Here is a 72,089-nt window from a genome sequence, read left to right as displayed (position 1 = left end):
TCACTTGGTTCTTCCTTTTTGCTTACTCCTGCTAATGCTGAAGGCCTCTTTAAAAAATAACGATCCAAGGAAGATTGCTTCTGCCTACTTTTCACAATGTTCCTGAAACGACTCAAGCAAACGTCATCGAACTGTGCAAGCATACGACCTGTGTGAGCCTTTTCGGGGTGTCTTTTTTCGATAAACAATTGCACTTTATGAAAAGCGCCTAGAAATATCCTTAATTTCTGCCGTTGTCATAGGCTCCTCCTCCTCTTCCTCGACGCTGCTAGAGAACTCCTCTTGAACGACGTTAAGTTGCATGGCCTCCAACTCCTTCAGGTCATCCCATTGTAAGCTCCTCTTGGTGCTCCTCGAGAAGGTCGTTGATGTCGTCCTCGTCGACGACCAGCCCCATGGACTTGCCGAGTGCAACTATCTCATCAAGATCTGGTTCCAAAACAGTTTCGGGATCGTCAACTGTTTCTGACTCTACAGTACCAGCTTCGCCCACGTCGAATCCCTCGAAGTCTCTGGCGGATACGGCATTAGGCCAGAGTTTCCTCCACGAGGAATTCAAGGTTCACCTCAAAACCTCCTGCCAAGCTAGGTCAGTGAGTCGGATGCAAATGACGATGTCGAAATGTTCCTCCAAAATTGACGCAAGGTGAGGTTTTTGTGGTATCGGTGATTGTCAAAACATCTCTTGAAAAGATGTTTCGTGTACAGCTTCTTAAAGTTCGCTATCACTTGCTGGTCCATGGGCTGGAGGAGAGGGGTGGTGTTGGGCGGAAGAAAAAGAATCTTAACAAAGGAATACTCCGCTAGGATATCTTCCTCGAGGCCAGGAGGGTGGGAGGGGCATTGTCCAACACCAGCAGACATTTCAGGGGGAGGCGCTTCTTTCCAAAAAAATTCCAAAAAACTCTTCACAGTCGGGCCGGGCCGAAACAGATTTACCCCACTCCGTGAACAAAAGCCTCGTTACCCAGGCTTTTGCATTAGCCCTCCACATCACTGGAAGCTTCTCCTTCAACACTTTGTGGGCCTTGAAGGCTCTAGGAGTCCTCGGAGTGATACACCAGTAGGGGCTTCACCTTGCAATTCCCCACTGGCGTTCGAACAAAGTGCGAGCGTAAGCCTGTCTTTCATAGGCTTATGCCGGGTAGCTTCTTCTCTTCCTCCGTGATGTATGTCCGACGAGCATTTTTTTTTCCAAAAAGGCCAGTCTCATCACAGTTGAAGACTTGCTGAGAACTGTAGCCTTCCTTGGTCATCATCTCGTCGAACGTCTTTTTAAAGGCTTTGGCCGCTTTCGTGTCCGAGCTGGCAGCCTCCCCATGACGCACCACGAATGGATGCCAGTCCGTTTACGAAATTTCTCGAACCAGCCATGCGAAGCCTTGAACTCTGGGGTTGGCGTTGAAGTCCCTTCCCCTCCCTCGTCTTCCGCCGCGCAATCAAATCACCGAAAATAGCACTGGCCTTGTGAGCGAGTTGCTGTCTCCGTTACTGTATCGCCAGCGATTTCTTTGTCTTTATCCAGATGAGGAGCAGCCGTTCCATCTCGTCGTGCACATGGCTCCTCTTGCTGGACAAAATAGTGATGCCCTTCGATGGTGTAGTTGCTTTGATGGCATCCTTCTGTTTAAGGATGGTGCCTATTGTCGACGGATTACGGCCGTATTCCTTTGCGATCACTCAATCGCATACCAGCTTCGTACTTCTTTATGATCTCCATCTTTGTCTCCAGAGACAGCATGCGCTTTTTTCGTGAATTTCAACTTTCTTGGGACCCATGACTACGTTAATTTACGTAAAGTTACACAAATACGTAATAATACAGTCTTCGCACAACACGATAATATGTACTGCAACGAAATCACTACGAATTTACGTTACTAAACGAAATCGTTGGAGCGAACGAATGCCGATTGCGTATGGTAAAGTTTCGGGTGTGGAGTGCCGAGCTAAGGGACGCCAGTGCGTACGTATAGAAGATGCATGATGGGAGGGATGCTGTCCAATCAGAGAGAAGGATCTCATGGCTTGGCTAGCATCAGGAACCAATGGGAGAGCAGGAGGATGGTGGCGAGTCTACTAGCACTAAGATGGCGGCGTGCGGCGCGAGTTTCAAAATTGTTATCGGGCGAATCTCGGACTTTCAGAAACCTTTCGTATCTTGAAAACTTTTCGTATGTAGAGCAGTAAAATTTTTCGCATTGGCTTTCGTAACTTGGATTTTTCGTAAGTTGAGCCTTTCGTATCTCGAGGTACTACTGTAACCTACAGCAAGACTGATTGAACGTGCCCTGACAAAGGGAGCTGAAGAGATGATTTGGGGTCCTGAGTACCTCCCACTAAGGCTTCCAAGCAAGAAGGAGTGTAAGATGACCGAGCCTGAGTCATACTTTCTAAATTGTTAAACCCACGAATGAAATCAACAACTTCCAAAAAGGAAGACAAAAGCTCTTGCCCGTCTCCCTCCTCCTGCTCCAGAAACGGAGACCAACGACGAGAAGGATGTGCAGGCTCCTCTAAGGCACCTTCCCAACTAAAATAAATGAAGGGTTAGCAGCCAAACAGCCTGAAACCCCAACTAACCTGTCTGGGCTGGGTCTATGCGTCGGCTTCCGAGATGAACCCACTATAACACTAGGAAGATCACTTACCCCAACAGAAGACTCATTAACATGTCCATAAATGGTCACGGGCGTGGCGGATGTACGAACGTGAGATGGGGGGGAATCCTGAACACTCGAGATCGAAGGAGAATCCCCTAGAGTTGATCTCTTGGAAGCACCAGTGAGAGAGGCAGGCAAACACTCCTGCACCAACTCCACACTCACTACCTTCGACCTCTTGACAGGCACCTTGAGATCCTTATGGCGATGAACAGGCCTTGGAGAAGAAGGAGCACTTACATCATGTGCATGGGCAAGGGAGGTTGCAACATGCTCGCGATGTGCATGGATGGGGGAGGTTGCAACATGTTGGTGATGCGCACGGACGGGGGTTGGGTGGTGTAACACACCCATGATTCAAATGTGCCAGAGAAGGCTCTGATGACAAGGAAGGGAGATGTAGCAAACTAGGTGGCAGGGATGACGTCATGGCTGAGAAAGGCAGATCAGAGGAGACGACTAGGAGAGACGTCATCGATGGGAGTGACGTCGGTGTGAGGGGGAATCAGACGCCACTGGCAGAGGAATACACAAAGACGGATCCCATGATGTCATCAATGGGGCTGACGCCACGGCGTCTCTCCAACTCGAAGAAGCGACAGCAGACACTGGCGGAGCAATACAAGATGGCCAACCTCGGCTACCCACAAAGGCGAGGCTGGGAGGAGGGGGGATGGTCTGGCCAGTCCGGGGAGGGGGGGGTGCAAGCCTCAACAAAATGCGCTAGCAATCCCTCCAAGGACAGGGGACCTCCTAGCCCGAGCATCTTCTAAATCACCGCCATTTTGGACACCTCTGACTCTGGAAGAAAAGAGATTGATGAAAAAACCTAACCCTTCTCGGGAATCAAATTAACTCCTGAGGAAGAAGGGGCTACATTACAAACATCAGCCTGGTGGCCTCCCGATACTTCCAGCGACAAATGAAGGGAAGAAAAGGAAGGAGACACAGGAACAACGCTACTAACGGGGTTGACTACTGCAGGAGATGAAGCATCGGGAAGAGGCAAAAAACCCGCCCAAGTAGGAGGACTCGAAACCCTCCGATGTTCTCTCTTGCCATAAAACGACCTCCACTGCTCCTTAGGCCACGCCTGGCATTCCGTGCAAGGATTCTTTATAGTACAAAAATTAGAATGACACCTACTGTACGTTATGGGAGGGTCAGTCGCTGCCGAAGCCAAAAAACGAGAACACGGAAAAGCTGGAACTCCAGGGGTACATATGTTGACGCCGAGAAGGAGCAGAAGAAGCCATAATATCAGCCAAACACACACACTCTAAACACAACCGCGAAACGGGCAATGAACGGGGGGAAAAGGCCAAGAGATGTTAACACGACTCTCGCCAAGGCGGTCAAAAGAAAGACTGGCGCAGCGGCGTGGATGGTCTTTGACCGCTCCCCTCACCCTCCGAGTTTACTGCATGCGTTGGACCCAGATATCACAAGATTCCTTGCTTTCATCTGCTTTTTCACCGGATCCAGCTAGGCGCTAGAAATTATCCTAATGGATATATAAAGTCTATAGAGAAATCCGCTAATATGCGAGTCCTCAAATCTGGAGTTTGTGAATAGCAGGGGTCAACTGTAAATCATACTGCAATAGACTACGCTTGTAGAGCAAATTTCCTTTTTGGTAGATTGTACAGTAAGTTCCAGAAGTGAAGCGACAAATTTCAGAATTGATCGTACGTCTTTAGAAACTCTGGTGGGTTGCCAGTTAGTATATTTTATTCCAATTACTGTCATCCTCTTTATCTGATAATATGTATCAGTGATTAACCCTTAAAACGCCGAAGCGGTAAAAAAAAAAATGTCTCCCGTGTGCAGGAGGTGTTTCAGAGTGAGCGCGGAAGCGGAAAAAATATTTTTTTTTCAAAAAATCACAGCGCGCTTAGTTTTCAAGATTAAGAGTTCATTTTTGGCTCCTTTTTTTTGTCATTCGCTGAAGTTTAGTATGCAACCATCAGAAATGAAAAAAATGATCATTATCATATATAAATAATGTGATATATGATAGCGCAAAAACGAAATTTCATATATAATTGCATTCAAATCGCACTGTGCGCAAAACGGTTAAAGGTAACAAGTTACTTTTTTTTCGTTATAATGTATACTAAATTGCGATCATTTTGGTATACAAAACATTGTAAACGATAAAAGCAACACAGAGAAAATATTATCACAAAATAATGCATGAATTCGTAACGCGCGGACGTAACAAATATTTTTTCAAAAATTCACCATAAATCTAAATATTGTCCTAGAGACTTCCAATTTCTTTCAAAATGAAGACAAATGATTGAATATTACTATAATGTAAGAGTATTAGCTTCCAAATGCAGTTTTTGACCATATCTGACAAGTTAAAGTTGACCGAATGTGGAATTTTTTTATATATATATTTTTTATGTGCAATTATTTCGGAAATAAGAAAAGCTACAACCTTCAACTATTTTTTGTTTTATTTTACATGAAATTGCGCACATTTTCATATATAAAACTCTATGAAATGCCTAATATGAAACGGAGCAAATATTCCGAGAATGGGACGTACGCATTTCGGAGATTTGTGGCGGAGAATCCGCACGCGGAGGGAAGGAAAGTTTTTTTTTTAAATTCACCATAAATCTAAATATTGTGCTAGAGACTTCGAATTTGTTTCAAGATGAAGATAAATGACTGACTATTACTAGACTGTAAGAGTTTAAGCTTACAATTGCGTTTTTCGACCATTCGGTAGAGGTCAAAGTTGACCGAACGTGGTTTTTTTCTATTTATCGTGATTTATATGCAAATATTTCAAAAATGAGAAAAGCTACAACCTATTCAAACTTTATTTTGGTTGTATTCTACATAAAATTGCGCACATTTTCATACATAAAACTTTATGTAACGGCTAATTTAAAATGGTGCAAACATTACCACAATCGCACGTATGATTTTTTCGGAAGAGTTACCGCGCGGACGTAAAGAAAATGTTATTTTTTTCATAAATTCACCATAAATCGAAATATTGCGCAAGAGACTTCCAATTTGTTGCAAAATGAAGTTAAATGCTTGAATATTACTAGAATATAAGCTTTTTTAGCTTACAATTGCATTTTTCGACCATTTCGGTAGAGTCAAAGTTGAACGAACGTTGAAAATTTGTCACTTATCATTGTTTATATGAAAATATTTCAAAATTGATAAAAGCTACAACCATGGGTTGTTTTTAGTTGTATTGTGCATGAAATTGCGCACATTTTCATATATAAAACTTTATGTAACGGCTAATTTAACATGGTGCAAACATTACCACAATCGCATGTATGATTTTTTTTGGAAGAGCTACCGCACGGATGTAAGGAAAAAGTTTTTTCATAAATTCACCATAAATTGAAATATTGTGCTAGAGACTTCCAGTTAGTTGCAAAATTAAGGTAAATGATTGAATATTACTAAAACATAAGAGTTTTAGCTTACAATTGCGTTTTTCGACCATTTCGGTAGAGTCAAAGTTGACTGAAGGTTGAAATTTTGGCACTGATCGTTATTTATATGAAAATATCTCAAAACTGATAAAAGCTACAATCATGAGTATTTTATTGTTGTATTCTCAATAAAAATGCGCACATTTTCATATATAATACTCCATGTAACGGCTAATTTAAATTAAAATGGTACAAAAATTATGTCAAAGTGACAAAATAATTTCAGAGATATGTCACAGATACTTTTTAGTGCGGCAAGAAAGAAATTCGCGCTTGTGTAACGATTGTAAACAAAACAACACCTTGATCCGTGAACTCCCAGCATCCCCCAAGGCGCGTGATTCAAGAGTTTTTGGCTGGTAGGCCTAAAAGTATTTTTCCGCGAATTTTTAAAATAACTTTTGTATGTCGACGTAAAATACGTCCAGTCGGCACCCGAGAGACAAAAAATGTCGATGTAAAATACGTCCAGTTGGCAGTAAAGGGTTAACTGTAGAAGCACAGAAAGTATTTCCCTAGTGAATGATCAATGTTAGTTCAATAATTGTTTATTAAAAAAGAAAATAGAAAAAAAATTTCCCCGTAGAAACATCTGCGGCTCTCAATGTGTGATATCAAGTGTTCACCATAGAGTGAGTGGGAGCAGGAACAGAGTGCATAAGCATTGGCCTAATAAGATTTGTAAATTAACTTTCTACTTTTATAGCGTTACATCAAAAGTTATGATTTCTTTTGATAAAGCACAAAGAAGTTTAGCATCTGATTAAATGAAATATAAATAAGACACAAGTTGGTGTGGAAGAAAAAAGCAAAATCCAAGTTATATGCGCATTTAGCATTGGCTACATGGTTAGGTCTACTCAAGAATCAAGGAAATATATTTTCCAGCTTGTTAGTTAATAATTTCATCGAATTCCACAATTGTGCAAATTTTTGCATGTGGAATTGCGTTCAGGGTCGCATCAAACAAGTATTTTCGTGGGTTTCCACCTTTTTTTTCAGTGCATAAGTGAGACTATTCTTGACCATACAATCTGAAGTATGAATATGATTGGCGAGCATTATTCTAATTCGAGTAACTCCTGTTATGCTCTCTCTCTCTCTCTCTCTCTCTCTCTCTCTCTCTCTCTCTCTCTCTCTCTCTCAGGACCTTTTTATCTAGTCAGGAATAGCCAGAGGCCTGTTTTAAGAATCAAGCACTAGGCCTATTGGTCGTGCTCAGGTGCTTCTTTATATATATATATATATACACAAAAAAACTCATAAATTTCTGTTATACAGTAATGCTTGACTGGATCGAACTGATTACTGGTTGCCCGTGGAAATATGAATTTGGGTGATATCACTCCCTTATGATAACGCCCACTTATGCAAAATTCAGTCTTAAATATCACGGCTGGAATATGATTAGAAGATTTGAGGTAAAATGTTGAAGTGAAAAAGGTGGAGTTAGGATTGTGGGTAGAGGTAGAAGTAGAGGTAGAGGGTGAGGCGGGGTTGGGGTCTGTCGTCTCCCTACTTAACCAGGTGGTGATCTTATGGGTGTTCTGGTTGCTTGTGACCGTCTTTCTTATTTTTTATATAGCGAGTCTGTTTCTCAGGTGCAAGGACAGGTCCTGGTGTCGGTCCTAATGGTTCTATCTTTGCCTAAATAACAGAGTGGGCCTGTATTGTAAGCCTTGCTATGCCCTAGTCACCTGAAGGTAGCAGCAGCAGTTAGAGCCTTTCTCGAAGTTGGTGTTTTATGCTCAGTCCTAGAAGCTAAAATCAGAACTACCAACCACACCCAACTTCTCTGTTGAATCTAGGTGCATTCATAGTAGATTATGTTTAATGTTGCGGATATTTTCCCTTTACATTCTACTGATACTTGCATGGTTTTATGCATCTTCGCTAACATAATTGATAATACACTATGCTATTAAATATTTGTTTCCACATAGCTCGAAATATACATACGTAATGTTGGTAATCCTGTGTTGAACTAAAATTTCAAATTGTTTCGTTTCTATAATTTGAAGTAATTACTATACTTTGAAATAATTACTATTATCATAATTTTTTCTTATGATTGTTATAAATGTCATAAATTTGATATTTGTGCATCATATGCTAGCTTTATTTTGCTTGATAGAGTTTTCACTGTAAAAAAAAAAAAAAAAAAAAAACAAAAAAAAAAAAAAAAAGTGATTTTGACGAAGGAAAAATCTATTTCTAGGCAAGGGCCCGTGTCGCCCAGTGAAATGTCCCTTTAGCACACATTTCTAAGGTAAATTATTGCTAACATACCAGAGAAAAAAGCTAATATAGAAATGCCAGAATATTCTGGCTCGCTCACCTTATTTAAAGGTGTTGGTATGGTTTCTGGGGCGAGTGATTCATCCTCCTTCAAAATCCCTCTACTAGAGAGGAGCCGACCTAAGGCCCACTCCTCGCTACCGTTACGGCTAGCGCCTCTGACGTCATACCTGCAGTTAGCACCCAAGCTTGGGCCAAAAAGGGGGAGTACAAGAGAAGGGTGGGATTTCACTGGGCGACACACCCTTGCCCAGAAATAGATTTTTCCTTCGTTAAAATCCTTTTTCTGGGCTCAGCCCGTGTCGCTATGTGAAATAGTACCAGAGAAATGGCCACATAAGCTTGGAACAATTGAGTACACAAAGAATATTGTAGGAAAAAATAAAAAACAATTAAGGTTAATTGGTATAATCTAACTGTAAAGTTACGAACTGGGTAACAAGGGTAATTGAAACCTTAAGAGTAAATACAGTACAAAATGGTTAACCTTAAAATTACATACAATACTGAATTAAGGTGTGATTAATCCTAAGAACAAAATACAAGGAAACATCACAAATATGTACATGTGGCATCCAAGGTACAACAAAGGCTACATGGTGGCAGAGCCACGGTAAGAATGTCAGTGAGGCAGGTAGAAAGGAGAGATCTAAATCATACTTACTACTATTCAAGCAGTGTCAGGAGAAACACTGTGTTTCCCGCTGCCACTGCTGGAAATTCAAGTGCTTCTAAGGACTTAAGATAATGGTGTTTGAACACTGTCGGAGATTTCCAGCCTGTATACTTCTTCAGATCATCAAAATTCATATGTTGAAAGTAGTTAATAAAGGTAGCCACTGCCCTAATGTCATATACCCGAGGGAAGGACTCTGGGTTGGCTTGTTTAATGAAATATAATATTTGTTGTCTAATTCCTTTTAAGGAAATAGTGCCACCTTTTTCCCTCATAAATAAAGGGCATGAAGATCTTAGGGCCGTCCTAATTAGGTATGCTCTTAGGGCAGTAACTGGACATAAGGATGGGTCCTGTGGAAGTGGGAGAATTTTCCACGGGGCCCACCTATCTAGTGGGTCCTCATTTTTAGCTAGAAATTGACGATCTGGAGAAAGTAATACTTCTCCTGAAGGGAGAAACTCTACATGACCAGAGTCTCTAGATAGAGCTGACAATTCAGATACCCTGGCTCCTGAAGCTAGACTTTAAAGGAATAATGCTTTCCTCAGGAGGGGTAAAAAGTCACATGATTCATTATCAGTGTCTGAGGCTAGTTTGAGAACATCATTTAAGAACCATGACACAGACTTGGGCCTTTCTGATGGCCTGAGTCTAGCGCAGGCCTTGGGGATAGATGAAAAATAAGAGTCTGTTAGGTCTATTTTGAATCCAAACTGGAAGATTTTCTTCAGTGCAGATTTAGTAGTAATAGTACTCGCTGCTAAACCTTTTTCAAACAGTGTCCTAAAAAAGGATATGGCCAGATTGGTTGTCATGGTTTGTGTTTCAGAATTCCTCAGGAACATAGCTAGCTTTTTAACTACTGAGTCACACCGACGTAGGATTGATTCCCGTTTATCCGATTCTAAGAATAGGATATTCTTAGGGTCGATATTGGCATCCCTTTTTGCCGCAAACTTCATGAAATCCATAAAGTTAGGGTTTTCTGAATCCCTGAGGAAGCGTACACAGTCTTCGTTTGTACTAGTTGTGATAGCCTGGGATTGGGAATCCGTTGAGGTCGGAGTCCCAATTCCAGTAGTAGTGGGAACCAATTGCTCTTGGGCCAATTGGGGGCTATTAGAACAATGTGTCCCTTGATCGTCCTGAGTTTGTTCAGAACCTTCAAGAGAAGATTCACTGGAGGAAAGATGTAAATCTTCTTCCACTGATTCCAATCTATAGCCATGGCATCCATGGCATAAGCCAGAGGGTCCAGGTTGGGAGCCACATAACAAGGGAGTTTGTGATTCGATTCTGTGGCGAAGAGATCCACCTGAAGCCCTGGGACTTGTTGGCAGACCCAGTTGAATGACTGTTTGTCCAGGGACCACTCTGACTCCAGTGGGACTGAACGAGATAGCGGAACCGCTACTACGTTCCTTACTCCCGCTAGATGGGTGGCGGACAGGTGCCATTTGTTCTTGGCTGCCAATGAAAATATGGCTATCATGACATGGTTCACATGGCTCGACTTGGAGCCTCCCCTGTTGATGCAGTGTACTACCACTGCACTGTCCAGCACCAGTTTGATATGAGATTTCTTGGCTGGATGACGCTTTTTCAGGGTGAGGAACACTGCCATAGCTTCCAGTACAGGCGGTCCCTGGGTTACGACGGGGGTTCCGTTCTTGAGACGTGTCGTAAGCCGAAAATCGTCGTAACCCGGAACATCGTCAAAAATCCTAAGAAAACCTTACTTTTAATGCTTTGGGTGCATTGAAAACTATGTAAACTGCATTCTTATGGCATTTATCATAAAAAAACCCTCAAATATTGATTATTTTGCATTTTTGGTGTCATATTTCATCTCCCAGATGAGCGTTGTAGGCGTCGTAACCCTGGAACATGCGTCGTAACCCTGGAAATAACGTCTATTGACAAGCGTCGTAACCTCGGAACATCGTAAGCCGACACCGTCGTAACCCGGGGACTGCCTGTACATTGATATGAAGCTGGCGGAATGGAAGGGACCAGGTTCCCTGTACCTTCTTGTACTGAGAGTATCCTCTGTGTGGATAACTAGTGCCGGCGGGGGGAACTGAAGGGGAATTGTCTTCGACACAAAGACAAATTCTTGACCTCCGTCTAGGGGCGGAGTCGTTTCCGTAAGATCGCAGGGACAGTGGCTAGTTTGTCTCGGGATCTGTTGTTTGCTCTTGAGCGCCAGACGTGGTTTATGTCTTTCAGTTTTGCTTTTAATAGAACGTCTGTTATCGAAGCAAATTGGAGAGAGCCTAGGATCCTTTCCTGGTTCCTCCGGGACGTCTGTTTGCACTTGAGAAATTTGTCTGGTTGCCTTGGCTATTTCTTTCTTCTTCAACGACAGAATTGATAGAGTGTGGGAGTTCAAGTCCCATTGAATGCCTAACCACTGAAAGCGAGACTCCGGTGTTAGCCGGGACTTGGTCTTGTTTATCTGGAACCCTAGGTGTTCCAGAAACTGGATTACTTTGACCATTGCTTTGTGGCATTCCTCGATGCTTGTGGCCCAAACGAGCCAATCGTCCAGATAAGCTACTAGCATTATTCCTTGAGACCTGAGTTCTTGAACGACTGTCTCCGCCAGTTTTGTAAATACTCTGGGGGCTACATTGAGCCCGAAAGGCATTACCTAGAAGGAGAATGCTTGGTTCCCTAGCAACATGATAGTATGCGTCTGTAAGATCGATAGAGGTGGTGACGGCACCACGGGGTAGTAAGGTCCACACCTGTGAGATGGTCAGCATTCTGAACTTGTCGCAACGAATGAATAAGTTTAGACGGGACAAGTCAAGAATTATTCTTCGTTTGTTTGAGCCTTTCTTTGGCACCCTGAACAAGCGACCTTGAAATTTTAAATGCTTGACTCTTGACACTACTCTTTTCTGAAGGAGTTCTTGAGCGTACTCTATCAATTCCGCTGTTGGTTGTTGATGGAAGGTTTTGGATGGAGGAGGATCTTTGATCCAGCTCCAGCCTAGACCTTTGGACACAATACTTTGGGCCCATTTGCTGAACCTCCATCTGTGACGAAAGAGGAACAGTCTCCCTCCTACCTGAGGATTCTCACTGGCTCGGGGAAGGGCATGTCCCTCGTCCTCCTCGTAAGCTCTTACCTCGGTTAGATGCTCTTCCGCTGCCTCTTTGGCGGAAGGCGCCTCTAGCTCTGCTACCCCTGCCAAACCTGTTGAATGGCTGAAAGGATTGGCTTTCAAATACCGGGTTGAAAGCCAGGGAGACAGCGTAGGACGTCGAAGCCTGTACATGCTGAGGTTGCGCCAGCAACACAAACTGTTGTTGTGGCTGCGCCTTGGAGGTGGACGGTTGCGGTACTTGTGATACCGGAACCGCCTGCATCACTGTCTGTTGCTGAGAAGCTTGGAAAGGCTGGAATTTCCTAGGCTTCTTCTTTTTCTGACTTGATGCGGCCGATTCCGACTTTCATTTGCTGATCAATCCCCAGCGAACCCTTAGGCTCTGGTTAAACCTAGTTGCCTCGCAGTGAACTTCGTTCACTACTGAGGCTGGGAAGAGATCAGCGCCCCAAATGGATGAGGCTAAGAGTTTATTAGGCTCATGTCGGATGGTGGCCTCTGCCAGGACATGTTTCCTACAATTCCGTCTAGCTATGACAAAATCATATAAGTCACATTGCATTGTATACAATTGTGACTTCGCTATGATTTTGAATAGCAGCTCTTCTCCGTAGATCAGAGCCGATACCTCCGTCATAACTAGAGTATTGAGGGATCTGCACAATCTCATCCTGGCGTCGAATTCGGCCTGGATGAGGCTGTCCGAAAGCCTGGGTAATCTCTTGCTAAACTGAGAGATGGCACAGTCTGGTTTAAGTTTTCTGACCGAAAAGGTGGCCGGGAGATCTAACCATATATCGTCTGTTCCGGGGAGCAGGAGGGATGTTGGTTCCGTCTCCCGGAGCTGTGGCATTGGCTCATCTTTCATCGCGGCCTGTAAAGTGAGCTCTGCTACCTTCGATGTGAACGGGATGGGGGTCTCCGCGTCCACAGTGAAGATCGTGAAGGCACTTTTAAAGGCTTGGACCCTGGTGTTGTTGCATTGCCTCTCCTCCAGGTTCCTTAGCCATTCACGTTGAGCTTAATCCCGAGAAAGGATGACCGTTTCCTTCGGGATCTTGTCTTCTCTCCTCATCGCCGCTTCCGTAAAGTGGGCATAGCCGATGAAGGGGGGCTGTAAACCTTCCGGATGGAACTCGAAGTCCTCAAGCCTTCGAGTTCCACAGCCCTCCAACGTCAGCATCCCGTCTACAAAGGGAGCGTGGGAAGCAATCCTCCAGTGGTTGCTTGCCGTAAAGGCAGGGAGGGTACGTGAGTCCGGCATGGTTTGAGCTACCGTGCCGGGCTGTGCAAGAACTGTCGCAGGATTTTCTCGGAGACCTGCAATGAAGTTCTCCTGAGTGACTAGTCTCTCTGAGATGGCACGGATTGACTGGCCTGACTCCTCCTAAGAAGACGAGATCTGGGTAAACATCTCTTGGAACTTATTCTGTACAAAGTTCCCGACCAGACAACCCATCTGCTGCATAATATTGGCCGAGATTTTTGCAGAGGTGTCCGGGTCGAAAGGTGAAGGTTCCACCTTTTCTTTTGGGCCTTTTTGGAGTCCTAGGCCGGGTTCCTTTAGAAGTTGAAGGCTCAGGGTCGGTGAAGAGCTGTGCCTTGTTCCTAGAAGACTTGGACTTGGAACCCTTCAAGTACGAAGTCATTTTAGCCTTGTCCACTCTGGGATGGTGAGCCGAAGGTTTATGGGCGATGCTAGAACCTGACTTCTTGGACAGTGTCTTTTGAAGCGATTTAAAGTCACGCTTACCTTTGACTTTAGGGATCGCCAGGGCGGACTTCGGTCTGACCGACTGCACATCCCCGGTGAATCCCTGGAAAGAAGTAGATGAAGTAGGGGAAGAAGCTCTAGATGGGCTCAAGGGGAGACCTTGAGCCCCTACTAAACCTGCCTTACTTACATCCCTACCTGTGCCGTCTACCACCATGGGCTCGAGGTTGATGTCGAGTGCTGCTACTTCCTGCAGGACCTCTTGATTCGCCGGTTCCTTCGAGGCTAGTGCAACTTGCTCTTGAATGGTGGCAATCAGAGGAGCCGCCGCCTCCGGGTCCACATAGGAGGCGCTCTTTCCACCGGGGAAGATGAGGGTGGCCATCTCCTTGGACAGAATGTAGGGTTGGTCCTTGGTGACATTCCGTCCAAACCCACCAACCCAGCCCTTCAAGGTGGACAAAGCGGAGTCCCGAATTGCTTGGGCACCCTGAAAGAGAGGGTTAGTATTAATACTTAAGGCTACTTAAGATTAACTCACAATATAGGGGGTCCTCGAGTTACGACGTTGATCCGTTCTTAAGATGCGTCGTAACACGATTTTCAGCGTAAGTCGGAACATTAAAAAATACCACATGATTTAATGTAAATACCTATCAATAACAACGAGAGAACAATTCCTTACCTTTATTAATTTTATTGGCTTGCACACTGGAGGAAGCTGCGGTGCTGGAGAGACTGGGGGAGGTTAGTGAAGAGAAAAAGAACCTCCAGAAGATGCTGGAGATGCTGAGGCAGGTGATTCTTGAGGTGAGGCAGAACATACTACTGGAGATGCTGAGGCAGGTGATTCTTGAGGTGAGGCAGAACATACTACTGGAGATGCTAGGGCAGGTGAGTCTTTAGGTGAGGCAGAACCTACAGAAGGTGCTGGAGATGCTGGGGCAGGTGAGTCTGGGTTAGCAGAACATTCAAAAGGTGCTGGAGATTGTGGGGCAGGCGAGTCTGGATTAGCAGAGGCAGCTGAGATAGAGGGTACAGGATCTCTTGCAGGCCTCTCTACCTTCTTAAAATACTGCTCCAGGTTAGTCTGAACAGAGAGCGACCTCTTTTCATCCAAGATCTCCTTGTAACACTGCATCAAATCCATGACGCCTCTGGAAACCCTAGTGAACCTGTCCAAGTTGGGATCCTGAGCCTCAAAAGTTGACAACGCTTGCTGCAACTCTGCAAAACCTCTTGTCAAGTCCTGCCTTGTGAAAGCCTTAGGCTCTGGGGTGGGTGCTTCTTCTTCTTCCTCTATCATCTGCTTCTCCAGTTGTATCAGGTCCTCAGCAGATAACTCCTCGCCATGAGACTCCAGCAGCTCTGTAACATCATCAACCTCCATCTCCAAATTGATTTCCTTACCTCAGGGCAACAACGTTCTTGACAACTTGCTGAACTGTGTCCTCAAACCCATGGAAATCATTCACAAATTGAGGACAAATTTTCTTCCAGATACCATTCATGTTTGTTTTGCTTAACCTCCTCCCAGGAATTAGCAATGTTCTTTACAGCATCAAGGATGTTTGTAGGATTTCCAAAAGTCCTTCAGAGTCAAGTCCTTCTTGGTTTCAGTTGCCTGTAAAGCCATAGCAATTGTCCTTCGTAGGTAGTAGGCCTTGAACAAAGCAATCACTCCTTGGTCCATAGGCTGTAAAAGGGCCGTGGTATTAGGTGGAAGGTAAACCACCTTGACATTAGGGTTGAAGTCTCCCAGCTCGGCAGGGTGTCCAGGGGCACTGTCCAGCACTAGCAACACCTTAAAGGGGATACCCTTGGAGGCGCAATACCGCTCCACACTTGGAACAAAATGGTTTACGAACCAGTCCTCAAACACTGCAAGTGTCATCCATGCCTTCTTGTTGGACTTCCAAATTACTGGTAGTTGACCCTTCCAAATGCCCTTGAGTGCCCTTGGATTTTCAGCCTGATACACCAACAAGGGCTTCAGTTTGAAGTCGCCAGCAGCATTACCCCCAAGAAGTAAAGTTAGCCTCTCCTTGCTGGCTTTATGACCGGGTGCTGACTTCTCCTCTTGGCGATGTAAGTGCGGTTAGGCATACGCTTCCAAAACAAACCTGTCTCGTCTACGTTAAACACTTGCTGAGCAGAATAACCCCCCTCCTTAATTATCTCAGACAACGCTTTAGGAAATTCACTCGCTGCTTTCTCATCCCCACTAGCAGCTTCACCTTGCACTTTAAGGTTATGGTAATTGGCCCGAGCCTTAAATCGCATAAACCAACCCTACTAGCCACAAACTCTCACTTTCACTTCCCTCCCCCTTTTCTTTTTCAACGCTTCAAACAATCTTTTCGCCTTCTCCTGAATCACCATAAGGCTGACTGGGATACGCCGTTGATTTTGGTGGTTCCAACCAACCAAAGCACCAATAACCTTTCCATTTCAATTATTAGACCACTACGCTGCTTAGTTATCACTGTCGCTTTCATAGGAGCAGATCCTTTCACATGTTCAACGATGCGCTCTTTATCTTTGATAATGGTAGCAACGGTCGAACGGCTAAGGCCAAGCGAGCGGCCAATGTTTGTTGGCGTTTCTCCCTTCTCAGATCGCTTTATAATGTCCACTTTAATTTCCATGGTGATGGCCTTTCTTTTCTTCGATGCACTACCATCAGAAGAGTCCGCCTTGCGCTTGGGAGCCATAACAAAGAGCAAAAAGTTACAAAAACGATACAACACGAGGGAGAGAGAGGCAGTGTAAACAACCAAAATGGCGTATGGGCGAGGAATGAGCGTAGCGAAGCGACGCCGTCCTCTCCCCCACAAAGCGTATTCTTCCGCCGTGTGCCCGACTAGTTCGCGGTTTTTTTTGTTTACGTCGCTTACGACGCTAAACCGCGTAAGACGGAACGACGCAAAATATTATTTTTTATATTTTTATGGGGGCTTGTTCGTAACCACGAAACATCGTAAGTCGAGACCGGCGTAACCCGAGGACTTACTGTATATGCTGATTGATATATCACGAATCATATTGGTCATTGAAGTGAATATGTCAAGGTTTAGTATCCGGAACCTTACTTACCCCGGAGGAGACCTGATCCACGAACTCATAGCAGATTGTGCAGCTCTCATGGTGCCAAACCAACGACTCGTTGTACCAGATCGCACAGGTAGCGTGGGTCCGGCAAACCTCGTGCCCACAGGGGTCTTGCAGCACGGCATTACAGCCCGACTCCATTTACAGTGGGGTGACCTTAAAGTGAAACTGATACATGAATATCAACACTAACATCCTGGACTAAGTCCGTGATGTGATATATCATAACACCGGGATGCACCGGAGTTGACAGATAATAATAAGGATTAGTCTCTACCTGCTCTTCTGCTGTGTAACGTGGTGAGTGTCCGACAGGGTCAGTAAAACAACTTGAATCAGTGTGTCTCCGGCAAAGATCACTGAAACAGGAGTAGCACCTAGCCTTTATGCCGGAGCGAGGGGTACTGAGACGGCGGGTGAGGAGCAGGAGGGGACCAATAATGTGTGGCGGGGTAGACAACCCCACCGTAAAAACTTAAAAGTAGAATAGGTAGGTGGTGAAACCCGGATGGGTAGCGGGGTCTCTGCCAACTTAAACTAAAATAATGGATGTTAAGAGTAAACGTAAACATGCATTATATTGAAATGCTGCCGGAGCTCGCCCAGAGTCACTGGTCCTGGGACCTGGCTATGCCGGAGCCCTGATCCGCCGGAGCAGGAGGGTGGTGACTCGGGGTAGGGGAGCGCAGCCTGAGAGCCGAGGAGAGCCGAGTGTAACCAAGCCTGGTGGCCAACCGAGATTCGGCCAGGCAGGGGTCCCCCTGGTACTCTATGGGGAGAGCGGTATGGAGCCGAGCTGGCGTCGAGTGTCCTCCAGCTAACTCCCGTATCACCCCGCGTGGGGGGGAGGAAGGGAGGGAGCTCAGATCGGTTGCCTGGGACCACGTGAACGAGCGTAACTTCCCCCTGGAGGGGGGAAGTAAGCATGGGGGATCGACGCTGGGTGGCTCATAGCGGTCGCCTGGAACCTTCTCGGCCGTGGGATGAGCCACGCGGTGAGAAAGGCCATGCGATCGGAGGTGGCCTAGGCCAGCCAGAACCGTCTCAAAAAGCATGAATACCAATAACATCCTAACAAAACACGGGGGAGAAGGAAGAAATATGATGGAGAAGAGAAAGAAGAGTCCTGGAGAAGCTGGATCGGACCAACCGAGAAGGAAGGGCGATCTTAGCGACTCATAGCAGCTGGCCTATGCTAATACGTAGAAAAGTAGGGCGGTGACCAGGGTAGCTCAGGACATGAGAGAAAGGACCAGAGTCCTTTAGGGAGCCTATCATAGAGATCTAACAACTAAAAGAACATGCATGCATGAACTCTGAGCTGAAGGAAACGGCATAGGCTACGAGCTTAGAGTGAACTCGTAAACCAACCCTGTGTGATATATTACATAAATTGCATAAATGGCATGTCAATAATGCATCATCAATAGAATAATAATGTACTGCTAAATAATTCGAGCACAAACGGTATAGAAGACCGAGTGTAGCACGAAACAATATCTTAAATGTTATAAAACATTAATAGCAGTACTCAACTTGGATGCAGATGAATCTTGATGTTGCATGATGAAGATTAAGAAATTCCAGAACGAACACAACACAGAGCAGAAAAATACGTGCGGTGTGGATTGTGCTAACGAAAGGAATGACGTCAGAGGTGCTAGCCATAACGGTAGCGAGGAGTGGGCCTTAGGTCGGCTCCTCTCTAGTAGAGGGATTTTGAAGGAGGATGAATCTAAATGGCAAAGGACCTCTGGTAGTGGTTTCACTCGCCCCAGAAACCATACCGACACCTTTAAATAAAGTGAGCGAGCCAGAATATTCTGGCATTTCCATATTAGCTTTTTCCTCTGGTATGTTAGCAATAATTTACCTTAGAAATGTGTGCTAAAGGGACATTTCACTGGGCGACACGGGCTGAGCCCAGAAAATAAGTTTTTCAGCTACGTGTTGTAGTTGCCAGTTATTGAATTTCGAACGAAATCCTCTGAAATTTGTCGCTTCACTTCTGGATTTTACTGTACCAGATTACCAACTTATGGCTTATGTAACAATTCATAGCTCTATCATAACGTTAACAACCACTTACCAAATAACTGACATAAACAAAATTGAGTACGAAGTAAACAAATACATCTGGAAACAGTTGTTTTGTGATTTAGATTGATGTTATTTTAACAAAGTACTATGTTAGTTTACCTTTGCATACCCATCTTACACTTATAAACAAAAAATAAAAATACTAATTCCAGTAATAATTTGGTTCTTTTAGCAACTAAATACTTATTCTCCTCACTCTTTTGTCAGTACAATCAGCTGGTTCTGAGAATGTAAACATTAGCCTAGCCTACGTAAATGCACATGGCACATGATCAGTTTTTGTTATGCATATGATGATATAGCATGATATTAATACTAATGCATAAATGGATTCAGGAAGTAAATAAAATAGTATCAGTTTCATTACCTTTACCTTAAATACAGCTTTAACAGCCTGACTTTTGTAAACGGATACTGTGAGTGTAACACCTACCTACGTCAATAGTTCACACATACACATATCTGATGTATGGTAATATAATATGGTAACAACTGATAAAGTTGCTGTATAAAAATACATAAATGCTTACAAAACCATGGTAGGCTGTGGATAAAAGGTAGGTTACCTACCTACCTACCTACTAAACTGTGTCATTTACAAGAGAGAAAAAGAAGGGGTTGAATTAATTTTTCTAAAAGTGTATTTATGCAGTACGTATAGTATTTCTTTATGAATATGGGTGGAAAACGGTACTGTAGACAATTGCCTTTTGCATAAAGTTTTCAGTTTAAACTGAGATAGTTATTGTTTATTTGTATATTGAGTGTTTACAGTTATGTGGTATTTACATGGCTAACCCTCAATTAACGGGCATGATCATATGAAGATCTATAACATATGAGTATGTTTCAATATTATGTCCCATACGATTTGAATGAATTTAACGGGAAAGATGTTCATATCACTTCAACTGTCGTTAAATTACTTATGGCAGCTGTGGTAGCTCAGCACAGGATAGAGGGGGAAAAGTGTGCCTTGAGACTTGATGGGGGAATGTATTGCCCCTCTATATCTCATGATGTAGTTTTATTTATTTGCTCATAAATTTACCCTGGGATTGCGGTTGGTTTTGGCTCTTATCTTCTATGATAGTATGTCACCTATAATTGTAATTTTGCAAAGAAAACTGCAAAAATTATTAGAAAAAACATGTATACCTCACAAAAAGTCACTGCATCTCCCCATCTTGGTAAATATTGTAAATATTTTGCAACCAATATACTCAGAATTTGTTACTGATTTTAGTTCATATCTGTTATGATAATATTAAGTGAGTCTTAATTATAATTTTAAAAAATAAAATAAAACAAATTATTACAAAAAACATGTATAACTTGGTAAAATTAGCATATTTCTACGAGTGTCTTGGAAAAGAGGCCCAGCACAGGGTTGTAAATATTCACTTTAAACTTCCTGTGGAAGGTACAGAAAATTTTTCAGAATTTTTTTTCTTACACCACACCATGTGCATTTGCATAGCTTCCTCTTTCCATTGCATTTTTTTCTTAAACTAGCCAACCTTAGTACTTGCCTAGTCTGGGGGTGTGCTTAATATATAATGAACCTATCTTTTAAGGGTTAAGTGAAGAAGGGTATGGAGTTGCCCTTGAAAACATAAAGATTTTTTTATTCACCCTTATCTGGATTTCACCATTATCCGACAAGGCTGTGGCTCTACTATCATCTGGATAACTGAGGGGTTATTATACACCAAGTAATAAAAAAAACTAAATATTAGTTAATCTTGCTAAAAATAAGTACACAGGATTTAGGTACTTTTAACTATGGTAATTATAAAACATCTACACAGCAATATCTAAGAAAAGAGAGACTTCAGGTACAGTGCATATAGTATACAAATGCTTTAATGTAGTTTTTTTTTTTGCAGCAATCTACCACTTGAACTTCAAAACAAAACTTAGGGGCATTGCAAAATTGAAAAATCTATTGTAATGCACACTTTCCACTCTACGTACCTGTCATTATTATTTCCACGAGCAGAACTGTAGTTAACTAATCTGTGGTCTGGAGAAATACCCGAACCTCGTGCAACTTGGGGCATACTACCTCCTGGAATAACATTTGCAGGTGATCCTTGAGAATACCAGTCACCTAAAAATAATTAAAAAGTTACAATTTTGTAAAACCAAGAAAAGAAAAATACTAAGCTTATTCTTTGGTCTATCACAGAAACAGTAAATTTTCTTTGTTTTTATTATGGCTTTGAAATTTGGTTAGTTGGTTGGGAAGGGAAAAAATCAACTGAATTAAGGGCAAGTATGTACAAATATTTAGCTGAAAGAATGTTGATACCTTCCAGTTAAGGGGAGTTCTTTGTCTCAGCTACCAAAAGCTTTGGGATGTCAACTTATACCTTGTTATGAATTTAAATCTAGTCTCTACCTGGATTACTTCTAGATCTAGTTTCCATTAACTCCAGAATAATTCCCACATGTGCATGGGGTAACAGGGCAATCTTTCCAGTTACAGTAGTACTCTATTATCAATATATGTACAGAATATTGCAAATAAATAATATTCCCCGAGTGCTTTCTATCTTTTGTTTGGATAATTTTCCCAATATCTTCTTTACATTACAATTACTGTAGTTTAAACAATTGATTTAATATTGCCAACTATGTGACATAACTTAGCACACCAATACTGAAATTATCTTAAGACACTACTAAAATAATATGCAACAAGGTAAATGGGCATAAAAACCCTCCAACTTAAAACCACAAATACTATTCATAAATGCACATAAACATTTATACTATGGATCTCCACAGATATACATATGTACCAATTATTCAATTACATCCTGCTGCACCACACAGAATAAAGAAAGCCTTGATGAATGGTTCCCACAAATGCACTCTATCAAAGGGTCATTCTTCAGGCAACTTTATGAAGTCTCTTGAGAATACATTTATTTGACTAAAAAGCACTGCTGCCACACTGTTAGAACGCACTTTTATATTCTAGAGAAGCACAGTAGAGCTGTATATCATATTATGTATAAGACCAAGAAAAATGGATCTACTCATAAAATAAACTGTAAGAGGAGCAGGAAAAGAATATTACCAGTCATGTGCATTGGCTTATGAGAATTTTGAACCAGATCATTAGTGCCAAGTGACCAACTCGAGACTATGGAATTATCTAAGACACTGGGGTGGTATATAATTGAAAGAGGGAATATTGTGTATAATAAGGAGGGAGAGTGCAAATAATATTTAAAAGCTTTTAAAAACTATTCATTGTTTTCCAGATTCCAGAGAGAAGAATTACTCTTTGCTTCACATTCATCACGACAATGGGAATACCTAAGCTTATAAAAAACTTCAGAAATTTTGGGAAAACTACTAATGGCAAATAGTTAGATGGGTAAAGAGAAAGGGATTTTGACGGAGGAAAAATCTATTTCTGGGCAATGACCTGTGTCGCGCAGTGAAATGTTCCTTTGATACTCATTTCTAAGGTATAAATATTGCTATATATACCAGAGAAAAAAAGAGAAACGATAGTGCCAGAATATTCTGGCTCGCTCACCTTTTAATTAAAGGTGTCGGTATAGTAAAAAGAGCGAGTGGAAACCACTACCGGAGGTCCCTTGCCATTTAGTCTCTTCCTCCTTCAAAATCCCTCGTCTACAGAGGAGCCGAACTAAGGCCTCGCTACCCGCTACTACTACGGTCAGCGTCTTTGTTTTCATTCCTGAAGATAGCACCCAAGCTTGGGCCAAACAGGGTGTGGAATGAAAGAAAGAAGGGGTGGGATTTCACTGGGCAACACAGGTCACTGCCCAGAAATAGATTTTTCCTTCGTCAAAATCCCTTTTCTGGGCTCAGCCTGTGTCACTCCATGAAATAGTGCCTGAGAATTGGCCCCTTCAAGCTTGGAAGGGTCAGTGCAGATAGAAAATAATACTAGGTAAATTAAAACACAAGTAGGGTTAATTGCTATAATATAAAGCTTAATCCTACAACAAAATGATAAATATACAAATCAACATTGAGTTTTAATGAACCTTAAAGTAACTTATCTACACTAGGACACAAAACTTAATTTTAATAGATATGATAATTAACCACTAAATTGACAAGGGAACTAAGCCCAAACATAAAAGTGATAAAAACCAGTACATACAAAATTACATCCAAGATAAAGTAAATACAGTGACGACCGAGCTAAGCAAGGGTGCTAGTGAGGCAGGTAGAAGTGAAAGAGCTACAAGAGAAATATAGGCTAAGTAATTACTTGCTATGCCAGCTGCCACTGCAGAGAATTTAAGGGCCTCTAAAGACTTCAAATAGTGGCGTTTAAATACTGTCGGGGATTTCCAGCCTGTGTATTTCTTGAGATCGTCAAAGTTCATATCTTGAAAGTAATTGATGGAGGTGGCAACTGCCCTAACATCATGTGCCCGTGGGAAAGATTCTGGGTTAGCTTGTTTTATGAAGTACAAAATTTGTTGCCTAATTCCTTTTAAGGAAATAGTACCACCTTTTTCCCTAATGAACAAGGGACCTGAGGATATCAGGGTAGTTCTGCTTAAGTTTGCTTTTAGGGAATTAACTGGACATAATGACTGGTCCTGTGGAAGTGGTATAATTTTCCATGGGGCCCACCTTTCTTGTGGGTCTTCATTTTTGGCTAAAAATTGACAATTTGGAGAAAGTAACAGTTCTCGTGAGGGAAGGAATTCAATGTGACCTGGTTCCCTAGAAAGAGCCGACAGTTCTGAAATCCTAGCTCCTGAGGCCAGGCTTATTAAGAATAATGTTTTCCTCAAAAGAGCTATATACTCACATGAGTCATTATCAATTTCAGAGGCCAATTTAAGGACATCACTTAAAAACCATGAGACTGACCTGGGTCTCTCAGACGGCCTAAGCCTAGCGCAACCCTTTGGAATAGATGAAAAGTATGAATCTGTTAGATCTAACCTGAAACCAAACTGGAAGATCTTTTTAAGTGCAGATTTGGTAGTAGTAATTGTGCTTGCTGCTAGACCTTTCTCGAACAATGTCCTGAAGAAAGTTATGGCTAAATTCGTGGTCATGGTTTGTGCATTTGAGCTCTTTAGAAACAAGGCCAGTTTCTTAACAGCTGAGTCATACTGACGTAGTGTCGATTCCCTTTTGTCGGATTCTAAGAATCTGATGTTTTGGGGATCGATGTTGGCATCCCTCTGTGCCGCAAACTTCATGAAGTCCATAAAGTTAGGGCTTTCTGAATTCTTGAGGAAGCGGACACAGTCTGCGTTTGTACTAACTGAGACAGTTTGGGATTGGGAATCTGTTGAGGCCGAAGTCCCAACTCCAGGAGTAGGGAAAACCAATTGCTTTTGGGCCAGTTGGGAGCTACTAACGCGATGTGGCCCTTGAACATCCTGAGTTTTTTCATTACTTTCAAGAGAAGATTTACTGGAGGAAACAGATAAATCCTCTTCCACACATTCCAATCTATAGCCATAGCGTCCGTGGCGTAAGCCAGAGGGTCCAGGTTGGGGGCCACATAACAAGGGAGTTTGTGATTCGACTCCGTCGCAAAGAGGTCCACCTGGAGCCCCGGAACCTTTTGACAGATCCATTTGAATGACTCCTTGTCTAAGGTCCATTCCGATTCCAGCGGGGCGGAGCGTGATAGGGCATCCGCTACCACATTCCTTATGCCCGCTAGGTGAGTGGCTGACAGGTGCCATTTGTTCCTGTCTGCCAAGGCAAATATGGCTATCATGACATGATTCAGGTGACTTGACTTGGATCCGCCCCTGTTTATGCAGTGGACTACCACTGCACTGTCTAGTACTACTAGTTTGACGCGTGTGGCGCTGACAATGCTATCGAAAGGAATGTAAACAAAGACGCTGACCGTAGTAGTAGCGGGTAGCGGGCCTTAGTTTGGCTCCTCTGTAGACGAGGGATTTTAAAGGAGGAAGAGACTAAATGGCAAGGGACCTCTGGTAGTGGTTTCCACTCGCTCTTTTTACTATACCGACACCTTTAATTAAAAGGTGAGCGAGCTAGAATATTCTGGCACTATTGTTTCTCTTTTTTTCTCTGGTATATATAGCAATATTTATACCTTAGAAATGAGTACCAAAGGAACATTTCACGGAGCGACACAGGCTGAGCCCAGAAATATGCTGCAGTATGTCTTTATCCCAAAATTCCAAATCAACTTTAGTTATGGAATCTACTAATCAATTTTTAAAATAGAGCCTTCTTTACTAGATTACAGTGGGTCCCCCGTATTCGCGTTCTCCGGATTCGCGGATTTCTCTCTGGACCATTCTACCCATTTATTTGCGGGGGGTTCACCCATTCGCGGGATTTTCCGACAAAAATAATCACTTATTAGTGTATTTTGATGTTTATTTTCATGACTAAATACATTTTTATGATACAAAAATGATTTACAACTACTATCCGACTTACAACCTGCTCGACATACGACCACTCGTACTTACAACCTCTTACTTCAGACAGTTGACCATTGAGTTACTTGGCACTGCACCATTTCATGAGAACTCTCATCACTCAGGCATGAGAACTCTCATCACTCAGGCATGAGAACTCTCATCACTCAGGCAGCATCAGTTTGAGTTACCCTGCCCTATCTGCAGCATCATTTGGTATTAACTGTACTGTAGACTGAATTGCAAACCAATTTACGTAAGAATCGACTTCTGACATGCATGCAAGAACCTAACCCCATTGTAACTCAATGCCTGATTGTACGTAATATATACTATTACATAAATGATTAAAATGTATTAGTAGAAGTACATTATGGACTAAGTAGGCACTTTTATATAGCAAAGGTTTGATAGTATACCCTACCCAGTATGTTGGCCACTTTCTAAGGTTCGACTTACATCCATTCTGACTTACAACCAGTGGGTCGGAGCCAAACTTGGTTGTAAGTAGGATGGTACCTATATACTAATTTTCAAATATTAATTTTGATTAATACTGTATTAGTAAGTTTAATAAGTTTAAATGATATCACATAATAAAAATAATAATTCTTTCTCTCTCTCTCTCTCTCTCTCTCTCTCTCTCTCTCTTCTCTCTCTCTCTCTCTCTATACTACAAAGATGTATGTTTTTTTATTATAAATAAATGATTTACTATTTTCAAATATTAATATTAATGTATACAGCAATAATATCAATTCATTAAAGAAAATTCCATAGTGAATTAGTATGATTTTAGGTTATAAATTTTAAAAATTATGGAAGAATTAAGGAAATCCCTGTTCTCTCTCTCTAAATCCCTGTGTTCTCTCTCTAACTCCAGGTACTAAAACTGTCAGATATATCAAGTTATGTGACAGGAGGGGGAGGAGCTGTTATGTTTGTTGCCACCAAGTGCTCATGTAATTCTCTCTCTCTCTCTCTCTCTCTCTCTCTCTCGTCTCTCTCTCTCTCTCTCTCTCTCTCTCTCTCTCTCTCTCTCTCTCATTTACGAGACTCAAGATTTTTTATAGTACTTGTACTATATGTTTTTAATACTTTCAAACTAATAACTAATAATAATAATAATAATAATAATAAAATAATAATAATAATAATAATAATAATAATAATAATAATAACTAATTACAAAATTCATATTATATGTGATAGTATTTTAAAGAAATACAATACTAATCTATCCATGTCACTTTTAATTAAGGTTAACTCTCTCTCACTCCCTTTTGCCACACAAGATGTGTCATAGTGGTAAGTCCCTCCCTCTCTATCGCTGGAAGCCTCGCATCGGGCGGTAGTGGGGGTGGTTCAGGACGGTGCGGATGGGACTGTTGGTACGGCGCACCCTTTATAGGGGATTTTGACAAGGAATACTCTAAATGCCAGGAGACCTGTGAATTGTGGCTTTCACACACCCTGAACTTTATACACGATGTCCTTGAAGGGGTGCTCGCGCGGAGGGGTTGTAACCTCTGCATACCAATCTAAGCTAAACTCTGGTATATTTAGAAAGTATTTATATCAGAGAAGAGGCTAGAAGGACCTTTTCACCGGGCGACACAGGTCTCTCCCCAGAAATAGATTTTTCCTTTGTCAAAATCCCTTAAGTATTTTCTGAGAGAACAGAGAGATAAACACACTCTCTCTCTCTCTCTCTCTCTCTCTCTCTCTCTCTCTCTCTCTCTCTCTCTCTCTCTCTCTTTTCACCTAGATGAAAGAACTCTTATGGTACTAGTATGTAAAATGTTATTGGTAATTTCAGTTATTTAATAATAATAATAATAATAATAATAATAATAATAATAATAATAATAATAATAAAATAATAATAATAATGCTGTAATTACAAAATTTAGTATTTTAAAGAGATGAAAATGACCTTTCCATTCCACTTGTAAGGATAAACTCCTCTTTCTTACTGAGATGAGAGAATTTTCATGGAGATGCATGTGTTTCTTATATTTCAAATAATAATAATAATAATAATAGAAGTAGTAATAATACGATAACTAACTGCAAATGAAAATTCTTCCCTTCGTCTTTTTCTGTATCAATTTCCTTACCTTCTCATAACTCCAGTGATGCTCGGAGCTGGGAAAGTAATAATGCCATACAATGGTCAACGAATTTAATGGTTTTTATGCAATCTCTCTCTCTCTTCCTCTCTCTCTCCCTCTCTCTCTCTCTCTCTCTCTCTCTCTCCTCTTATTGCACATAGATCACTTTTATGGAACATGTATTAATAAGTTATTATTAATATTTTCCAATAATAATACTATAATATGTATTTCTGGGCTCAGCTCGTGTCGCTTGCGCGAAATATCCTTTAATCTATTATTTCTAGGGGGGTAAATGTACTAACACATACCAGAGAATCAAATAAAATAAAAGAAAAAGGTCAGTATGGACTGACTCGCTCACCCCCTCTAGGGGGGGAGGGGGTGTCGTATGAACACTAGGCGAGTGAGACCACTACCACGAGCCAAATGATGCCAATAGAAATCTCCCACTACAAACCCTCCAAGAGGGGAGCCGTCCCACAGAGGGAGCAGCTCGTACTACTACTACACCATCCCATGCTTGCGACTGCTGCGCCTCTAGTGGTCATCCTTTTCAGTTAGCTCGCAACGAGTCTCACGTGTTATTTTTCTCTCTGTGTATTTTGTGTCCCTTTCTTCGGATTTTCGATTATGGAGCGTGCAGCTATTGCAGCAGCTAAGTTAAGTACTCAGTATTTACGGGTTAGCGAGTTTTTTTCCGTCCCCGAGACGGTATTTGCCGTTTTTTAGGTATAGATACGTTCTCGGGCTGGAAGCATGGCAGCATGGTCCTGCCGCATGTTGGGTTCGTTCTTGGTCTCCCACTACCTAGAACATCCCTTATTATTTTACGCTCTATTTTGATTATCCGCGTTATTACGTCTACTCAAAGTGGTTATACATGTATGTATTTCACCTTATGTAGACTTTTTCTATCCAGACCCTAGTCCAGTTCTTAGTATCGGCCCCTGACTAGCTTTGAGTGGTAGACTTGCCTTCGGGCTAGTCGCACACTCCTGGATTTTTTCTCCTGCTATTTTACCTTCTTTCTTTCATTTTTATTATATATATATTTATATGTTTTTTCACTGTGAGGTTAGTTAGCGTCTGGCTTAGCCTAGGTCCCGGTCTCGTAGAGCCTAGTCTACCGTTGATCAGTTCGGTCGCTTCCACATAGCTTCTCTCTGATCAGTGGTTTAGGCCTATGGGCCTATATGCTACCGCTTTTCAGTTCAGGTTGCTTCCAGATAGCTTCTCTCTGATCAGTTGGTTGGCCTAGCTTGTTACCGTATCTTAGTTTCTACCACGCCTCGTGGTCACTACGTGATCACGAGTCAGCCAGACGCCTGCCAGTCCCCTCCCCCCTCTCCCGCTCTCCCATAGAGTCGGGCGGGGGTGGGTCGGTCTGTCCTTGCTCGCCCCGCATGCCCGAGCCTGGCTCCCCCTCTCCCCTCCACCGGAGGACCTGGGAGTCCGACAGTCCCTGACTGGTTCCGACCTCTCCGCTTCTCGCTCGGCCGGGTGGTACGTTGTGGGGGGCCCTGGCCTTCCCCCCTCCGTTACTTCCTTGCCGCTCCGGGCTAGCTCGAGTCTGTATGTCATCTCGCCCTTAACCTCCTTACTAGAGCTCCTCCCTATCGGAGCCCTGGTATCCAGCGGAAGGGTATAGTCCACCGTAGTTGGACCGGAGCATACAGTAGGTCTTTACTAAACCGTACCGTTTTGCTGAGTTACTACACTCCGCTTCACTGTACCTAGTCCGGTTCATTGCATGACATTGCATGTAGGTTTAAGTATCTTTAAGTTTATCTTAAGTTTCTTAAACCATCCCTACCCCTCCCTTTCATTTTACCGGATCTCTCCGGGATTATAGCCTATTCAGGCAATGCAGGGAAGGGGTTATGCCCAAATTTTTTCCGAGCTCCGGCATGTAACGGAGTTCTTTGTCCTTAGTCTGTAAGTGTTCCCCCTTTAAGATACTCATGTGTCTTCCCACTTACAGGCCACCAACTGTGAGCATCCAGGGATGTTTCCGCTACACTTCAGGACCCCTGTGGACACGAAGTTTGCCGGTCCCATGCTCCATGCGCGACTCCGCACGGGGACATCCAGGTCTGGTACCATGAGACGTGTACCATATGTTACGATCTGGTGAGGCCAGCTTTTGGAAGGCGTAAGTATTCCATCTCCGCATGCTGCTCCGCTTCTTTTAGTACTTAAGTTTACGTTATTTACTTTAACTTAAGGCATCTAGTTTAAGTTATATTCTAAGTTTAGTTTTAAGTGATTCTTAAATCTAAAATATACCCTCTCTTACAGGCTCCGGCAGTAAGAGATACGGCATTGGCTACCCTGCGGGCCTGGGTCGGAGGTTTTGGCACGAACGCCGCCAAGGGTCAGCCCTACATACTGGAGAAGCGATTTAGCTCTGTTAATCTTCCCGGAGGCAAGGCGATGGGTCGTCGACACCGGTAGAGGCGGACTATTGCCTTTATCCAACACCAACTGGCGGCCCTTCCTTAACAGAACAATACCAGGATATCTCCACGGATGTCGCAACCCTGGATATAAATGTTGAACCTATGGTAGGTTATAGACGACCTGTTGGCCGAGGTAAGTAATGCAGCGTACCCAAGGGTCTCCCTTGGGAGTGACTGTTTTTCTTCTACCCCTGCAACCTCTCCATCCTTCCAAGGCTTTACGGGTGATGAGTTATATTACTCCTCCAGAGGCTTCGGTTAGACCTAAGATCAAGTCCAAACATATGACCTTGACTAAGACGTCATCGTCTTCGAAGAAGACGTCCTCGTCTTCTTCCTCGCGCAAGTCTCCGGCTCGTAATCCCGGCCCAGACAGGTCTAAAGGGTCTAGCTCCGGCTCAAAGTCCTCAAAGAGTAAATCTAAGGAGAAATCCCGCACCCCGGCAGTATCACCAGTTTCACTACCTTTGGTGCCTATTCAGAGTCTCCCCTCCACCTCCGCAGCAGCTCCGGCTTTGGACACCAATGCTGGCCTGTTGCAACAGGTGGGCGACCTAGTGGGCTCCCTTAAGACGAGTGGTGGAACATATGATATCCCGCCTGTCGGACAGGATCACTTCTCAGGACACTATTATAGCCGGTCTAAGAGAAGCCCCTCTTGCCTCTCCCTCAACCTCCAATACTAGGGCGGATCTCAGCTTCCCCCGCATGACTCGCTGCCCGCTTTCTCCATGAACAATCCTTGGAGAGTAGCATCATACGCCCCCTTCCAAGATGGTCTCATCTCCATACCGGAGTTTGGAACTCGAAGAATAGAGGACTTCGAGTTCTACCCGGAAGGCCTACAGCCTCCCTTCATAGGCTACGCTAGGCTCACGCCTTCGGCTAGGTTAGTTTAGATGACAGGGTACCAAAGGAGACAGTCCTCTATTCTCGGGACCAGGCCCAACGAGAATGGCTTAGATGTCTAGACGACATGGACTGTTCGAATACCAAGATCCAACCATTCAAAAGTCCCTTTACCATTTTCACGATGGACGAAGGTACCCCGCTCTTTCTTCCCTTACCAAGATAGCGAGGTCGACCATCTCAGCAGCTCAGAAAGGGGAACCCATGCCTCAGCTGAAAGAAGCAGACCCCACTTCTCCGTTGCTCCCGTCAATTGGAGAATTATGGGAGGATTTGCCTAACACTTTTACAGCTGGCAAACTCAAACCTGACTGTGCTATGGAGCAGTTTGGTGAAAAGCTGCCCAGGCTTCCTGATAGTCTTATTCAAACGGAGTTTGACTCGAAAACACGACTAGCCAGGTCAATTAACCTGATGGCTATGTCTGAGGTAGCAACCATGGCTTATGGTTTTCAGAACCAATTTTTAAGCTTATAACCAAAGCCCTGACTCAAACGGTGCAGTCAGACCATGTTCGAGTTTGCCACTGCTAGAAACAAATTGCAGAAAGCATGTATTGCTAGAGGCAACCATTCGGCATGAACCGAAATAGGTGCTTTCTTCTAACATCTGGGGCGCAGATCTCTTTCCCAGAGGCTATGGTAAAGGAAGTACAAGCAGAAGCTACGAGGTTGAACCAAAGCCTTAAGGACCGTGGGGTCTTACGGCTAGGATAAGGCAAGACTTGACACCAAGAGGTAAGGGTCAAAGGAAGCCTAGACGTTTCCAACCTTACCAAAAAAAAAGAAGCAGCCGCGCTTCCCTCACAAGTTCCTACAGTGCCGTTAGTGCAGACAGCTCAGCCCTCCACGTCTAAAGGTCATCACAGCCTATTTATGTGATATCCCCTCAGCCTCAACCCTCCACCTCATACGCCATCTCTCCAGCTTACAATCCAGCCTTCGAGAGTCAAGCTTCTCGAAGTTGACCCGCGAACAAGGGAGGCAGAGGTAAGCGGGGTCCTTTCGTGGGAGAGGATCGGGAGCCCCCTATAATAGGGGAAAGCACTTCAGAGGAGGTAGAGGGGGTTACCAGAACCAATGAGGAACTTCAGGTAGGAGGAGGCTGTTTCACATTTCGCCACCGTGGAACTTCAGCCAGTGGGCTCAGAGCCTAGTGTCAAAAGGGCCTGGGTTGGAGCTGGTTGACGAACCCACCTCCAGCCAGACCTTTCCGTCAACTTCCTTCCAAGGATTGACAGAGTACGCAGAGGACCTCCTTCAGAAAGGAGCTATAGTCAGAGTCAAGAGATTGAAATTTCAGGTCGCTTGTTCAGCGTCCCAGAGAAAGGCTCAAACAAAAGAAGGGTAATCTTAGACTTGTCCCGCTTAAAAACTTAAACTTGCCATCCGCTGCGACAAGTTCAAGATGCTCACGATCTCACAGGTGCGGACCTTACTTCCCCGTGGGGCCGTCACCACCTCTATCGATCTTACAGACGCCTACTATCATATCCTATTGCAAGACACTTCCGTCCGTATCTGGGATTCAGATAGAGACCAGACGTTCTCCTTCAAGGTAGTCCCGTTCGAGGGCTCAACGTGGCACCCAGGGTGTTCACGAAGCTAGCGGAAGTAGTAGTGCAACAGCTCAGAGCTCAAGGGATTATGGTAGTAGCGTATCTCGACGATTGGTTGATCTGGGCCCCATCAGTCGAAGAATGCAACAAGGCCACACTGAAAGTGATCCAATTCCTAGAATATCTAGGATTCAGATAAACAGATCCAAGTCCAGTCCGACTCACCCAGAGTCAAACTTTCAGTGGCTAGGCAATTCATTGGAATCTATCCTCACACACTCTGTCGATTCCGTCCACCAAAAGGAAAGAAATAGCGAAGTCAGTCAAGCAATTTCTAAGTCACAAACTAGCATCAAGGAGAGCTCAGGAAAGAATCCTCGGCTCTCTCCAGTTTGCTTCAGTAACGAACATCTTAATGAAAGCCCAAACTGAAAGATCTAACCAGGATCTGGCGCTCTCGAGCAAATGTCAGGTCCAGGGACAAGCTATCCTCAGTACCTCTGATTCTAAAGAACCGGCTTCGGCTGTGGGCAAAAGTCAAGAATCTGTCAGTGTCAGTCCCTCTTCAGTTCCCTCCACCAGGGATTACCATCCACACAGACGCGTTCCTTAAGCGGCTGGGGAGGTACTCCCAAGTCAGAAAAAAAGTGCAAGGAATTTGGTCAACCCAGTTCAGTCAGTTCCATATAAACGTACTGGAGGCAATGGCAGTCTTCTTGACTCTGAAAAGATTACGCCCACCAAGGTACTCCACATAAAGCTAGTCTTGGACAGCGCAGTGGTAGTACATTGCATAACAGAGGAGGCTCCAAGTCACGTCATCTAAATCACGTCATGATAGCCATCTTCTCCCTGGCAGACAAATTCAGTTGGCATCTTTCCTCCACCCACATAGCTGGAGGTAAGAAACGTCATAGCAGACGCCCTATCCCGATCAGTACCCCTAGAGTCGGAATGGTCTCTAGACGAGAGTTCGTTCCAATGGATCCTTCAAAGAGTCCCAGGGCTACAGGTGGATCTCTTCGCATCACAAGCGAACCACTAACCTACCGTGTTATGTAGCCCCCAACCAACCTGGACCCTCTGGCTTACGCCACGGACGCCCACCTGGCTCTGGACTGGAACAACTGGGAGAAGATTTACGTCTTCCCTCCAGTGAAATCTCCTTATGAAGGTCTTAGACAAACTCAGGACATTCAGGGGTCAAGTGGCTCTAGTAGCCCCAGACTGGCCGAAGAGCCAATTGGTACCCTGATCCTGGAACTGGGTCTTGTCGTCCCCTTCGGATCCCAGTCCCAAGCTCTCCCAGTCAGTACAAACGAAGACTGTGTTCGCTTCCTCAGGGATTCTCAAAACCCTAACTTTATGGATTTCATGAAGTTTGGGCGGCAAAAAAAGAGATGCGAATATTGACCCTCAGAATATTCTTTTTCCTGGAATCCGATAAAAGGGATTCAACTTTGAGGCAGTATGTGCTGCCGTCAAAAAGTTAGCAACCTTCCTGAGAGAGTCAGATATCAGAATCATGACAGTTAATTCTGCTATATCCTTTTTCAGATCTTATTTGAAAAGGGCTTAGCAGCTAGCACGATTACGACAAACAAGTCAGCATTGAAAAAGATATTTCAATTTGGATTTAACATAGACTTGACAGATACCTATTTTCTCGTCTATTCCTAAAGCATGTGCTAGACTTATAGGCCCTCTGTCAGGCCTACGTCAGTTCATGGTTCTTCAAACGATGTTCTAAAACTGGCTTCCGAAACCGATAATGACACATGCTCGTTTATGATGCTCCTAAGAAAAACCCTGTTTTTATTAAGCCTAGCTTCAGGAGCAGAAGAATTTCAGAACTGTCGGCTTTATCCAGAGATCCGGATCATGTTCAATTCCTTCCCACGGGGGAAGTGCTACTTTCTCCGGAACGTAGCTTTTTGGCAAAGAATGAAGATCCTTTGATGAGGTGGGAACTTGGAAGGTACTACCTCTTCCACAAGATGTTTCCCTTTGTCCGGTTTCAACCTTACGAGCCTTTCTATCCAGGACCTCCTCTTCCTCATCGGGGGCCCCTCTTTAGGAGGGAAAAAGGTGGTACTTTATCCACTAAAGGCATCAGGCAACAAATCCTGTACTTTATCAAACAAGCCAATCCTGACTCCTTTCCAAAAGCACATGATCAGGGCTGTAGCCACCTCACTTAGTTACTTCCAACATATTGAATTTTCGGCTGATTTAAAGAAGTTATACCGGTGGAAATCGCGACAGTGTTTCAAACGTCACTACCTTAAGTCCTTGGAAGCTCTGAAATTCCCAGCAGTAGCAGCGGGTAACATAGTTTCCCCTGACTCTAGCTAGATTATAGTAGAACATTCAGTCCTCCTTTTCTACCTGCCTCACCCAACAGTTCGTCTATTCCTGCCTTGTTCATTAACAGTTTACCTTGTGTCTTAGCTGCTTTATGATTGTATAGTGCCCCTTTTGTCTGGTTAGGGACACTCACATCTGATTACCATACTGATCTCACAGATGTTATCCCCTTATTTTTATGCTAGGGGATACATCATAATGCAATGGTTACGGGTTTTGTATATTAAGTCATATACATTCCTAGATATATTAATTTTTATCCATTGATCAAATATTTTTATGTAAATTTATACTAATTGCTATTTCTAATTTTGATACATGTTGTTACACAGATTTATTGTCATAGGTAATCATTGTACCTATTTGTATATATGTAAATTACCTATATTACTAACATATTTAGATTTAAGGGTAATTTAAGCATATTTCTGATTTTGTTTTACTGTGTACTTGTATCTTTCTAGCAATTATATTCATTCTTTTATTTTGTATCTTTATTTGAGACCTATTTTGTTTTATTATATTTTGATATTTTGTTTACAATCTTGAGCTGTTTCTCTGGTACGATTTCGCGCAAGCGACACGAGCTGAGCCCAGAAAAAGGATTTTGACGTAAGGAAAAATCTATTTCTGGGCGATTGGCTCGTGTCGCCAGCGAAATACCCCCCCACCCCCCCCTACCCATCCCTTCGCTCAAGATTGTCTGCTAACTTCAGGATGGCCACTAGAGGCGCAGCAGTCGCAAGCATGGGATGGTGTAGTAGTAGTACGAGCTGCTCCCTCTGTGGGACGGCTCCCCTCTTGGAGGGTTTTGTAGTGGGAGATTTCTATTGGCATTTGGCTCGTGGTAGTGGTCTCACTCGCCTAGTGTTCATACCGACACCCTCCTAGAGGGTGAGCGAAGTCAGTCATACTGACCTTTTCTTTATTTTATTTATTCTCTGGTATGTGTTAGTACATTTACCCTAGAAATAATAGATTTAAAGGTATTATTTCGCTGGCGACACGAGCCAATCGCCCAGAAATAGATTTTCCTTACGTCAAAATCCTTTAATAATAATAATATAAAACTGTAATTACAAAATTCATATGCGAGTATTTTAAATACAATAATCATTCCATTTCACTCTTTTTAAATACTGAAAGGACAACTCCTCTTCTCTCTCTCTCTCTCTCTCTCTCTCTCCTGTCGTCTCTCTCTCATCTCTCTCCTCTCTCCTCCACAAGATACTTGTCATAGTGGTAACTCTGTCTCTTGGCTGCAAGTGTTATAGGTACGTATGTAAGTTATATACCTTTAAGGGTACTAATGTTTAGGATTACTTTGAAATTATATTATTACAATCTCTAAGATTAATACAGTAATATATTTAATAATTTTTTAAGGTAAATTTGATGCAGGAATGTTAACATAAGGTATACATTAGTGTTTTTATTTCTTTGTTTTTTGGTTTTTTAATCCTCTCTCGCTCTCAGCAAAAGAATTGATGACAGACAATCATAATTGCTCAGTCCTCTCTTTCTCTCTTCTCTGGAGAAATATATGTATTTATGGGAGGGGAAAAAAAAAGTGTTGCCTACAGACGGTTCATTTCAATCTATTGAAATCGTAAGGAGTTATTCTCTCTCTCTCTCTCTCTCTCTCTCTCTGCTACTGGCTGTGATATATTTCTAATGGTAAAATGTTTAAGATGACTTTAAAATAATGATAATAATACCAATCCAATGGTATATTTGAGTGTAGGATAATACTATAAGTAGACAATTTTGGTATTTGAAAACATTTCAAGATAGGCAGATTATAGGTTATTTTTTAGAGGGAGTTCTAACTTATTCTATCGCGGGTTTGAGCTATTCACGTGGGTGTTCTGGGTAGACATCTTCCCGCGGAATACGGGGGGGAACACTGTATAATCGCAAAGGATAAATTATCCAAGTGCTTGTGGACTAGGTAACTGGTTCATAAGATGTCTCTGATGATATTAATACTGACAAAGGGGAAGAGCCAAGTCTGATGAGATTAAAGATACAGTGGTTACCCCGTACTCCTGAGGGATGTGTACCAAACAAACCCCCCTCCCCACGCGATTAGTTAGAATACCTACAAAAACGATGAAAAGAGCCTATTTTGGTAGGTAAAACAAGAAAAGCCTATTAAAAATTTTCATATCTGGTTTTTTAATAGTTTTATTGCAAAAAGTGCACTTTATGATGAAATTTATTAAAAAACCAGGAATTTCTGGATATTTCTCATAGAAAAATACCGCGAATAGGCAAATTTCCCGTGAATAATGAGTAGATATGGTATAGAGAAAAATCCGCGAATGCGCAAGTCTGCGAATCTGGAAACGCAACTACAGGGGGCCCACTGTACTGTTCTTTGCAGACAATGTTGCACTGATCTGAACAAGATAAAATCTGATTAGGATCAGCATCAGAAGAAAATGAATTTGGAATGCAGTATAAGCATTTGGTCACCTATCATGTTCATCAAAGGTTATTTGTTATCTGGAAGATATTTGTAGTTACTGGAGGATAAATCTAAAATCAAATCCTAAATTTTGTCATGAAATAGGTTACTCAATAGAAGTAAAAATCCAGCTTGACTTTCATACATCCTGAAAATGACATTTTCATAATAGTATAATGAAGTTTCATATATACTTACCAAGTACTATACTAATTACATGGCTAACATTTCTAACTCTTGCAGCAACTTTTTAAAAAATTTGTGGCAGAGCTACTGTTTTGTCCAGGTGACAGCCCCCTCCCCCTTTACTAGGAACATGGGAAACAACTTGGAGGATAGGCTTCACTTCATTTGTGCCCTTATGTCCATATGAGGGGAGGAGGGTGGGATCCAATTATGTAATTACTTGGTAAGTATATGTGTAACTTAATTTTTTCATGAAAAATGGTATTTTTATAATAAAATTAGATTGTTCATATGTGGATTGATTGATTGGGTCTATTAAAACTGGACCAAACCTTCAGTCTTAACAATAAAATAATCAAGCACCAGCTGGAAACTGTTTAAAAACAAACAAAGATAGTAAAGCATGGAGTCTTTGGCATCTGGCAACTCATGCATATACAAGGTGGATGCTGGTCACTGACCAGGCTTGGAAAACCTCATGACGCACCAGTCTTTCAGCAAACGCCTTGGAGAGTTGTATCGCTTTGCTCTCCTTTCCCCAAACCAGTTTTTTTTTTCAGAGCCTGTGCATTGTTTCATACTTATTCAGCCTAGAAGTTCTGCGGAAGTCAAAGCTTTTAGACGGCCTTCCTTGTATTCCGTGTTGACTTTCCTTGGGACATATGCAAATTCCAGTAGATGTGACTTTTCCTTTGCATGTCAACACTTGTGTTATGAGTGCTATGCTGGTCCGTCTCCCAAGGGAATATTGTCCCTTCAGGGAGAAAGGGACCCAGCTACTTTTTGTACTTCAGTATTTTACTTTTGTTATATTAAAGATAATTTGAAAACATTTGTATTGACATTAATGTTTTTATGCATCTTTCTTTGTATCTTCTTGCACATTTTCTGGGAATTTTGTAATGTTACATTCGTTCAAAATTTGTGTGATTCGGGATGTCCAAGACAGGGGTTCGTGTTGCAGACAAGTTTTTGTGCTAGGTTTTGGCTGACTGGCATAGGAGCACATTCCCCACTTCTTCAACATAAATTTTAATGGCATATGATTGCGATCTTCCCGTCTGCTTGCAGGGCCAGTCGTGATTGTCATCTTGTTTCTTTCTGTAATCTTGGTGGGAGTGGGGTGTGGGTTGTACAGCTCATTACGGCTCACTTCGGTCTTTCCCTCCATCCTCACATAAATATGATTCTTTACCCTCTCTCAGAAGAGAAATCTTCTTTTCTGAGAGAAAGAGTATACAAGTGGCCCGCAGTTAACGGCGCAATCGCTCAGCGGCGAATCGGTTTTACGGCTGTCGTCAAAAGTATTAATTAAAAAAATAAGGCATTTTAAGGTATTTTTATGGCACAATTTTCAGTTAACAGCGCCGCTAGCACCATTGTCTAATGAGTTCATACATTTGTAGAAATGCCGTTCAGACCATAAAGGTTATGCAAATTATATTAACAAATTTTATGGAGAGTTATTACATACATATTAGGGTACAATATATGCCTCTGACGCCGTTTTATGCCGAAAATATCGAGTTGCATAAGTACAAATTTAGCTATGGATGTGTCGATTTATAAATGTTCATGCTTTTGTTTAAAATGTGCATGAAAATGTATAACGTAAAGGGTATTTTTATTTCTGCACTGAAATATAATACGAAGGCAGCTTTTGAAACTGCCCTTCACTTATCAAATGCGATGTTTTTTCACGTTCTTTCTTGTAAGCCACCGCCTGCCGCTCTTCCGAAAATATAGTTAAAAAAAAATGGAAATTAGCGATCGATGTGTCGATTTTATAAATGTTCATGCTTTAATGTTTAAAATGTGTATGAAAATATATTACGTATAGGGTATTTATATTTCTGTGCAGAAATATAAATAAAAAGGCAGCTTTTGAAGCTGCCCTTAACGTTATCAAATACGATGTTTTTTTATGTTCGTTTTTGTAAGCTGCTGTCTGCTGCTCTTCTGAAAATATAGTTAAAAGGAGAGGAAATTTAGTGTTCGATGTGTCGATTTTTTAAATGTTTAAGCTTTTATGTTTAAAATGTGTATGAAAATATATTACGTATGGGGTATTTTTATTTTTGTACATATGATAAAAATTAAGGCAGCCTTTGTAACTATGCTCCACATTGTCAGGGGATGTTTTTTCATGGTCGTTCTTGTCCACCACTGTTCCGAAAAATGCATGGTGTTATTTTATTAATTATGCCTCTTTTCCATAAATCCTTTAAAAAGTTATACATTACATCACTGTATCCAACAATATTGTATGTATTCTCATATTATTGTATTATAAAATACTATGACAAATCTAAGCCAGTATTCCGCGGAGCGGCCAATGTGGTTTGAAATCAGCTGATGGTGAATACAAGTTTGTTTCACCATAACGCAATTCTGAGCGAATTCTCTTGCTTCTGGTTAGCATAAATGAATATCTAGAGATACTTGACTTATAGGAGACAAGGTTATTTTTCCGTATACAAAGTGTTTTTAGGTGGAAATATGAATTGAATATGTCTTGTTGTGATTGTGAACTACTTTTTTTTTGTTAACAGATTACGTTGGCGGCATGTTTATTGCGTAAAAAAATGACGTGATTCCGTTTTGCAATTCTCCTTTATATCATCGTAATACGAACTTTACGTTATTTATCTTATATCGGCGTGAAATCAACAGTAAAATGTTTTCTTTCAAGCACAGTAGTTTTGATTAAAATTATTTTATCTCAATTTTATCTACGGTTGTGTTTGATGGCATACGTTTACTGGAGTTTATATGTTGACCGATGTACGATAATAGTCATTAGCAGCTTGAACAGTTTTCTTAGCTTCAGTTATATCTAGGTTTAAATTTAACAATATATTTCCTGATTGATCTTTGATCTAAATTAATCTTTGATCTATAGCGAATAAAGTTATTACATTAAGATATCTCAGTTCTATTCTATACATAACGCCATTTATAACAACTATGGTAATAGTGTACTGTAGTACGATGTTTGAAATACAAGCCAAATGGATGTATCCAATTCGGTTGTACTTAGAAAATGCTTCGGTGATGTCTCTTCTCTGCCTGTTGCCATGACGTAACTTCCATCATCATCCATGATGCCATGGCGGTAGGTTGTCAACCCATCAGAAGTGTTCTTTCTGGAGTTGGTTGTGTGGAAGAACTCTGTTTAGTAGTAGGTGTCCCAGAGTTTCTAGCAGGAGACATCATAGGGCAATACATCCGTTGCCTTTCTTCCTCCTCCCCTCACCTCCCATTGGGGAATTCGAGATTTGTGGTGTCTTCTGAAAGAGAGAGAGGGGTTTCTCCACCTTCCCAGTACGGATGTGACTCCCCTTCAAGTACATGAACGTGTTCCAGTCCGTGTTGATCTCCACTTGTATCAGAGTTCTCACACAGCCTGGCTGGTTCTTCGTTCCCTCAACCTGTATGAGTTCATCACATAATGAGACGTCTCTGATTTTGTTGAGAAGGTAAATACGGCCGTGGATCATCTTGCCGTTCTACTTCCAAAGTCAGGCTGGGATACCTTAGGCAGGAGTGATCGTCTCCCTAATGTTCTCACTTGTATCATTCTACATGACACGGCAGTGTAGGTGTCATCACTGGTCTGTGCACGTGGTTCATTGATCGTCTTGTACGTGACCCATTGCATGTCCATGTACATGATTCATCACACATCCAGGAGTTTAATTTGTCATTTCTTCCCACGTCCGCATTTCAATGTCCACAGCCATATACTTACGTCCACGTGGATATATCAATGCCCACGTCCATATATCAATGTCCACGGCCGTATACCAATGTCACGTCGTGTACCAATGCCCACGTACGTGTACCAATGCCCGTGTCCGTATACCAATGACCATAGCCGTATACCAAAATCCACATACGTGTACCACACTCACATCCGTGTACCAACGTCCACAGCTGTATATCAGTGTCCATGTGCGTGTACCAACGTCTACGTCCATATACCAACATCCATGTATCTGGTTCATCGCACGGCTGCATTCCAGTGTCTTCCTTTTCAAGTTACAGTAGTACCTCGAGATACAAAATTAATCCGTTCCGAGGTGCCTTTCGTATCATGAGGTTTTCGTATCTTGGGCCACATTTTACATGTAAAATGGCTAATCTGTTCCAAGTCCTCCAAAAACACCCCAGTAAATTTCATAATAAAGCTAAATTAACCTATAAACGATGAAATACTACAACAATTTGGGCCATTCAATACCTAAATTAATAACAAAATGCAAAATAACCTGTAAATAAAGTGTATATTAGTGTACATGGTAACAAGAAATATACTGTACGTAAAATGTGGAAGCTTACCTTTCCAGTGAGGCTATCTTTGAAAGTGGCGGCAGAGGAGGAGGAGGACAAACAGCAGATAACGTACGTACGTACGTACACTTAACTTTACGAAAACACAAAAAATTTAAGGAAAACTTTAAAACTAAAATTTACGAAACACATTAACAAAACTGTAACACTTAACTTTACAAAAAACTAAAAATTAAATTTTTTTTTCTTTTTTGATTTTAACTTTTTTTTTTACTTTTACATAGGCTTTTTTTTTTTTTTTTTTTTTTTCCCCTCCAGAATTTCAACTTCATCACCACTTTCAATGTTCTGTTTATCACTTGGTTCTTCCTTTTTGCTTTCAACTTTCTTCTTTTCATCACTTGGTTCTTCCTTTTTGCTTTCAACTTTCAACTTTCTGTTTTTTATCACTTGCATAGGCTTTTTCTGTAAGTCTGATGCAATTCCCTTTACTCTGTCCTGAGGGAAGAGGTGGTGCTGGTCCAGCAGTGAAAACAAAAGGGCCAACTTCTGAGTATGGGCAACTACCTTAGAAGTAAAGGAGCACTCAAAACAACAAACGTAAATGGAGCAGAAGCTCTAGAGAGCCATCTTTATTAGCTTTGTTGATACAGGACATTATCTTGGCTGACAAAAATGCAGAACATTAAGAAGAGTCAATGAGGCCAGGAAAGTTCCCTTGGAAGGAGGTAGCGACTACCAAAGAAGGGGCTTCACCAGTACGTGGGATAAGTACCTCCTGCGGATCAAGCAAAAGGGAGTAGAAGAGAAAGATAGTTTTCCTCAATCCCTTTTGGCTGAAAGCCTGTCCTTGAAGGACTTCTTTGAGGATGAAGAAAGCACTATCTTGGGAAGTCTTGTCCTGTCATCTGGTTGATTTCTCATTAAAAAGGTCAAAGCAGTTGAGACCAGGGCAGCTGGAGCAAAAAAGGTAGGAAAATTTGCTAAATGATATCGCAATAAAGCTTCATTGGCAATAGGAAGAACAGGTTCTTGGTTGACCTCTTCCTCTTATGAGGAGACTGGGGACAGGGTAGCATCCAGAGAAGTCTTATGAGCCCCTGGACGTTTCAGGGCCAGGTAAGGCTGCTCACCTGCTGGGCATTCAGGAGAGAAAGCATCTGGACTGTCCCATGTAGACATATATATATATATATATATATATATATATATATATATATATATATATATATATATATATTATGGACAGGAGCAGGGACAGAAGGGTCCACAGCAAAACTACACAAAGGCTGAGGGCTGGTATTATGCTTCTTATCTTACTGTAATGGGCGTTATGTCTGTCCGTCCTTCTGTCATTCAATCACAGCCAAACAGCTGGTCCAATGGTCTTGAAACTTGGCAGGGTTATAGTGGGGACCCCTAAGATGGGGTTTCCAAGAACAAAAGGCACCAAAAGCGCCGGAGAGACCAGGGCACCTTCCCCATAACGGGGCAGGGTCAGCCCGTAGACTTAATGGCATTACAAACTTATCATACTTATATTTCGGTATCCGTAGTAAATAATATGACTTTCAATTTTTGGTATACATACTAAATATGACTTACTATCGAATACTTTGGGGGTAAGACATCAGTTGGCACCAAAGGGGGTCGGGGTTGGGCAGGGTGTGACAGAGAGAGAGAGAGAGTGAGAAGGAGAGGAATTGAGATGGCAGAGTAGAGAGAGTGTTAGGGAGAATAAAGAGGGATGGATAGCCACCTCCTCCACTTGCACTGCACTCTTACTCGTCACTTTCTCCACACACCCTTTATCCATTATCACTTTGAGTGATGGTCCTAACTTGGCCACTGCACTTACCACAAGGTTTATCTTTTTACCAAACCTAAATTTGCCTAAATTTGAGACTGGCATTGGTATTTGGGTCGGAAGCAAGGGAGCCAGGCAAGGGAGTAAGAGGTTGAACAGTAGGAGAGCAAGGAGTAAGAGAAAAAGTATGAAATGTAGTAATATGGAGAGCAATAGGGCTAGCTCCTAAACTAAGTTTAATAGTATTTTCTAGGCTAAGAATGTCTCTAGGTTCTAGAAACTGCTTTCCTCTTCCTATCTCTCTCTAATTTGTCAAGGTGAGACTATAGGGATTTCCATTACTTACTATCCCATGAGGAACATTCATTATAAGTTTTCTCCATGCTACACTCTTGTCCCCTAGATTTTTCACAGATAGAATGAGGCTCATAAAAAATCTTTGTTAGCCTAGTATTACACCCTTCACTGCAATAGTGAATATGTACTACTAAAATAGCTCAAAATGGACATAATTCAGTAAAAAACTAAGGAACTAACAAAAATAATAACTATCCAAAATAGATTACTAACTGAAGTCTTGAAAGAACTGAAAAACCATAAAAAAAGCTGCTGTAAATGGTGCTGATGTGTGCATCAGAGTTGGAAGCAATGAAGTGTAGCCTACCTGCCAAGTTGTTTCCAGTGTTCCTCGGTAGAGGAAGGGGAGATGTTACCTAGACAAAACAGTAGTTCTACAGCAAATTTTAAAAAGTTGCCATTTGAGTTAGAAATGTTAGCTATGTAATTACTTGGATTTACATAAGAAAATAATTTTGTTCATACAAACTCATAACTTATAGGTAACATATTTTTTGGTCACAAATCAAACTGAAAGAACCTAAAGATCCAGCCCTGCATGCACAGTGATGCCTGCCATCTTCTTTATTTTGGAAGGGTTAGGAGCACCTAGATCATCTTTTTAACAGAAAACAGGCTAATTGTGACTAATATATTTATTGTGAAACAAAGCTTTGTTCATTTTAACATGGTGTTACCAACAAAAAATTACCCCGTTTCACTGAATTACTACTGGTTTCAAGTTAAATAAAAATTACCTTGCTTCATTCGATTATTGGTTTTATGTTTGTTTTGACCATGAATTTGCTGCCTATTAGATGAAACAGGATTCCTAACTCTTGCTCCTTTTGGGTTGTTTAATCGAGGATTACACACTCGGGCTCTTGCTCCACTTCCACCACTACTGCTGTTGTTGTTATGGCTTACAGAAACATTAAACCGTTTGTCTTCTGTTTGGCCACACTCTCCAGACTGAAAACAAAACACCAATAAAACTAACATTCTTATATGACCCTATTCCTAAACCTGTCACACAATATTCTTTTATTTTACATTTTAAAGAAATGTACAGAGAATTTTAACTATTAAGTACATCAGATCGACTATACTTATGGAAGTACAGTACATGATGAAAAGATTTCTTGTATAATACATAAAAATCTTAAATCCTTGGTAATTGATATTAAGATACATTATATGTCATAATTGTACAGCACATATATAAGCTGCAATCACAATTTGGATATGTAAGAATATTTTCAATATTCTTTCATGTGACCAGCTGGTTGAAAAATGACAGAATTGGAGAAAAATGTAAAATAGTTTCACTATTTTTAAACTACATATAGAACTCAACCATCTGTACATGGAGAATGGCAAAAAAATTCATTGTGCTTTACAAGTAATTTCTTACCCAATTCCCACAAACTAAACCACATGTTGTGCTTTTGGTCAATGATTTAGTACCAGTCTAACAGCTACCATAAGACCTAATGAATAAGAACCTAAGCCAATTGTATGTCACCACCACTTGGCAAAAACTTGCAAATGCAGATGTGCTTAGCTTCAGCCAACAATGAATTTCAAATTCTAGCAACAAATCAGTTAAGAAAAATCTTCTCAAAATTTCTTAATTTTCAGCTACCACACTTTAATAAAAAAAAATTTGTCATTCCTACGCAGAGCAAACCTTTGGTCTTAACAATAGGATAGACAAACTTTGTCATTCCTACACAGAACAAACCTTTGGTCTTAACAATAGGATAGACAAACTTTGTCATTCCTACGCAGAATACACATTTGGTCTTAACAATAGGATAGACAAACTTGGAGGGAGGTATGAGAATCCTGAACTGACTGGAGGTTTGGCAAACCTGATTATTCTTCTCTGAAATGATATTTTCATGATAATGTTTTATATATACGTACTTACCACACAATTAGAGGCAGACCCCGGTTATTGGCAGCCTTGGTTATCGCCAGCCTTGATTATTAGCGATCCTTCTTTATGGCGATTGTCTAGCAACAAAAATCGGCACTTTTCAGTCCAGATTTCCACTTATTGGCGCCAAAAATCGGGTATTGGCACCGATACATACCTAACAGAGGTGCTGATGTCCAGTTATTGGCAATTTTCCCTTATCGCTATGCTGTCGGAATGGGCACCCCGCTGATAACTGGGGACTGCCTGCAAAGCAGTAAGCTTCCAACCACGACAGTCCAAAATTAAAATTTTGTGGTGGGACTGCCATCGCTTGTGTAGGTGTACAACTTGGCAATGAACTTCAACTCATTTGAGCCATCATGGCCATCTGTAGGGAGGAGGGAGGGCTCCAATTATGAAATTGCTTGGTAAGTATAAATAAAACATTACTTTATTATGAAAATATTTTTTATATAAGTGACTTACCAAGCAATGACATAGCTGATTCCACATTGAAAGGAGGTGGGAATCATGGACATAATCTACTCCAAAACATTAATAAAGATAATGACTTTGAACTAGAAAGGTTGTTAGCATTGAGTTAGTTAAGTATATCTTGATTTGACCAGACCACTGAGCTGATTAACAGCTTTCCTAGGGCCGGCCCGAAGAATTGGTTATTTTGACGTGGCTAGGCACCAACTGGTCCCCTAGCAATGGGACCTACAGCTTACTGTGGGATCTGAACTACATTATATCAAGAAATGAACTTCTACCACAAAAAATAAATTCCTCTGATTATGCGCTGACAGAGCCGAGAATTGAACTTCGGACCACCAGATTGGCAGCTGAGTGCAAAAACCACTCGTCCAACTAGGAACTTGCTAGCATTGAACCAAAGCTTTTTGTACATTACCTGGTAAGAGAGCTACTACAGATTACTGCCTTTGGTCAGTGCTCTCTTAACCAGTAGAAGGCATGGCAGTTTGGCCTGGAATTGCCCCTACTGAAGTGGGAACTTAGCAGCCAAGAATGAACATCGATGGTTTACAATGATAAAAATATTGCCCATGCCCTGGGTGCGGACCAGAATAAACACAACACTGTCACCTACACTAGGATAAAATACCACCACCCCAACCACTAAAATAAAAACTGGCAGGTACTCCAGGTACTTAATACTCCCAGGCCTTCCCACTAACTCTAAAAACCTTACAAGGTGAGGAGACAGTAGAAGGACAGTTAGCCCCCTATTCTTTCTTTTCCAACACTACGCCAGCCATGGATAAAGGCCCTAATATGCTACAGTTTTTGAAGACATCTTCAACATACATCCTTAAGATAATATGAGGCAAAAACTGACTTGGACCTCCAAAAAGTAGTTAGCAGAATCAAAGACAACAACATATTATGATGTAAAGCTAGAGAGATGGAGATGGCTCGAATCTCATGAGCTAATTGGGAAAACATCCTCTTGGATCTGAGAATGAGCTTCAGCGATCAGGCTTCTCAGGAAAAAAAGAGACACATTCTTTGAGAGGGGATGTGAAGGGTTCCTTACAGAGCACCAGACATTGTTTGAGGGTCCGCTAATCTTCTCTGTCCTATGGAGGTAGCACCTCAGAGCCCTCACAGGACACAGAAGTCTCTCCTCTTCCTCTGGCCCAAGAATTTCCATTGAATTTTTAATGAAAAACAAGCAGAGTCAAGGATTAGACACATCCTCATTTTTGGCAAGGAAACCAAGAGAGAGGAAACAGACTGTGTCCCCTGGCACAAATCCAATTCTCTTGTCCATCACTTGGATTTCACTAAAGCGTTTAGCAGTGGCCAGTGCTATGAAAATGAGTCTTCTTTGTGAGGTTCTTGAAGGCAGAGTGTAGAGGTTCAAGGGAAGAGGTTGTGAGCCACTTCAATTTTTTCTTTTTTCCCACCATTATTCATACATTAAGGGGTCAGATGCCTAATGTGCCTTCTCCACTGCCTTCTATCAAAGGCATCATCCTTCATCAAACCTCTTCTCTCCATATCTTCCTTCACTTTATCTCACCATCTAATTCTGTCTCTCTCTCGATCTTCTTTCTCTAACAGATTCCTCCCAAGCCCTCCTAACTCCCTCCTCATCATCCATCCTCAATACATGCCCATACCATCTCAATTGTGACTCTCTTATCACCTCTGTAATCTTTACTAGACCTGCTCTTCTTATTTAATTTTCCAATCTCTAAAGCAGCGATATTCCCATGATCCACCTCAGCATTCTCATCTCTGTTCTCTCAAGTTTTCTGCTCCATACATTAGTACTGGTCTTATCACTATGTTATATAGCTTGACTTTTAGCTTGATTGACATTTTCTTATTACATACCACTCCAGCTACCTCTCTCCACTTACCCCATGCAGCTTTTATCCTACTGTCAACTTCAACCTCACATCCTCCCTCTTGGCTTAAAGTAGATTCTAAGTATTTAAACTTTTCTCCCTGTTTTATAATCGAGCCTCTTCTTTCTTGTATTACTATTATGTCTCTATCTTCCCTACTGCTCAGAAAAACCTCTATTTTATTTACATTCACCTTTAAGCCACCCGTTTCTAAAGATTCCTGCCACTCTCCAACCCTTCTCTGTAGGTCATCCTCATTTTCAGCAGTAATCACCCGATCATCGGTGTACAATTCTCACAGCTCTTCATTCCTGATCACTTCACTCACCACATCCATGATCAGCACAAACAAAAATGGGCTTAATACTGAGCCCTGGTGTAATCCAATACTAACTTCAAAGTTTTCTGTTTCCCCAACTGCTATTATCACTTTTGTGTGTTCTTTTATATATTATCTCGACCAGCTAACCAATTTTTCTGGCACTTTCCTTTTCCTTAAACACCAAAATTAACTTCTCTTGGGATTCTATCATATGCTTTCTCTAGGTCTATGAATGTACAATAGAGCTCCTGGTTTCCTCTAGCCTCTTTTTCCTGTAGCTGTCTTACTATGAAGATGGCATACACTGTCCCTCTTCCTCTCAAGAATCCATACTGCTGTTTCCCGATCTTTACAATCTCTCTTAATCTCTCATCCAGTACTCTCTCTAAAACTTTCAATCCATGCTCTGTTAGTTTAATTCTCCTCTAGTTCTCTAGTTACCACAATCCATGACATCTCCCCTCTGCTTTTATAAATACAGTAGACCATTAGACTCTCCTCCCAATCCTTTGGGATTTTGTCCTCTTCACATATAACTTTTAATAAATCCAGCATCCATTTCTCCCCCTCTGTACCTAGTAATTTGATAATTTCAATTTGGAACTCCAATGGACCTGGTGATTTACCATTCTTCATTTTCCTTAACCCTTAAACGCCGAAGCGGTAAAAAAAAAAATTGTCTCCCGTGTGCCGGAGGTGTTTCAGAGTGAGCGCGGAAGAGGAAAAAATATTTTTTTCAAAAAATCACAGCGCACTTACTTTTCAAGATTAAGAGTTCATTTTTGGCTCCTTTTTTTCTCATTGGCTGAAGTTTAGTATGCAACCATCAGAAATGAAAAAAATTATCATTATCATATATAAATAATGCGATATATGATAACGCAAAAACGAAATTTCATATATAATTGTATTCAAATCGCGCTGTGCGCAAAACGGTTAAAGGTAACAAGTTACTTTTTTTTCCGTTTTATGTACACTAAATTGCGATCATTTTGGTATACAACACATTGTAAAACGATAAAAGCAACACAGAGAAAATATTATCACAAAATAATGCATGAATTGTAATGTGCAGACGTAAACAAATATTTTTTTTAAAATTCACCATAAATCTAAATATTGTCCTAGAGACTTCCAATTTCTTTCAAAATGAAGACAAATGATTGAATATTACTATACTGTAAGAGTATTAGCTTACAATTGCAGTTTTCGACCATATCTGATGAGTTAAAGTTGACCAAATGTCGAATTTTTTTATATATATTTTTTATATGCAATTATTTCGGAAATAAATGCTACAACCTTCAAATATTTTTCGTTTTATTTTACATGAAATTGCGCACATTTTCATATATAAAACTCTATGAAATGCCTAATATGAAACGGAGCAAATATTCCGAGAATGCGACGTACGCATTTCGGAGATTTGTGGCGGAGAAACCGCGAGCGAGGGAAGAAAAGATTTTTTTTTAAATTCACCATAAATCTAAATATTTTGCTAGAGACTTTGAATTTGTTTCAAAATGAAGATAAATGACTGAATATTACTAGACTGTAAGAGTTTTAGCTTACAATTGCGTTTTTCGACCATTTCGGTAGAGTCAAAGTTGACCGAACGTGGTTTTTTTCTATTTATCGTGATTTATATGCAAATATTTCAAAAATGAGAAAAGCTAAAACCTTCAATTATTTTTTGTTGTATTCTACATGAAATTGCGCACATTTCAATATAAAACTTTATGTAACGGCTAATTTAAAATAGTGCAAACATTACCACAATCGCACGTATGATTTTTTCGGAAGAGTTACCGCGCGGACGTAAAGAAAATTTTATTTTTTTCATAAATTCACCATAAATCGAAATATTGTGCTAGAGACTTCCAATTTGTTGCAAAATGAAGGTAAATGCTTGAATATTACTAGAATATAAGCGGTTTAGCTTACAATGGGGTTTTTCGACCATTTTGGTAGAGTCAAAGTTGACCAAAGGTTGAAATTTTGGCAATTATCGTTATTTATATGAAAATATCTCAAAACTGATAAAAGCTACAATCATGAGTATTTTATTGTTGTATTCTACATAAAAATGCGCACATTTTCATATATAATACTTCATGTAATGGCTAATTTACAATGGTACAAAAATTATGTCAAAGTGACGAAATAATTTCCGAGATGTGTCACAGATACTTTTTAGCGCAGCAAGAAAGAAATTCGCGCTTGCGCGCCTGCGTAACGATTGTAAACAAAACAACACCTTGATCCGTGAACTCCCAGCATCCCCCAAGGCGCGTGATTCAAAAGTTTTAGGCTGGTAGGCCTATAAGTATTTTTCCCCGAATTTTAAAAAAAACTTTTGTAAGTCGACGTAAAATACGTCCAGTCGGCAGTAAAGGGTTAATGCTCTCTTCACTTCTGTATCCTGTATCTCCCTCACTGGTCCATCCACCCTCTGTGCTTCCCCCATCTCCTTTCTCTCTTTTTCAGTATTTAACAGTTGTCTGAAATACTCTTGCCATCTCTTCTTAATGTCTTCCTCCCTATACAATATATTTCCATCACTATCCTTGAGGACACCCAATCTACCCACATGCTGTCTCTGCCCTTTCCTCAAGTTTGAAATCTCATAGATATCCTTTTCTCCTTCTCTTGTTCCTAGTCTTTCATTCAACTACTTTGCCACCCTTCCCATAGCCATATCTACCCTCCTTCTCGCCTCTCTTTCCTCTTCTCTGTACCTTTCTTCTGCACCCTGTCCATACCTTACTTTCCAGTCCTTAAATGCTTTTGATTTTCTTTTAATTGATTCTTGCACCTCTCCATTCCACTACCACTTTTCTCCTCTCGACACTCCATATCCGCTGGTTCTTCCCACCAGTTCCTCAGCTTCCCCCACACATTTCTCTCATGTCTGCCCAGATATTTTCCACACTATTACCCTGTCCAAAATCTACATTCCCCCTTAGACGTCTCTCTCTCACAGTCCTCCTAAATTGCTCCCCCTTTCCTCCTTTTAGGTCCCAAATCTTAATTCTAGATCTTTTCTTTCTCTTTTTGAGTTTCCTACCTCTCATTTTAAAATACATCACCACCCACCTATGCTGCATAACACACACTTCTCCCAAGATTATTTTGTAGTTTGTCATATTGCCTTTGTTGGCTCCTCTAACCAGGATGTAATCTATTTGGCTCTGCACTCCTCCACTTTCATAACTTATCAAGTACTCATCTAACTTTTGAAACCATGTGTTCATACAAGCCAATTCAAAACTTTGAGCCATCTCCAATAAATAATCCCCATCTTCATTTCTAATTCCAAACCCATGGCCTCCGTGTACCTCTTCAAACCCATCTCTTCTCTTTCCCACCCAGCCAAGCCATTCCTGTTATTAGTTTCTCCTCCTCTTTCACTGTTTTAATGGCAGCCTCAAACTGTTGTCTAAATAATTCTTTCTCTTGTTCTTGGCAACCTTTTTGGGGAGCATATGCTGATATTATATTTACTACCTTGTCCCCTATTATCATAGGAATCTTTAAAAGCCTGTCATTTACTCTCTTTACTTCTACCATTTTTTCCTTCCATTTGTTACTTAGTATAATTCAAACCCCATTTCCTATCTCTCTAGTTATACTCCTTTTCCATCTAGCCTCCTGCACACACAAGAAATCTATCCTCCTCATCACATCTACTCTCTCCCTCAGTTTACCTATTAGAGTACCTACGTTCCACGTGCCTGCTCTTATCTTCCACTCTTTCACTAACTTCTTTGGCCGCAGTCGTGAACCCCGTGGTACCTCTTGCCCATTTATCACGCCAGTAGAGGGATTCCGACAAACATCACTTACAGGGGACACCCTAGCCACACTCAAATTCCTTAAAACATCAGGCATGGTTTATTGTTTGACTAAGAGGTTTTTATGACCGCATGCCCTTGCTGTCATCAACCACAGTTATTGGCGGTGGGCCTATCCTTTGACTAAAATGTCCAACTGCAAGGCAGCAGTTTTCACAGTATTTGGCAGCGGGCCTAGCCTTTTACTAAAAAAGTAAGACTGCAAGGCAACAATTTCCACGGTTAATGGCAGTGGGCCTAGCCTTTTACTAAAAAGTAAGACAAGGCAACAGCTCTCCTTTGAGTCGCTTTTTAGGACCTGCAGAACCTACGGTGGTAGTATTCTTACATCCCTACCACGTCCAAATTCCAGGAGACTACACCACACTTCTCTAGCTTGGAGGTTTCAAAGGTTTTAATGAGGTCACTCAGGTCCAGATCAGAGGTCAAACCTAAGTGTCTATACTTGAACACTGAACTAAACATTGATCTGTAACCTTCCATTGCAGTTACATGTTTCAGAGGAAGACATAGTTATTTAGATGCACCATCTTCTGGAAATTGTCCACTTGCATTGATAGAGCTTACTAGATGAAGCTCGCCTGCATCTAGCAATAGCCTTTGCAGCCTGTCACAAAAATCCTTTTGCTCTGATGAGGCTCCTGACAGTCTGAATCTTGTCAGGGCCAGAGCAGACAATCACTGGCGGAATCTGAGGAAGTGGGGCTGTTTGAGCAGCAACCGTCTTTGTGGAAGTAGCCTCGGGAAGTCTACTTGAAGCTGAAACATGTCTGGAAACCATTCCTTCTTGGGCCAGAATGGAACCACGACAGTCATTGAAATATTTTGGTGAGATGAGAACTTGTCAATTACCTCCCTGATTAATCTAAACGGAGGGAATGCACAGACGTCTACGACTGTCCAGTCAAAAAACATTGCATCTGCTGCCCAAGCAAGACGATCTGGGACTGGGGAGCAAATGAGAAGACGGCTGTTCCTCGACGTCATAAACAGGTCTATGGAAGGTTGCCGCACAACTTCAATAGGTTGAGGCAGACTGTAGACTCCAGGGTCAACTCTGTCAGCAGGACTTGACAGGAATGACTTAACTTGTCTGCTAAGACATTCAACTTTCCCTGAACGAAGTGAGGATTGATCATGACTTGATTCTGCTCTGCCTAGAGAAGGTCTCTGGCTGTCTTGCAGACAAAGGAGTGAGTGTCCCCTTGCTTGCAGACATATAGTACAGCTGTGGTGTTATCTACGTAGACTGCTACGATCTTGCTTGGGACTAGCAGAGAGAAGGCCTGAAGGCCTAGGTGCGTTGCCTCCAGCTCCTTGACATTTGGTGTGTAATGTTCTTTGATCCAACGTCCACATCCCCGAAACTCTCCGACTTCCCAACAGAGTGCCCACCCTATGCTTAAAGCCTCAGAATAAAATCCTAGGTTGGGATTCAAGGAGAGAAGAGATATTCCTTCTTGAAGCTTTTTGATGAGAGACTTTTTATGGTGCAAGTAGTATATATTTATTAATATTTCATATGGTGCAAGTAGTATATGCTTATTAATATTTTAAAATATTAAGAAGATTGAATAATAATAATAATAATAATACAGGGACTGTCTATATAACTGTGATTAGAAAATTCATATGTGACAGTATTTTAAAGAAACAAAATATCCTTTCCTTCATTGTTGTTTAACTTGCTGGAAGCCAGAGTTGTCATATAAAAAAAATGTATCAATTTAATGACAGGTGGGGGAGTGTGGGATTAGCAGGTCACTCTCTCTCTCTCTCTCTCTCTCTCTCTCTCTCTCTCTCTCTCTCTCTCTCTCTCTCTCTCATAATAATATAACAGTAATTACAAAACTTGTATGAAAATATCTTTCCTTCATCTTTTGTTTTTAACTCGAATAGGCGCTTGAAGCCAGAGCTGTCAAATATGTCAATTTAATGCGGCAGGTGGGGGAGTGCTGCCATTAGCAGGTCAGTGGATTCTTGTAATTCTATCTCTCTCATAAATTTTACCAACCATTTATTTCTTTTCTTAAGGGTAATGTATTAGGCAAACTTTTAAATGAAATTACAATAACTTTAATTTCATTTAAAAGTTAGCTTAAGGAGGTTGTCCATCAAGAAAGCCAAAATCGTTATCTGTTATTGGGTTGCTATAATTTTTTTATATGTTATTTGTACTATAACTCTAATTACTATAAATTTTATTGGAATTGGGCCGAACCTTTTTTTTATGAATAAAAATATAAATTTTCAAATGTCCTTTTTTTTAGTTTTCTCAAAAATACTTTAATTTTTTTATTTTATTAATATTTATATTCTTATTTTTCAAACTTTGAAAAATATAGAAAACTATAAATAACCTTGAAAATTAAATTTGCTTAACCAAAATATTGCATTTTTATTACTCTTTCCAACGATGTCTTTGCATTTGAAATTGCTTCATAAATAGTGGAGAAAAATACCTTTGAATGTCAATAACTATAAACAGATATCGGCCCTCAAAGTTTTGCAACAAGAATACAACGAAAAAGATCACAATATCGGCATTTCCATTACTGATTATAATTAGAAACACTCCCAATTACTTGAAAAATAACCAAACTTACTTACTTCATACCTTTTTCTGCTAATTACCGCAAGCATGGCCCCAAGTCCATCCCCCCCCAGGGGTATTACTCACTCAAGGTGAAGGTGTCAGGAGAGGCCAACTCTCTCATTGTAGCTTAACTTTCTCTTACGTTTTTCTTCTTGTTTCTATTTTTTGGCATTTGAGCCTACAGTCTTTCTTTATCAAGAGATGATAATGATTCACAAATATTAGTCTTCGTGCCAAACAATACAGTAAGAAGATTGATTTTTTCATAGCCAAAATTGTGCTCAAGCGTGGTCGTTTCGGTGGCAAATATGATGCGATGTAAACCAAGAAACTTTATTTTTGGGCATTTCTTCTAAAGTCGATTATGTATCGACTCATTTGGATTCTGTGTCCACCCTGGTAAGCATTATTTTAGCAGTTCTGTAGAGGATATGTCAGCGGATACTTGTCTTATGTGGGTATGCAAATCCCAAGGTATTTTGACAGATCATGTTTTTTCGGGCACTTCAAAACACTCGCTATAGCTTCTAGCTGCGTTTTACTTATCAAACTGATGTCATCATATTCTTCCAACTACTCTCCCTTATCTTCCTCAACTATGGACATCAGCTTTGCCCATATGAGTGGGGGTGGAATACGGGCCTCCTCAGTGGAGGAAGTTTGTTCTTGTTGTTTCCTGTCTTGATAATGAAGCCACAGGTTCATTAGTTGACGATGAAGCTGAAGCTGCTACATCTATACACATGGTTGCCTCGTTCGCCTCCTCCAACATGGGCTGCTCCATCTTGAATGTTACTATGCCTACTTTGCCATTTACATTGTCTTGCAAAGGCAATCTTTTCTCTATACTGATGTAGAATTTGTCTTTTGGATTTTGGCATGGTAAACATATCACTGGAACTATATATAGCTCGAGAGAGAGACAACAACACTCAGAGCATAAGGCAAGCAGTACCGTTAGATATGGATATCTGGGTATCACACTGATGGCAGTATATGGCATGTTGGCTTGTACTGTGTTTTTCGTCATGAACAGAGGTGCCAGACGTAGATTTTTAGCCTTATATTTCTCACCATTTTATAAGAATAGCGTATTTATCATGATTTATCGTGAGTACTGCGTACATGGTATTGCATCACCATGACGACCCGTGTAGTGCCATATACCTCAACCACAAAAAAATGATATTTTAATGATAAAATAAGGTTTGACATATACTTACCAAACAATTACATTAGCTGTACGCTTTCTTACCCGGCAGTCGAAAATTCAAATTCCTGGCGGCGGTAGCAACGCTGCCATCTTTTGTGTAGGTGATACAGATCCCGCCCACTATTGGGAATACTTGGTACTGCTGAGCTTTTAGACTTCAATTCGTTGAGCCGCAACGTCCATCTGTGGGGAGGAGGGTGGGCTCTGAATATGTAATTGTTTGGTAAGTATATGTGAAACCTTACTTTATCATTAAAATATCATTTTCACATAAGTGACTTCACAAACAATTACATTAGCTGACTCCACATTACCCGGAAGGTGGGTATATGGACAGCTTTCTGAATAAAAACAACAGTCATGTGCTCACATTATATATAATGTCTGCAGTACCTTACCTTGTGAGAGAGCAGCTACAGGTAGATACTGCCTCTGGTCGGCGCTTTCATCACATGTAGGAGACGTGGCAGTAAAGGCCAGGGTCGTCCCTACTAATGGTGGGATTTTTTTCAATCATGGAAGTTCACCGATGATTGACAAAAAACACTAATAGTTTGCCCTTGCCCTGGGCAAAAAGACCAGATAACATTACACAACACCATCACCTACACTAAAAATCATATGATACCCTTAACCAGATATAAGAACCGGTGGGTACTTCAGCTACATGTACCCCCAGGCTTCCCATAAACACAAAACACCTCAAACTCAAGGCGAGGAGACAGCAGAGGGTAAACACCGGGTCCCCCTATGCTTCCTCTCCCAACACCATTTCCGCTACTGACACCTGAAGAACTTATACAAGGTGAAAGAAGTCTCAGTTTTCTGGATTGGACAATTACGGTGTCAGCCAAAAAATTGAAGATTGCCAATCTCTGGATGAGGATTTTCCTGCGGACTGGCTCAATCTGTTTTCCTGTGCAGACAGGGCAGCGAGACACGGTTCAGTGGAATTGGCTGCCTTATTCACTATGGGAGTACTCAAGAAGAGAGAACGGTGGTGCTCCTTCACATCTCTAGGAGTAACCATGAACCAATCATGGGCTTTGTTGTTCTCCCCCTGCGTAAAACTCACCTGTTTCCAGAAGAAACCATCAAGCATGTACAGTCGGGACCTCGAGAACAAGTCCACCGATGATCTACTGTCTCAATCAGTGAGAAGACCTAAGGAACCTCGGGTGACAGTAGCCAAAACTTCACCTTTCCAAAAGCACACCTTTTGAGGAGGTAAGTCAAGGTGGTAGCAGAGACAATGACTAACCTACGAACCACCTCCAAGTCTACCAAGAGGCCTCTCTTTATGACAGATAAATGGTCGAAAGGTCCTTCACCCACCCGTGGGGGCAAAACTCCACATCTACTGGGAGGAATTGGGGTCGAAGAGGAGCAGAACAGCGGGTCATACAGATGCTTTGAGAAAGATATGTGATCCCTTTCATCGGATACACCACAGTAAAATACACCTGTCTGTTTGACAGCATACTCTACGGGATCAATAAGAGCTTTGGCTTAGCCAAAGACGTAGAAGAGCTCATCAGCCAAGAGGTCAGAGGAGGAAACAGACACTAACTCCCCAGGGTTTTACAACCGGCTTTTTGTAGTCCCCAAGGTATGAGGGGGATGGAGACCAGTTTGGACGTAAGCGCTTTGAACATCCTTGTCCGGAAGATGAAAATTCCGAATGGAAACCAGTCTATCAGTAATGTCAGTCATCCAACTGGGCGACTGGATGGTATCTCTCGACCTGAAGAATGCATACTTCCATGCCCCCATTCATCAGAACTCCAGAAAATTCCTGAGATTCGTCTTCAAGAGAGTCTTCCAGCCCAGAGCCCTCTGCTTCGGTCTGCCACACACCTCAAGTATTTACTCGGATTCTCGCTCCTCTGGGAAAATGGCTGCCCTTGATGAGGATCAACACCGCCTTTTGCTAAGGTGACTGGCTCCTGCGAGCCGGATCCAGTCGTCCGTGTGGGAAGGACTTGGAGAAGACGCTTACTTTGACACAACAATTGGGTATTTTAAAAACCAACGAGAAGTCCCAATTGATTTCTACTCAGAGGATTCTCTCTAGCTTTTCGGGTTTTTCTCTCCCTGAAGAGGATAGAATCCAGCCTGTCGCAAGTCCAACAGTTTCTGGTTCACACATCCTGCTCAGCCCTCGAATGGATGAGCCTAGTCAGGACCCTGGCTTCACTGGAGAGTTTGTTAAGCCAGGACGCCTACACATGAGGCCGCTCCAGATTTTCTTGAAAACAAATTGGTCCCGGAAGACACAGTCTGACTCACTAGTTTTCCCCCTGATGGAAGAGATAACGGTAAATCTTCGTTGGTGGCTCTCGAGGGAAAGATTACAAGAAGGAATTTCCCTAGTCCTGTCGAACCCCGACCTGCCGTTCTTCTCAGATGCCTCAGCCAGCGGATGGGGAGCCCTCCTAGGAGCCAAGAGAGTATTAGGTCTGTGAACAGAATGAGAAAGACCTTGCACAACAATGGGAAGGAATTGAAGGCCATCCTTTAGGAGTACAAGCGTTCGACCTTTAGTCACCGGAGGAAACATAGCGGACTACTCGGCCAACACCACAGCATTGTCACATATGCGGAAGCAGCGAGGGACCCACTCGTTCTCTCTCAGCAAGATAACCAAAGTTCTCCTCACCTGGACGAACAGAAGAGGATCACCCTTCTTCCACGATTGCATAAGGGAGAATGAACGTGATTGCAACCGAACTGAGTCGGGTAAATCAGGTGTTACCAACAGAAAAGACTCTGAACAGTGTGTATGTCAGGACCTCTGGAGGCTTTGGGGAGGACCATCGATAGATCTGTTCGCCACATCGAGGAATAATCGCCTTCCCATTTTCTGTTCTCCGATTCCAGAACCACTAGTGTGGAGAACAGATGCGATGCTGCTAGATTAGACAGGACTGGATGTTTACGCTTTTCCTCCCTTCAGGATGATAAGAGAGGTCTTGAACAAGCTTCAATCACACCAGAATGTTATGCTCTTCCTCCCTTCAGGATGATAAAAGAGGTCTTGAACAAGCTTCAATCACACCAGAATGTGACAATGACTCTAGTAGCGCTATTCTGGCCCAGGAAAGAGTGGTTCCCGGACCTTCTCAATCTGCTGGTGGATTTCCCCAGACTATTTCCACAAAATCCATCGCTTCTCAGATAACACCATTTCAACCGATATCACCAAGGGTTGTCCACTCTGGCCCTGACAGGATTCAGACTGTTAGGAACCTGTTCAGGGTGAAAGGTTCCGCGAAGGGCATCAGAAGCTATTGCTAGCTGCAGAAGAAGCTCTTCTGCCAAGCTCTACCAGTCACCTATAACAGAGATTGCGGAATTTTGTTATTCTGTGGGACACCAAGAAGTTACATCAGTTTCCAAGCAAAGAGGCCTCGACAATCGTCTTTAGTTCCTCCAAGATTCCAAGCATGAAGCAGTGGAGTGGAATTGGATGTAGTTTAAGGTGGCTTAAGGTCCCCAATTGGATCCATTGAAAATGTCAACCATGAGAGACTTAACTAGGAAGACACTATTCCTAGTCGCCTTAGCCACAGCGAGTAGAGTAAGTGAGAGTCCACAAGGCCAGAGAAGTCTCCTTGGGAGGAAGTAGAAACTCCCAAAGAAGGAACTTCTGTCGCATAAACCCTTAGTTTTTATTTGCAACTTCGACTGAGGGAAGGTGAACAAAGCCTTGCCTGACTCCCTCTTCTTAGCAAACCACTCTTCTCTTCTTTCAGTGCTTTCTTCGAGGACTGGTTTCGGTAATCTCGAAGGCGTTGATCTCCTACTTTCCAAACATCGACGGAGGGGAGAAGGCGAAGCTGATTCAAAAAACAAAGTCCGGATATGTCTGCAACAGAAACCTTAACAGACTAGAATAAGCAGAAGAGGTCTTTGAATCCTGGTCTTGGGTTTCCTCTTCCGACATGTCGGCCGACACCCCATCTTCCTCTTCCGTCTGGCTCGTTGTCTTCTACAAAAAGACCATCAATTCTTGAAGCTGATATTAAATGGGTCCAAAGCGGAATCCTCTAGCAAGGGTTTGGCCTTCGAATCATCCTTGGGCGAAGCCGAAGTCGTGACTCTTCTTCAAAAACGAACGACTGGGAGTTGAAAACCACACGAGACGTGAGAGGCGAGCAAGTCGAAACAGCTCGAGACTAATGAGGCGAACGAGTCGAAAAATCCTATCGACACACAACTAGGGTTGTCGTTTTGAGGAATTTCGTCTATAAGTGTGCCTTTCTGGTGACATCTGGCAACTCCTCGTGGCTTTTCCGACCACAGGCTACGGTACTGAATAATGAAATTCTTCATTTGCCTTTTTGTAGAAAAAACGGTACCACTGCACACAACGAATCCAATGATGCGAGTCAGTCTTACAAGTGTGCGAATGTAACGCACCTGAATGTCTGACTCCGTCCGAAGATATGCTATCCGAAGAGGACTGACGATCCTCCACGAAATTCTGGTCCAGAGTCGTGGCTGTTGTACGGCTCTTCTTCGAACAAGAACGACTGGGAGTTGAAACAACATGAGACGTATGACGGTATGAGGTGAACGAGTCGAAGCAGCTCAAGGCGAATGAGGTGAACGAGTTGAAGCAGCTCAAGGCGAATGAGGCGAACGAGTTGAAGCAGCTCAAGGCGAATGAAGCGAACGAGTCGAAGCAGTTCAAGGTGAATGAGGTGAACGAGTCAAAGCAGCTCAAGGTGAATGAGGCGAACGAGTCGAAAAAGCTCGAGACGAATGAGGAGAACAAGTCGAAAATCCTATTGACACACTACCAGGGTTGTCGTTTTGAGGAATTTCATATATAAGTGTGGCTATCTGGTAACACCTGGCAACTACCCGTGGCTTTTCTGACCACAGGCTACAGTATTGAATAATGAAATTCTTCATTTGCCTTCATGTAGAAAAAATGGTACCACTGCACACAACGAATCCAACGATGCGAGTCAGTCTCACAACTCACAAGTGTGCGAATGTAACGCACCTGAATGTCTGACTCCGTCCGAAGATACGCTATCCGAAGAGGACTGACGATCCTCCCCGAAAATCTGGACCGGAGTCGTGGCTGTCGTACGCTTCTTCGAAAACGAACGACTGGGAGTCGAAACAACACGAGACGTATGAGGAGTCTCACAAGCGAGCGAGCACTCTTAACAGGCGGCGACATCCCTCGCGTACGCTGGGCATGTCTCTTCAAAGGACGCGACACTAAATTACTACACACTTTTCGCCTCAACCCAGGCAACTGCACTTCCGAGTCGGACGACAACTGCACGTCACTGATATCTACGCTTTTACAGCAGCGTTTCCTGGGCACTTGCGAGTCGACTACATCGACGGAGTTGGCGACTGACCGCGGGCAAACTCCCCCAGTCTCCCTTCGACCTCCGGTATGTCTTCTCCCGGGAGATGGGGAGTATGACAGTGACCTTCGTCTAGGAGAACAGGGGGAACGGACAGCCGCCTCCTCGGACACGACACTGACACTGACACTTGGCCTAACACTGGCCTTATCACTTGACTCTTTACGAACGCACCTCTAATATGGAAATGGTGTTGGGATCGGAAACATGGGATACCTGGTCTGGAGTAAATGGTAGTGAAGCTGGAGGACTATCAAAATGTGAAATATTAGATAAAAGTGGAGAAGATAGTGACGGTTTGCTCGCCTCTAAAGGCACGGAAGTTGTCTCTACTCTAGTTTTACTACACGCTCTAAGCGCTGTTTCTTTCTCCTATCTTTGTCCATTTTATCCTAATGGGCTTGAAAAGTCTTCCAACCTTGTTCATCTAAACTACGCCACTCATCACAAGTTAATTCCTTGCTACAGCACTGACCCCTGCATTAATACATTTGGAGTGCAGATCGTAACATAGTTTAGCTAATCTAGTTTTGCAGCCACTAGTGCAAAACCTAACTGAAGAAGAACTAGCATCAGGCATCTTCGTAATTACTTGTAAATGACTACGCAGCTAAGTGATGAAGCAAAAAAGCCAACCAAGAAATTGTACATCACCAAAAAGAAAAAATCCACAATGGCGACGAAAGTCGACTGCAACACTAACCACCAGTGTTACCATGTGGCCGGCAGAAAACGAATTGAAGTCTAAAAGCTCAGCAGTACCAGGTATTCCCAATAGTGGGCGGGATCTGTATCACCTACACAAAAGATGGCAGCGCTGCTACTGCCACCAGGAATTTGAATTTTCGACTGCCAGGTTAAGAAAGCGTACAGCTAATGTAATTGTTTGGTAAGTACCTCATGTGAAAATGCAATAACTTCGTTATTTATGGCACGATTTGTACGATACTTTCACACGTGACTCTTGAGTTGTGGTGCTGTTCACTGCCAAAAAATCAAGAGTTTTGATATCCCAGAGTATATTCATGAAAATCGATGGCGGATTGACTTCTTAACACTCGGGGAGTATGACTAGTGCCATATTTAATGTTCTAACTCTTGAAATAGGCATTTATTAGCATATTTTGAGACCGTGCCAAACTTATGCAAAAATTTGACTGGCACAAGAGGGGTCTGGAACCTAACCTTGCGTAAGATTGAGGCATTTCTGTACGTCATAAGCTAGAACATGGAGCTCTCCAACTCTTTTTGAGGAAACCAAGGCCAAAAGGAAAACTGTTCTATAAGTTAGTTCCTTGTCTGACGATTGATGCAGGGGCTCAATTGGAGCTCAAGTGATTCTACTCTACACCAGAGCAAGGTCCCACGTAGGATGTTTGAGTTTCCTAGGTGAACAAGGCTGCTAAACTCTTGAACTGCATAAGAGATTTCCCAGGATGAAGCGATGTCCACGTATTTCAGACGAAGAACTAATCCTAGCGCAACCCTGGAGCTCTTGACAGCAGAAACAGAAAGAAGTTTCTCTGTTCTGAGAAAGATCCAGAAGTCCACTATCTGCTGAACCAAAGTCCCAAGTGGAGAGAAACCCTGTTGATGACACCAATCACAGTAGACAGCCCATTTGCCCGGTACATGGCTGAGAAAGATCTCTTGAGGTAGCCAGACATCTGGCTCTCTGCTCTGCAAGAAAAACTTCTCGCTCGTAAGAGATACTGGACAGTCTCCAGCCATGAAAAGATAGGGACCCTATCGATTGGTGGTACCTCTCTACATGAGGTTGGCAGAGAAGGTTGTGCAAAGGGAGACTCTCTTTCGGCACTGCTGAGAGAAGAGGTAGAAGATCCATGAACCACTCAGCTTGGGGCCACAAAGGAGCTACTAGGGTCATCCTGAGATTCTTGGAAACCATCACTCTGTTTAGGACATGATGGATCAGGCAGGATGGAGGAAAGTTGTATACTTCCAAGTTGTCCCAAGTATGCTAAAGGGCATGGTACTCCCCAACAGTAAACAAATCTGGGACCACTGAACAATAGGCCTCTAACTTTCTGTCGAACCATGTAGCAAAGAGGTCTAACATGGGTCTTCCCTAAGTAGACAAAAGAGATGATAGGATAACCCCATGGGATGCCATATAAGATGCTCTATGCAGATACATAGCAAGTCTCTACTGTCAACCTCTGTATTGTCAAAGGAATTCGCATCATCGACAGAGGAGATGTCCACAATATCAGAGCTCTACTCCTCTTGCCCTTAATCATATTATGGATGTTCCTCCTAATAAAACTAAAGTAATACCCATAATATGATTGAAGGCAAGAGAAGCAGAAAGTGCTCTGATATTGTGGGCTAATAATTTGATTTCTTGACAATCATTATTATAACTATCATAAGTTTTACCTATAACACTGGGTTAAAATAATAAATTCTCATAAAGTTGACCTGAAAGCTGCTTTGCTATTAATAAATTCATAATTTTATCTGACAGCTTGCCATTATTTTAGAACTTAATATTATCTGGATAAGTTGAAAATGAAGAAGATTCTGAGATTTCCTCAACTGATTGGTTTTCAGAATTTGAAATTCACTGTTGGCTGAAGTTGGGCACATTTACATATGTATGACTGTTAAGGTTGACTTGCACTTCCTGTATACATAGTTTATGTCAAATAGGTTATTTATCAAGTATTTATGTGCCAAAAGGAAAATGAGGTAAAATTACTTCAGTCTGGTGTTCACTTTGGGTTAATGAAAATAACAATCAATGTCTAATCTGTATCACTATAGCCTAAGTTGGCATTGCAATATTCAAAACATTTCTCATTAAGTTTACCCTTTCTTTAAATCTTCCCTATCTTTGAAATTCACAAAAAAAACAGTACCCTGCTCAAACAACTGTTATCTTAAAAAAAAAAAATACAAAATTACCAAGTTCTGCTAAATCTAAATACTGTAATACTGTACATTATACATACCTGATGTTGTGCACCAACTATGCTGGCACCAGCAGCGGAGGTACAAGAAGATGGTCGATGCTCACTGGCATTACTTTTTGTGGTTGTAGATAATAAATTCTGACGAGAGTAACTACGAAAGTTATCCCAATAATTGTTTGCTCGAGTGCCAGGAGGTACCTATAAAGATAATTGAAGAAAATAACTTTTCAATTATATATAAAGAATTCTCAGGGTTGCTGCAGCAGGGGTGAAATGAGGAGATAATGAAATTACTGGTGAATAAAAATGTCCCATTAGCAGCAAGGGCAAAAACTTTTGAGTACATATGGCCTGAACTGCTCTATGGATGCTGACAGGGAAAAGAAAAGAAATTTGGGAAGGTGTGACCAGACACTGATAAGATTCATGGCTGGACTATGGAGTGAGGACCATATAATAAATAAGGAACTGGTTCAGAGATGTGACATCAGAAGGTTGGAAAAGAGATCTCAAAGAATTATATACTCTGGACATGTGATGAGCAAGGATGAAGAACAGTAGGTCAGAACAGCAGATATTATGAGATACAGAATTCTAAAAACTTTCAATAATCTAACACATCCTTCACATAATGAGCAATTATATGAAAGTTCAATGTCCAGGATGAATGCAAAATTTTAATTTTCTTTAAAGGTACGTATATAGATTTTATGACAGTAAACATGCATAGAGATATATGTGCAGATACCCTAACATTAAATAGTAATTAAACTTACAAACAACTGGTCTGTCAGTTTTGTCTGCTAAAAAAAACATGTTCTGTAACACATCTGAGGCTGATGACATCAAAACCCATACTCACAATGAGTCATACTGTGTAAAGACTACTGAATTCTTCACAAATGTGTTAAACTATGAAATTAGGTGTGCTTTACAATACAGTTAACCCTTTAACGCCTAAGGGGTATAATAACAATCGTCTCCCGTGTGACGAGGGGGTATCGGAGTGAGCGCCGAAGCGGAAAAAATATTTTTTTCAAAAAATCACACTTAGTTTTCAAGATTAAGAGTTCATTTTTGGCTCCTTTTTTTGTCATTGCCTGAAGTTTAGTATGCAACCATCAGAAATGAAAAAAATATCATTATCATATATAAATAATGCAATATATGATAGCGCAAAAACAAAATTTCATATATAATTGTATTCAAATCGAGCTATGAGCAAAACGGTTAGAGCTAACGAGTTAATTTTTTTTGGTTGTATTGTACACTAAATTGCGATCATTTTGGTATGTAACACATTGTAAAACGATCAAAGCAACACAGAAAATATTATCACAAAATGATGCATGAATTCATAACGCACAGACGTAAAAAAATGTTTTTTTCAAAAATTCACCATAAATCTAAATATTGTTCTAGAGACTTCCAATTTGTTTCAAAATGAATATAAATGATTGAATATTACTATACTGTAAGAGTTTTAGCTTACAATTGCAGTTTTCGACCATTTTGGACGATTTAAAGTTGACCGAATGTCTAATTTTTTTATATGCAAATATTTCAAAAATTAGAAAAGCTACAACCTTCAATTATTTTCAGTTGTATTCTACATAAAATTGCGCACATTTTCATATATAAAACTCTATGAAACGCCTAATATGAAACGGAGCAAATATTATGATAATGAGACGTATGCATTTCGGAGATTTGCGGCGGAGAATCCGCGCGCGGAGGGAAGGAAAGTTTTTTTTTTAAATTCACCATACATCTAAATATTGTGCTAGAGACTATGAATTTGTTTCAAAATGAAGATAAATGACTGAATATTACTAGACTGTAAGAGTTTTAGCTTACAATTGCGTTTTTCGACCATTTCGGTAGAGTCAAAATTGACCGAATGTGGTTTTTTTTCTATTTATCGTGATTTATATGTAAATATTTCAAAAATGAGAAAAGCTAAAACCTTCAATTATTTATTGTTGTATTCTACATGAAATTGCGCACATTTTCATATATAAAACTTTATGTAACGGCTAATTTAAAATGGTGTAAACATTACGGCCAATCACACGTATGATTTTTTCGGAAGAGCTACCGCGCGGACGTAAGGAAAATGTTTTTTTTTTCATAAATTCACCATAAATCAAAATATTGTGCAAGAGACTTCCAATTTATTGCGAAATTAAGGTAAATGATTGAATATTACTAGAATATACGAGTTTTAGCTTACAATCGCGTTTTCCAACCATTTCGGTAGAGTCAAAGTTGACCGAAGGTTGAAATTTTGGCACTTATAGTTATTTATATGAAAACATTTCAAAACTGATAAAAGCTATAACCATGGGTTGTTTTTAGTTGTATTGTGCATGAAATTGCACACATTTCCATATATAAAACTATGTAACGGCTACTTTAAAATGGTGCAAACATTACAACAATCGCACGTGAGATTTTTTCGGAAGAGTTACCGCGTGGACTTAAGGAAAAAGTTTTTTTCATAAATTCACCATAAATAAAAATATTGTGCTAGAGACTTTCAATATGTTGCAAAATGAGGGTAAATGATTGAATATTACTAGAATATAAGAGTTTTAGCTTACAATTGCGTTTTTCGACCATTTCCGTAGAGTCAAAGTTGACCAAAGGTTGAAATTTTGGCACTTAATGTTATGTATATGAAAATATTTCAAAACTTATGAAAGCTACAATCATGAGTATTTTTTTGTTGTATTCTACATGAAATTGCGCACATTTTCATATATAATACTTCATGTAACAGTTAATTAAAAATGGTGCAAAAATTATGTCAAAGTGACGAAATAATTTCCGGGATGTCACTGATACCTTTTATTGCGATAAGAAAGAAATTCGTGCTTGTGCACCTGTGTAACGATTGTAAAAAAAACATCTTGATCCGTGAACTTCCAGCATCCCCCAAGGCGCCTGATTCAAAAGTTTTCGGCTGGTATTTTTCCACAAATATTTAAAAAAACTTTTGTATGTCAACGTAAATTACGTCCGGTCGGAACCCAAGAGACAAAAAATGTAGACGTAAAATACATCCATTAGGCGTTTAAGGGTTAAATATGAATTCTTTACACAGACAGCAAACCTCATAGATTCAATATTGTTACGCTAGCTTTCCTCAGGCTTGAAAGGTAAGGATTGATATTAAGGTTAAAATAGTTGAAAAGATATTCATAATACTGTAGAGTGCATAAAATGTTAATAAAAAAGTCTACTTAATAAAGAACAAAAGAAATATAATTATCTACAATACTTCCCCTTATCCTAACAACCTAGTCTTTGGAATCTAACCATGTTGATAATAAGCAATGAGGGCTTATGACCCAATTGAAGCGTAGCATCAGATATGGTTGCATCTGTAATAACCAATGTTATTTAGTTCATTTGTTAAATCACACTTAAATATAATGCATATTCTTAGCATATGACAGATAATTGAATGTAACAATGCAAATAAAGTCACAGCAGATAATTGAATGCAACAATGCAAATAAAACAACAGCTAACATATGAAAATGTATTTAGATGATGGACATTCAGTGTATTTCTTTAGGTGCAACAATTCTAAAAATGCAAAGTACCTACGTACTTACCCTTTAACCAACACTGCATATATTCATTATTACCTGATTATTGAGAAGATCTGTTGTTTGATGATGAAGTGGATGAGATGAAGACAAAGAAGCCCAGTGGTGATCTTCTGGTGCTTGTGGTTGAGAATGTGGACGCTCATCACTTATACGATCTAAATGTAACATGGGATGAGATGGACTGCTTTCCATTACACTTGATACTCCCATTAGGGCACCCATATGATCAGAGGATTGATCTACAGATGGATTATGGGTACTCCAAGCTCTTGGCTGCTCTCTCACGTCTCCCAAGCGACCATATATTGGGTTTGTAACTCCTGTTGAATGTCCTTCCTCTCCTGCAGTTCCAAGATATACTGGAACTGGATAAGAATGACTTATCGGAACTTGTGATCCCTCACGTTCTTCCTGCGAGAGTGAAGCACCTAGTAAGTTGTGATGGAGAGCATAAGAAGGATGAGTTCCTGTTGTAATATCTTCATCATCACCATCATCATCATCATTGTCATCATCTTCATCATCTTCCTCCTCTTCTTCACCTTCACTTTGTCTTGTACCTCCTCTCCTCAATCGTTCAGCACCACCAGAGTCTGATACAGGGGCAGAGCTACTTATTTCTCTTCTATCCAGCAGCTAAGGGAATAAAACATTCTTGAAAATTTGGTTTGTAAGCAATCAATTTCCTGATAAAAAAACATTAACCAAAAAATTACAATGTAAACAAAAGCATGAATGATCACTACGCCTAAATATAGAACAGCATTATGTTATATTATACAGGTGTGAAGGGAATGAATGAGATATTGTAAACATGACTGTTACAGTCATCCTAGATCTGATATTTATTCTAATAAGTGACAACACTTCTTATCAAAGCACTTTGTCTGTTCAGCACCAGTTATTCACTAAGAGAGTTATTTAGGAAAATTTGTACTTTTTCAGAAAAACAATAGCATAAACAAAGAGAACCTGACATTTTATTTGTATACTTAATAACTGGTAGTATTTATGCTCATGAACAACTCTGTCAAGACTTACATAACTAATAATACTAATTTCTTTTGAAATTATATATCATGAGCATTAACTGACAGGTCCAAATAAAACATACAGCATTTATTACCTTGTTTAAACATATGAATAAATGTATCAAAATATCATAACAAGCAAAAGAATTTCAAATCTTAAAAAATGACACCTTTATAATAAAAGTTTTATATATGCTTGCCAAGTAATTACATAACTAACACTTTTCCACTCGGCAGCAAAAATTCAAATTTCGCTGGAAGCCTCTGAAAGCTCAGCATAGGTGCAAGGTGCTGCTCAATACAGCAATATTGGTAACAACTTGACCAACCACCTCATTCTGTTTCATGTCCCATGTCCATCAGAAGGGAGGAGGGTGGGCTACTGTCATGTAATTACTTGGTATATATAACACTTTTTCTTACAAAAATGTAATTTTTGCATAAGTACAGGCAACCCCCAGTTATCGACGGCCTCTGTTATCAGCAATATGATTTTATGGGGCTTTTGTCTAGTGCCAAAAAAGGGATTTTGACGTAGGAAAAATCTATTTCTGGGCTCAGCCGTGTTGCTCCGTGAAATATGTCTCCTTTAGCACTATTTCTAGTAAAATATTGCTATAGTACCAGAGAACTGCTAAATTGTACATGTCAGAAACCTCTGACTTGCTCACTTATATAAAAGGTGTCGGTATAAAACTGGGGCGAGTGTTAAACACTACCACCGCAACCCCTCCAATTAGCCTTTTCCTCATCAAAAGACCCTAAAAACAGAGGTGCCATTAACCGGTTATCAACACCTAAATCCAGTTATTGGCGCTGACAAGTGTGAGAAGCGCCACCTTTTGGTTATCATCATGCCGTCAGAATGGAACCCCTCCCTGATAACCAGGGAGTGCCTTAAATTACCAAGTAATTACATAGCTGATGTAATGAATCTGGAATAGAAAAGTTGGCCGCATTGAAAAAACAATGCCGTCATTTCCCATTAGTTAAGAGAACCACTGCAGGTGGATACTGCCTGTGGTTGGTGATCACCTTAACTTCTGGTGTGGCTGTATAGCCAAGGGTTGTATCCTACTTAGTGGATACTTTGCAGCGAGGTAGGTACTCCACTGGCTAGAAAAGTGATTGGTGTCGGCCCTCCCCTGGGCCCAGCACCAAAATAAAACCAACCACACAACACTGACACCTACACTGAAATAAAAATTACAAACCATCCAACAAGAGTTGTGAAAGCTCCAGGTAGATAGTACCCCCTGGCTCCCTAAAACTGTATCTTACTATAAAGTGAATAAATAGGAGAAAGTCCTATGCTTCCGCCCACAATGACAAGCCAGTTATTACACCAGGGAATTCAATTCTGGACACAATGTTCCTGGCACCAAGCTGAAGGAGGCACCAAACAAGCTGCTGGGAGCTTGCAGACATTGGAAGCTCTAAACCTGGCACCAAGAAAGATGGATAGACACCACGCAAGCAAGAAGCTCAGAGCACTTGGAGCTCCTTAGGGCACTGGGAACTGTAAAGATGAAGCTAGACTATAGCTGGCGCCAGGAGAGTTGGAAGCTCTGGGCATTGAGAACTTGAAACCTGGCGCCAAGATAGATGAATGCCAGGTGAGGAAGAAGCTTGGAGCTTCTCTGGGTGCTGGGAGTTGTAAAGTTGAAGCTAGACTGGATGGCGCCAGGAGAAATGGATGCCAGGTGAGCAAGCAGCTGGAGCTCCTCAGGTGTTGGGAGCTCTATAGCAGAAGCTAGACTGTAGCTGGCACCAGGAGAGTTGGATGCTCTGGGCACTGAAAACTCAAAAGCTGGCACCAGATGGGTCAACGCCAGGAGTCGAACACCAGGTGAGCAAAAAGTTCTGAGCCCTTGGATATGAAAACCTTGAATCAGGACTGCAGCTGCAGCCAGACAAGCTGGCCGTCGAGCGAGCTAGAAGCTTGGGGTGCTGGGAGCTCAGCATTAGGAGCCAGATGATCTGAAAGCAAGGACAGCAGGAAGCTCTGAGCCAGGCAAAATGCATGCAACTAGAGCTCTTAGCTTGAGGCTCTGGAAGCTGTAAAGCTACTGCAAGACTGTAGCTGGCACCACTAGAACTCATGAACCTGAAATGAAGAGGTGCCTTTACTTCCATACGACTGATGCCGTCGGGAAGCATGGAACATGTAGGACTTTGAAAGTTAAAGGGGAAGAGGAAGCTCTGCAGCCGTTAGCTTTCACAGTAAACAAGGAAACATTTTCTCCCAGATCTGAGTGTGCTATACAAACAATAAGCACATGTAGGATGAAAGACAAAACGTACCAGATAAAAGAAGAGGCGGATACTTGCCAATATCCAAAAAGATAGACACTACTCTGACACTCTTAGCTTTCACTGAAGTTGGATAGGTTTCCTTGATATGCCTCAGAGAGAAAATCCATTCGGTATGGGGCTAAGTCCCGAGAGTTCTCTCTTCTTCTTCATAGCCAAAAATGTCCATTAATCCTAAGAGAAAAAGCACAGGTCCAAGGCTGTGATGGTTTCTTGTGTTGGTTAAAAAATACAAGCATATACTAGCAAACCACATTTCTAGTAAAAGAAAACTTACCCTAAATGATGGCTTGGTTCTCATAAATACATTTTAGCAGAAGCCAGAGGCTATCAGGATTAGGTGCCTGTGATTTAACATTTGAGTTAAGCATACCTCAATATCCCTTACTGATGGAGTCTGCAAGATTGTCTAGCTTTCA

Source organism: Macrobrachium nipponense, chromosome 7 (assembly GCF_015104395.2).
Source record: "Macrobrachium nipponense isolate FS-2020 chromosome 7, ASM1510439v2, whole genome shotgun sequence".
In the NCBI taxonomy this organism is placed as follows: domain Eukaryota; kingdom Metazoa; phylum Arthropoda; class Malacostraca; order Decapoda; family Palaemonidae; genus Macrobrachium; species Macrobrachium nipponense.
This window is presented reverse-complemented; position numbering follows the sequence as displayed.